We start from the raw sequence: 72,089 nt of genomic DNA, 5'->3' as shown, positions 1-72,089 counted from the left end.
TAAATAAATGGCAAGACGTTCACTCAGTTGCTCAAGAACAAATCCTGGGAATCACACCCGACTCTTCTCCCTCCTGCTCACAGCAGCCCTGTCAGCAAGTCCCACTGGTGGTGTTTTCTGTTCCAAACGTGCCGTCCCTCACTCCCCAGTGCAAGCATCCGCCGCCTCCATCCTGCCTCCCTCCCATCCCTGCTGTGGTCCGGTCTGCACGGCAGCCACAGCGCCCCTTTCAGAGCTGGGACCACGTCCTGCCACTTCTGCGTTCGCGCTGTGAAGACTCCAACATATTTTCAAGTTCGGTTAGACGGCCAGGAGATGGCCAGGGTCTCCGGCTCACACTGTTCCTGCTGCGCCGACTGGCTTGCAAATTCCTAGAACACAGCAAGCTCGTTCCCACCGTGGGGTGGAGAAACGTGCCAGCAAGCATGGTCCCTCCTTTCATGAGAACTTGCACAAATTATCTGGCCATATGGAGAGAACAGTTTCACAGAGTTTTGTAAATGTTCACTTAATAAGTGTTGATAAAGCGCCTAGCAGAGCAACTAACGTGGTATAAGAAATAAAAAGGTATTAGTTCTTCAGTGCTCAGATAGGCTTAAAATTTTACTGTGATAAAAGAAAATAATTTTAGGACATGAAATTATTACTGTCTACTATTTTAGCAGCATTCTATACTTTTTAATAAATGCTATGTTTATTTCTATATCAAGTTCCACTCTCCTTTTTTTCTATAAATCAAGATTTCCCCTTGTAGCTTCAAATTCTATCCTTTCATTCATACATATTCATTCGTTTAGTCTGAGTATTGTAATGTTTATTATTCTTCATCAAAACCTCAAATCAAGATAAATAGTTGTTGAAGACACGAGGCATACAGTAAAATACAGATGCCTATTTCAAGTATCCCAAATGCTAGGATGCTGGGAAGGCAGCCTGTATCCTGACTCAGGTAACTGCAGTTACAATCAGCTCAAGTGCCCACCAGGAAAATACAGTCTAGTGGGGTCTCCTTGCAGACACTGTGGGACCAGCCACACTGCCCCCCTGTCACCCCAGAGTCACCTGGCATTTCTGAGCAACAGTGCAGATGATGAGTGTATGGGAGGCACCCATCTTTCCCTTTAGTGACCTTGTCTCATTTCCAAGCCTGCTAAGGTGGTTAATACAACAGAATTCAACTGATGTAATCAAGTTATAAACTGATTTGGTTGATTTATTTTATGGGCTTGCCATTTGGAAGGGTCCAATAAATATGAAAATGACCAAAATTCAGGTAACATAAAATCGACAATGGACAGTGGAAGAGGAAAGAGAAGGGAATGACATTTACACAGAGATGACCAGCTTCTCAGGGCTTCCATGGTGGCTGCAGCCCCTGCTTGTGTGGCCAGGCCGACAGGTGCATGCCTGGTGGAATCTTATGGTCATTTAGGAAAGGGTCAAAAATTGTGTCAAGTACTAACAACCCAGCATTTTGTTTGAAATGGATATCCTGTGGCTGTGAGTATGGGGGCCTGATTCGGGGTAAAGATGGGTGGGTAGTCGGCAGTAGATTACACTGGAAACATCTAGGACTGACGTGAAGCACATCCTGACACACTCGGTCATCCCCACGCTGCCCTGTGTGTGTCAGAGGAATGCTGTGTTGTCGAATTGTAGGTAGACTCTTGTCATGAATGGCGTTTTTTTTTAAACAAGTATTAACGTTGGGTTTTTCTCTTCCTTCTGTGTCATCTCGTCTCTAATTACCCCAAGCCCTGGCTACAGGTTAGGCGTGACTTGGGTCTGTGTTGGCCAAGCTGCTCTTCTGTGAAACAGGATTGCAGAAGACCCAAGGGAGCTCCCAAAGAAGGACTCCGTTGTCTTTCTTCTTCTTAGAGACTCCACGTGGGAGAAAACAGAGGACCCTGAGTTGTTCTAGAACCAAGACACCCATCGACCATCACAGGTTCCCATCTCCCTGAAGCTCAGACTCTCCTCCTCCTTCCCCCTCCACCCCCGTCCCCACAGCTAAGTGTCAGCATCTTAAGAAGATGGCTCCTTGCAGCCACTGTTTGTAAAGCTTGCTTGAGGCCGTTTCAATGTCGTCTCCGATTGGCTGACAATACGGAAGAAACTACAGTCATGAACAGACGGCTCCCTGTGACAGATGGGCCAGGCTTACTTCATTTTTAGTCTGGTTTGTTTAGAATTTATGTTGACAAAAAGAAAAAAAGGGAAAGGAAAGATTTCCTGGAAACAGGGAGGTGTTTGTTGTGTTTCACAAGATGCCTGAGAGGCACGAGAGCCCCTTCAGCTCCCTCCCCGAGACGATCACACTGCCGGAGGGGAACCAGCAGCCCGTCTGGCGCCTCACAGTGCACATCAAACCCCGAGACTGACACGGGGAAGACGGAAATCTGATATTCTTCTAGTTTCGAAAACGCGCAAAGTAGTATTTACAAATAAGATTTTGGAAGATGCCAGGAAAAACGATTAAAAAAATAAATAAAACAGAAAGCCGTAAATTCTTCTACAAGCAAATGGAAACGCAGTCCTTGCCGTATGACTGCGTCCACAGTCGTCGTCTTTGGCGATGGTGCCCTCTGCTCACCTGAGCGGGAAACGCATGTGGCCCCGTTACATCGAGACAGGTATGGGCTTTCCCGATTACACTGGGATTGCTGGCGGGAAAATCATTTCCAGGTTCAGTGGCTTAATTTTCTGTTGACAAGGTCAAGTGTATTCAAAGCATAAAAGACAAGGAGGAAGAAGAATGGGGTGAGGGGGAGTCTGCAAAGCACCTGCGTGCAACGCTTGATAATTTCCAGTTCTAATTTGCAGCTCTTATTTTTATTGTAGATATGAACTGCTATGTATCGTTTATTCTATTTTTTCATCCTTTGTGTAATTTGTTTATCTGATCGTTTTTAAAAATCCCTGTGTGTTTCTTCGTTACAGCTAAGGAAAGGCTTGACGGGGCATGTTTGAGGCAGACCTTCCTAAAGTTGCGGAACAAACTGTGAACGTGCCCGTTCTTCACTCCTCCACTGTTTGTGACTTACAGATCGCACGGCGGCTTCCTCTCGAAGTTACTATCGCTCCGGTGTGGCAACAAGTATTCATTGTAAAATCAAATCTTTACAAAAAAGCTTCCCTCATTATTCTTCCACATTGGTGGGGTTTTTTTCCCCTCCAGCGTAATAAAGAGTTAGCATAGCAGAGAAAAGAAAAGAAAAGAAAAGAAAAGAAAAGAAAAGAAAAGAAAAGAAAGCATAGTAAGTAAAACGTCTTCGTCTTCCAGCAGAAGCACGGCTGCTACATCAGCCGCTGTCTCCACGAGGCGCACGTTGCCCACCATCTCCCGGCCCATCACTCAGATGTCATAAGCAGCGATCCAGAAAGCGACATGCTCTTGCTTTTACTTTTAATCTAACTACACATATTCTACATCCTTTTTCCTCTTTCAAAGTCAATAAAAATAAGTTCCAGGATGTTTTCCGGTCTCTTTTACTCTCCAATGAATCAGCAGAAACGAGTAACAGTCACACTGCTGGTGAAGCTTGGCAGTCCATCCATCATACCGGGGAAGAGAACCTCTCATTATCCACATCACGGCCACGTATGAGCACCTCCAGGCCTCCCACGGGACATCACAGGGCCTCCTGTTCCTGCGGTAAATAACAGTACCCCTTGAACGCCTGGGCACCTGTGGCTTTCTGTCCCCTGGAGGTGTCTGAGATGTGAGGTCCTTGGAAGGATCAGCTCTGTTCTGCGTGGCAAAAGCTTGCCAAATGGTTTTTACTGACTTCCGTTTACTGAACTTTTGGCAGGACATTTGCATCCTCACCACATTTTTAAATTTTCTGACCAGTGTTTTCTGGAAAATTTTCTCATCCTAATTAGAACTTCTTCATCGGCCCTAAGAAGCAGAGGAGAGAGGGAGAGAGGACTTCTGAACTCTCCTCATCGTCTACATGGGGGAGGGCATCCAGTTGGTGTGATGGATTCATGCAGGATGGTCAATGGAAACAGGTTTTCAGTCACCTTGTGTGGGATCTGAAGCTGAACTGGAGTCTTCCTCCCTTTGCAAGAACTTCACCTCTAAGATCCGCATTCTCCTTCGAGCTGCTAGTGACGCTGGGGCTTCTGCGGAGCCGGTGTTTGAGCTGGCCGGATTACTCAATCTCCTCTCAAGATACAGACTTTTTTTTTTTTTTTTTACATTTGCTCGACATTAAATCTTTGCCAAAAAAAAAAAATCATATCATGTGATACGTGCACTACAGCTCCCCACTTCAGCACAGCACAAACAAGTTGCCCTTCTGTCCCCGGTCAGTTCACTGCCCTTGGCTTTCCCTTCTGACCATCTCAGGTCCCTCTCTGAGCTGCAGAAGTCTGGGATTTGGTTTCTTAGTTAGTAACATCATATAATTCCTGTGAACAAGTATCTAATTTTCTAATCAGTAGGAGGGGAAAAATGCGGGGGGAAGAAGCTACGGAAGATTTGAGAAAACGCCTGTTCTAACCACCATCCACTGGAAGTGTGGATGCTATTTTTTCAAAAATAAATTTAAAAAGAAAAAAAAAGACCCCAACAAGCTTTTGAGGTGTGCAAAACAGACCATCTAAACTTGTGAAACACATCGTAACTTTTAAAAGTTGTACTTCTGGTTGATCTGAGCTGTGTTCCACCCTCTGGATAACACTGAGTCAGAAATTGCCTAGAAATCTAACTTAAACTAACTAGCTGGGCAGCATACATGTATCTAGTTTTGCAAGAGGGAAACAGAAAGGTTTTCTAGCCTTTTTTTTTATTGGTCTGACTTTTATGCCCGTGGGGGCACCGAGAATCAGAATGTAAGCCGGAACAGAAGCTTCTGATCACCGCCGTCCTTCACCTTGCCGGTTGCTCTCGGGCGGCATGCGCTGGAGGAAACGCACGTTTGATTTTGCTCTTTCTCTTTCTCCAGGATCTTCTGAGCTTCCCAGTTGTTCAACGAAGCACAAATTGCTGTTCATACAGATGCAGCGCCGTGCTTTCTGATTTGCTGGCTGTCATCCCCATTAACACCCGACTAGGCTGACGGACTGTCACTCCCGGCTGTTGCCACCATTTGTTCCATACAAGGGAGTGATTCACAAAGAAGAGGGGGGAGAAATGAAAACGCTTCTGTTGTCCCGCTGTTCACTTGGGCATACACAGGGGTCGTGCAAAAGCATCAGGGGAAAAACACACATAGTCCATTTCATCCTCAAAAATTAATTGCTGAACACATAGCTTGGATTTTTTTTTTTTTTTGAGCTGAACAAACACTCCTCTTGGAGCTTGAAATCTGGTGCCATTCGGACCTGCTCTTTGGAATGTTTCCCTCCGCAGTTGGCAAGTTGCTTCACCTGGACAAAGCCCACAGCCCAGTCTCCAGATGAAGCACGGCTCCGCTTCTCAGAGCACACGGCCTCGCGTCTTCAAGCACCCGAGGGTGGCGTGCTGGCAGGTAGCTCAGAGTCCCACATGCCGCTCGCCTCCCCGAAGACCTAGTCCTCCCAGAGCCAAGCAGCAGGGTGTCCACGGAGGTCTGACAGCAGTGCCATGTCCCTTCCAGTTTGGAGCCGGATTTTAGTCTGTGCCTTTAAAGCCCTGCGTCCTCCGTTGAGGGGCTGGCTCTGTAATCGTCACCCAACCCTCCCCCCACCCGGTGCCAGTACTTCCCCAGCTCCAGTCCCGTTTCCCTGCTCAGCTGAGAATCATCCCATTCAAGACGGAACCAGAGGAGGCAAGGTTCCCTCTTCATATCCCAGTTCCCACATGGAGGGTAAGTGGCCCCGCTCACTGACAGACAGGTTTGTTAGTGTCCCAGACTCTTGGTGTTGACTGAGGTTGGCCGGAAAGCCCCGGATCTGGACACTGGTCCTCTGTCTCAGAGAATCTTCCTCTTCCTCCCGCCCCCGGAGGGCTTCCCTCCAGACAGTCCCCCTCCTGTCTGAACAGGTAGCTACTCTCATCCCCTGGGTGTGACCTTCTGAAGACTTCGGTTCTCTCTTCTTTTACTATCTCGGCTCCAGGCCAAACGTTTTCACTTCTCAACCTCCGTTCATCTCACCAGCCTCGCAACAGTTTACTTCCATCTGACGAGACCCTTCATAACGTGAGATTTCTGGACTGAGCACAATGTTCCGATGTGATCGGCTCCGCATGAAAAAGTCTGCTGGATTTCCTTCCTGTAACCTTGCACTCTAGGCCGTTTATGAAATCTAAAGTACTGTTGGCTTTTTCTTTTTCTTTACTTTTTTTTTTACCAGCTATAGTGTACCATTGGATTTCATATTCTTTGTAGTCAACTAAGAGTCACTAAATATCCACGAGGAATCTAGTCATTCAGATGTTCGGCATCAAATATCATATATTTAAATCTTACGGATGTTTTGAACTAATTTTCCATTTGATTCAGAAATTTAGTCATATTAGCTTTCCCAATAGTTTGCAATAATTTGAAAGAGTGGACATTTAAATGCTGTCTGCTAAAAGCAATTGAATATGTAGTGAATTAGAAATTAAGCTTATACTCTAAAAAATGCTCGTAATTGAGTGAAGAGATACAATCTCCACATTGTCTAGAACAGTAGCCTTAACTTTAGTCATAACACACATGACTAATCATGCGGCAGATGCCTTCGCATGGAAGCAATGTTTCCTGCAATTCCGGGAACACTTGTAGTAAACACCCATCTTCCACCTGCCCCGCAGGGAGGTGAATCAGAATTGAAGTGAGCCAGCTGCAGCAAATGCTTTTCATGATAGTTGCTCAACTTGAATATGTGAGCGATAAAAATACAACTTCTAGGAGAAAACAGAGAATATTGGCATTACTTCAAGGTAGGGGAAAAAAATCTCTTAAATAAGACACAAAGATCATTAACTATTAAAAATGCCGATAAATTGCACTTCATGGATACTGTCCTGTTTAACAAAAGACACATTTAATAGAGTCAAAATCAGAAATATAACGCTATAAATGAAGCAATGTACTGTCTACAACCACAAAACATTTTTTAATGTTTTGTTTTCTTAGAACAGTTTCACGTTCATAGCAAAATTGAGAAGATGTGCGTACCACTACCTGTACATACATGTCTAGAGCAGAATTATTCGTGATGTCCTGAACTGGAAACAACTCAAGTATCTTTCAGTTGGTGAATGGATAACCAAACTGTGGAACATCCATACAATGAAATTCTATTCAGCAGTAAACAAGTACAGACTACTGGCACACACACTGGCTGAGTGACATAAGCCAGTCCCCAAAGCTACATGTGATATGACCTCCTGGAAAGGATGAAGTATAGAAACAGACCAGTGTTCCTTAAGGGTTGGGGCTGGGGGGAGGGGATACTACCAAGGGGCACAAGAAAACTTTCAGGAGTAAAGGAAATGTTTCATATATTGATTGTGATAGTGATTATGTGGTCATTTGCATTTTAAAAAACTAATGAAACTGTACATCAAAGGAGAATTTTACTTTAGTAAATTATAACTCACCATTAGACTCTAAAACGATTAACATGAACTATACCGTTTGCTATAGTTTAAATAAAACTTAATCCACTTATGTATTTTAATAAAAGAGAAAAATAATAAATACACTTTCTGGTTTAAGAAGTTGGATGCAATGAACCAGAGGACCCCTAATCAGCCTATGCTGGGACACTGGACAGATTTCAGTAACAGCTCGCTGGGAGCATGCAGCTGTCCCTCCGTCACCATGGCCTCAGTGTTTGTCCCTCACAGTTAGAGCCTCTTGTATCTGTTTCCAATCGGACGATGGTCGTAAAGACAGGACACCTCACCCACTTGAAAAGCCGTGAGGAGAGAGAGCACGGTTTTATCCACACAATGTTTAGGTATTCCAAATTTCTTACAACAATCAAAAGCTACAATTTTTTAAAGATCCTTGGACTTTAGCTTGGAGGAGCAGCAAAATGCAAGACAAGGTCTACTTTTTATTCTCGCATTCCACAGACAGCCAACCGTGGTCCCTGAGAGGGGCGTGGGGAAGGAGCCCCATGCCTCGCTGTGCTTTCCCCACCCCCTTTCGGTGGGCGCCCCCCACAACTGAGCCCCGCCGGCTGGTAGAGGACTAGCGGGCTCCTTGCCATGGTGCTAACAGGTCAGCCTCACGGGGCTCAGAGCTGGGTGGACTAGAGCATGGGTCCCAAAGGACATGGACAGCACCCAGTATGCAGCACCCTTCATGGAAGAGATTATTTCAGCTTGATGTGTCAAAGGCCACCAGTGCCACCCCTCGTGGGTTCTGTTTTGGGAGTCTTAAGAGATCCTTAGCCTAAATGCCTTCTAAGATTGCTGTACGTCCGTTTTTCAGAGATCTGGGGTTTATTCCCGTGGATGCCTGCATTCTCTTTCAGTCCAAACTGGGAAAACAAGCCACCAGGCTTTGGCAGGAATGCCTTTAAGGGATGAATTGATTTCTTAAATCTAATTATTCTGATGAAGAATCGCAGAAAATCTTTAATGGAGTAGTAGAGAATGACTGTATTTCTTCTGTTCACAAGAAAAATGTAAAGCTACGTAGGACTCTACAAAAAGCCATAGGAAAAAGAATGGCTCTGCTATTACGCACAGTGGTTAAAAGAACTGCCCCCTGAGGTCAGCCTGCTCATGTATGAATTCCAGCTCTAGGGGCTAGCTGTGTGGTCTTGGATAAATTACTTATCTTTTCTGTGTCTTGGTTCTTTTTTTCACCTGTGAGGCAGGGTTAATGACAGCTCCTCATGAGTTAATACAGGTACACTTCTTAGAACAGCGCTGACGTGTATTGAGTGTCTTAGAGGTGCTTTCCATAAAATGAAATATGGCACGCCTTTAAACAGCTAATGACATGTAGGAACAGAGATCAATCTGACCTTGATGTTTTAAACATTCTCTTTCAAGGGGCGCAGATTTAGTGAAATACGTTCACGTTTTTCCCCACCAGTGCAAAGGATTTGGCTTTGAAATAAACAAAGTAACACAATCCTAACGGTGAGGTTTGTTATTGTCTTTTTAATTTTTTAAAAGAACTCACGGTCAGATGATAAGATGTGAATATTATAATAACTAAATAAAAATATAACGGGAGGGCCCGCCAGCTTTAGAGGTGAAGAAGTTATGAGCGGCTTAAAATTGTTCGGTCCGACCGCCAAATACGCCAGTCACTTTCGGGGACAGGAAGTCAACGTGTGAATTTTGATGGGTCACATACCTTCAGCCCATTGCAGCATCTAATTTAAATGATGGGGCTAACCACCAGAATAACTAAAGATAATACGTTTTGAATGGGAATTGGACAGAGAAAAGAAGAGATGCTTATTTTTTCATTTAATTACTTAATGTATTGTTGGAATTATTTCTCACTACGTACATATATTACTTTAAAAATAAAAGGAAATGGAATTTAGGAAAAGCACCCCAGATACTGATCGCAAAGTAACGTCTTTACTCTAGGATCACTTTTGTGGATTAAAAGGACGACAGGGCAAGAGCATTGCTGAAATCATTTCAACAGACTTAGTAAACGAATCAAAAGAGAAAAAAATCTTCATGAATTTTACAAGGAAACACAGTTTTAAATGTTGTTTTCTTGTTTTAAAAAGCACTTTTTCCCCTCAAAGGTTTCCATCATGAAGTCTTTAAAAGGAGAGGAAATATGAATATTGCCGTAATTGAGATATAAACAAACTTCAAACACTGGGGTTGTTTTTTTATGATTCCTAAGGGGAAAATCAGAGTTATTTAGAACTAGAGGCTGAATACAGTGATGTGTGCACGGCTTTAAAAATAATTTGTTGGTGGCTGTTACCGTTTAAACCGGGAACTTCTTACTTCTGTGTAAGGCAAATAGCTTTTTTGACTTCCAAATTGCAAGGACAGCTTAGGGTGAAGATCGGGCGGCTGGCTGATAGGAAATAAACAAGACTGTCGAGGCCGCGGAAGGACGGCCGACACCTGCCCCAGATCCCGGCGTCGCGCCTGTTCCTGGAAGCGTCTGGGCCCCAGGGAGGGCTCGCGGGTCCAGAGGCCACTTAGTCAACCGGCCAGCTCTGGGGTGAGTCAGCTCTGAGTTCATAATTCAGCTCGCGTACAGCTGGTGTTTGAAGCCACGCGGTCTCTAAACCGTCTCCACCAGGAACTTCCAGTCCTAGCTCTTCTGGGGAAGACAGAAACACTTCTTTGAAAACAGGAGGAAAAGGAGGCCAAGGTTAAACAGTGTGCCGGGAAGGTAATGGGAATAACCAAGAGATAAAATAGCTCAAGTGAAGCATCTCAGGACTGCATGTTCACGGGGGCCCTAGACTTCTACTGGGGTCACAATGCTGAGAACAGCCCTTGCTCATGGTTCTCACTATTATTTGTCTCTTTCTGCCCAGTATAGATCTAAAGAATTAAAAAAAAAGACTATAATAATTATCAGGGAAGCCTGTTTGATGTGAATTATTATTTGCTCCAATATTTTAGAGGCAGAATCTCCTTAAAATTTCTTTCACTGTCAAATCTCACGTTTCCCCACCTTGAAGAGTTCTCTCTGCCAACCATTTCTCCCAGTCTACCTCAAACCCTGTCTGTTCTGCTCTATTTTCTGAATCAGTGTCTAGCTAATGAGGTACGATTTCCACAGGTTTTCACTTTCCTATTTTAATTTGATCTCCGTGGCATTGTAAGAATCTTCCGTTTCCATAAGCACATATCCCCACACTTTTCTTGTCACAAGAAATATGTCTTCATTTAGAGTTGCAGGGGCAATCACAGCAGTCAGAAGATGCCTCCAGCCCCTAATCGGAGGGCTAGCCTGGAAGTTCTGGACTTCTCAGGAAGCGACATCACTGCCTCCAGCCAAGGCCAGCCCCCCGGCACACAGTAGCCTCGAAGGTGAGGGCACCACCGGCAAGATGAAGTTTTTAACCGACCCATCACTCTGTGAAAGCATTCTGAACGTCGCTTACGAGGACAAAGAAGGACGTTCATAAAACGAGAAGACATCTGTTGCCTCCCGTGTCTTGGGGCCTTAGATGGCCAGGTGCCTGTGGAGAGCTCCCGCTCCACTCATCCGTCCAGCAGGCAGAAATCTTCCCAGCGAGCTCTTTAGAGTGTGAGCATCAGAACTTCAACAGCCACATTATGAGGTAATAAATATAAGATCAATGTGGGTCATTTCCTGAAGTACCTGTCCTTCACGTGGTAAAGCACCACAGGAGACAGACCCAAATAAAACTGAAGGGAGAAGAAGAAAAAACACATATCGTCAAATAACAACCAACAACTAGTTATTTCTCAGTGGAAGAAAAGGACCAAATTGCCAGGATTCCCTCGGGTTTTATTATGAGCGTCCATTTCCGGTTTCCGTTACACTTTATTGCCTCAGAACATGAATGCATCTGTCTTGGAAGGTGCTGGTTTTTGCCGGCCATTTCCCACTGCATTAGCGACAAAAGCTCATCCGATGGTGTCACTCTATTTCAGCTTTATCACATCACTATACTCGGAAGGGCCGAATGCCATTTTTAAAAATAAAGTGAGACAATGATTTTTGCCGCCTGAAACCTGCTTCGAAGACTCATGTGGAAATATGATGGTGGAGTGAGGCAGGTGGATGGAAGGATGGAAACTCCTTCACTTCCTATTGAGACAGAAAATACATAAAATATAATATAAAAGCACCAACATGCCACAGCTCCCGAGGCTACGCGGCGATCTGGGCTGACTACGTAATCTCAGGTTTCACTTTAGGAGCTCTGGCCAGGATGGTCTAATGACACGATCTTCCAGATGGGTTCCTCTGCTGGATTCCGTGAGGGCCTTCCCACTCAGCACCAAGACGGGGGACGTGTGTCCTCTCACGTGGCCCCTGCTGTGTGTGGAGTTCTCTGCTCACCTGCCACTTCCTCCCGGGACCTCCCCGCCTCGCCTCCCGTGGGCATCTGTCCTCCCAGGCAGCTCCTCTGACATGTTTAGCATTTCTTCCCTGAACCCCAGGGTTTGTTGTTGTCTCTATTGTCACGGTGTCCACTGCTCCTCGGATCATGTGCCTTACGTGACTAGTCATGAAATCATGGGGGGACAGGAGCTTAGGGTCGCGCTGAAGCCGGGCAGTCAGCGCTCCTACTGTCAGGAGCCCGGCGTGGTGCGGCCATCAGCGTGGGGGTCTGCACGATGGTGGGCATCCTATGTAACTTTCCTGACCTCCAGTTTTCTCAGAGTGGGGCACAGGATTGCTGTGTTGAGAGGGAAGACGTATGTGAGCTCTAAAAGAGCTTCTCCTCAAAACACTTTCCATGATTTTTCCAGGTCCTCTGTCTGCTGTGTGCTGTACCCAACTCCACGATGACACGACTATCTTTCACCACGGTCTATTGTCTACGCTTTCCCAACACGTTAGATAGTGTCTCAGAGATCAGGACTTGCCTTATGTACATTTGTGCTTTTCTCCATGGCGGAGGGTGGGGGGGACGGGAGGGAAGCAATGAAGAATTAGCACTTAATAATTTAATGAGTAATTTATATACTTGGTAAGTGAATAAATGTTCATTGTAGACCGTAAAGCACATAAATGTAAGGTGTTACTAAATACAAATATGTCACCAGTCAGAAGGGCCATCATTAAAAGTCTACAAATGATAAATACTGCAGAGGGTGTGGAGAAAAAGGAACCCTCCTGCACTGCTGGTAGGAATATAGTTTGGTGCAGCCATTATGGAAAACAGTATGGAGATTCCTTAAAAAACTAAAAATAGAGTTACCATATGATCCAGCAATCCCACTCCTGGGCATATATCTGGAGGAAACTCTAATTTGGAAAGATGCATGCACCCCAATGTTTATAGCAGCAGTATTTACAACAGCTAAGACATGGAAAGAACCCATCGACACATGACCAGATCATGAAGTTGTGGTATATATATATATACAATGGAATACTACTCAGCCATATAAAAGAGCAAAACAATACCATATGCTGCAACATGGGTAGACCTGGAAATTGTCATTCTAAGTGGAGTAAGCCAGACAGAGAAAGACAAATATCATATGATATCACTCATGTGTAGAATTTTTTTTAAAAGACACAAATAAACTTATTTATAAAACAGAAACAGACTCACAGACATAGAAAACAAACTTATGGTTTACCGGGGGGAAACAGAGGGGTGTGGAGGGATAAATAGGAGTTTGGGATTTGCAGGTACACACTACTTTATTTAAAATAGATAAACAAGGTCCTAATGTAGAGCACAGGGAACTGCATTTAATAACTTGTAACAGTATATAATGAAAAGGAATATGAACAGGAATATATATATATATGTGTGTGTGTATATATATATATATATATATATATATATATATATATATATATATGACTGAAACATTATGCTGTGCACCATAAATTAACACTACACAGCTATACTTCAATAAAAAAATAAGCCACAACTAGAAGACTCCTCACCATGATTTGTAACATCTTTATTTTATAAATGAGAGAACAGAAGTACAAAAAGATGGAATGCCTTTAACATGTGCCATAGTTACACGAGGTGCCTGAAACCAGAGCCAAGTCTCATTTTTCAGTTCAGAACTCTCTATGCCATTTCCACCTCTTTATTGGTATATGTTTACTTGCCGTGTACGTTATCATCTTCTTAAACCTAATAACCATGCTACTTAATTCTCTATAATTTGTTGCCACTACAAAAACACTCAGTAAAAGTTTTTGAAAATAACAATGATCATAGTGGTTATGGTGATGATTTTGATGATGAAAAATTATTTTGGATGATAATATTTTGGAGCTTTCATCATATTTTCATATCCACTTAAACTAGCATATGCTCATAAACCATGGCAATACAATGATTGGATTAGACAATAATTAAGGTTTTTCTTTGGAAAAGAGAGGTAAAATTACTCAACAGAACTCAAACCTGTGTTACTGTGGTTCATTACATCTTATTTTTAGATAAATGTCTGTGTTGTTTTGTAAAATGACACATGCATGTGGCTCTGTGGAATGGCAGCTGACTGGACAATCTAAGGTCCCGGAGAAAGTACAGCAAAATGACTTTCAACCCTTTGTTGAACTCAGTGGAAAATAAGGAACACCTTCATGGAAAAAAAATGGAACAAAAAGCAAAATAAAAATGATCTAGAACTCCGATCAGTGGGAAATAAATAAATATAAAATCAAGGCTTGTTCTAGAGGTAAATGCTTATATCAGCTGTTAGAAAACGATTCTCTGGGACAAAAGCAAAGTGGGAGCAGAGGGGTGGAGTAAACCTGGGACTTCCACGTTAAGTCCTAAATCAGGACCCTCACGGGCTCTAATGGGACCCCAGAGTGATGGCACTTACTGACTTTCAGAAGAAGCAAATACAAACTTCTAGAAGAAAGCAATTTAGGCCCCAGGTTTTCACAAGTTACATGCAGTAAACTACGAGCACAAAAATCTTACGGTTGATGGCATCTCCAAACAGCAGTCAGCAGGCCCCTGGGGACTTCAGTTACTGCAGTGATCAATGGGGAATGGAAGAGCATGAAATCGTTATGGAAACAAAAGACAGATTTTTTTTTTCATTTTAAAAAAGGAGTCAGAGACAATACATCATATCCCAGAATTCTCAAAAAAGAACAAAGTGTATTTTTTAGAAATGAAAAATCTAACTATTGAAATTAAAAACCCAGTAGATGGTTTAAACCTCAGAACAGGCACAAATAATGCAGAGAATTACTGAATTGGAAGTTTGATGTGAAGAAGTTACCCAGAAAACACAACACAGATCAAAGAAACTGGGAATGTGAAGGAGTTAAGGAAATATGGGGTGGAATAAGGTCAAAGTGTACAGAGAGTGGGGAAGAGGAATGATTTGAAAAGAAAATGGGTGAGTGTTTTCCAGAAGTGATGAAAGAAAAGAAGCCACTGATAAAGGAGTACCATGTAAACAAACAGAATAATTCTAAAAAGGAATCTATGCCAGAAACACCTGAATAAAATTGAAAACCCTCAAAGGAAAAAAAAATCCTCAAATCAGCCAGAGAGAAGCGAGAAGTCACTTCCGCATGCACCAGAAAAGAATGAAAGCACATTTCTCAGTAACAACAAAATAAAAGGTTCCTGAGATAAAACAACTGCCCAAACTAGAATTATGAACCTGAAACTAAATCCGAAGAGAAAGGAAGAACCGTAAAACCATCTTAACTGATTTCAACTCTCTAGTCTCCTCTGGCAGTCTCTGTGTCTGCCTTTACACCGGTTCCACACTGTTTTGTTGATTGTAGCTTTAGAGTACACCTTAGTATCACGTAATGTGAGCCTCCCATTTTGTTCTTTATCTAAATGGTTTTAGCTACTGTAGTTTCTGTTCATTTCCATCCACACTTTAGAATCAGCTTGCAAATGTCCACCAAGATACAGCCTTGTGCAAGTTTAAGCGGTAAAACGTGATGATCTGATGTATGCAGATGTTGTAAAATGATTACCACAATAAGGTTAGCTAACACGTCCATCTTAATGAGGAAGTCTAGATCACTGACTTGAGACTTTTTCATTTATAACATAAGCATTTAATACCGAGAGTTTTCCTCAGAGCACTGTTCTAACTGCATCGCACATTTTGAAATGCTGGGTTTTATTTAATTCAATTTAAACAGTTCTCACTTACCTTGTGATTTCTTCTTTGGCTGATAAGTTTTTCTGACATGTGTCATATAATTGCAAATAGTTGTGGATTTTTCATATATTTTTTGTTATTGGTTTTTAATTCAATTCTATTGTGATCAGAGAACACACTTTGTATAATGACACCAGTCATGTTGAATTAGCACCCATCCTAATGACCTTATGTTAACTTGATATCTTAGAAAGACCCCATTTCCAAATCACACTCACATAAAATCGTAAGATCACACTCACAGGTACCAGAGGTTAGGACTTTAATGTCTTTTGTGGGGACAGAACTAAACCCACAACAATTGTCTCCTGGAGATCTCAAATTTAACACGACCAGTTGAAATTCTGATATTCCCATCTGAAAAGACCCTCCGGCAAACTTCCTCTTTGCATTTGATACCAAGCTGACGCGCCAGTTTCCCAGGTCAAAAATGTTGGAGTCATTTCTAACTTGTTTTTCTTACTTTACATGGTCGATACCTAAGAAATTTTGCTTTTCAATCTCACCACTTCTATTGCCACCACGTTGCTTCAAAGCATCACATTCATCATTGTTTCTTAACGTTATAGTGTGTCCTTCCTCTATGACCAACATAATTAGCATTCTAATGGTTGCTCTTCTCCCCAATTTTACTGTTATAAATGCATCGCCATGATCATTCTCATGCAAACACCTTTCTGTACTTTCTCTTCCAAGTAAGATCCTGGAAGTTACAGAGTCAAGGTAATCACATTTCACATTGTTTTCTTTTGTTCAGTTGCCTTTCAAAAAGGTTGTATGGACTGATCACTTTTAAATCACCAGGAATTCACAGCTAAGAAATATATCTTTTTTTACTTTCTGATAGGAGTGTTGGCTTTTGGGAAAAAATCAAGCCTTTTGCTTCTGATTTACTTTAGGCTAATAATTATGTGTGCCCACGAGGCACCAGACACTGTCATAGACCCAGTGTTAAAACGGGGCACTGCAGTCTAGCCAGGTTGTTCCAGGAACCAGCCATTACACGGGTGGGCTGCCCAGCCATTTGTGTAGGAAAAATTCCCATTAGTTCTCATTGCATTGCCTTAGCGGCAGGGACCAGCGGCAAAGGGGGGCCACGGGGCGAATTACTCACTGTGAGGTGTTTAATCAGAAATCTGTCTCTGATCCAGAATGTCTCATGTGTGAATTCAGGATAAAATTAATAAAAATGAATATTAAAACCCCCAAAGTAATCTAATAATAAAGCCATAAATTTTAAGGGAAAGTTTCACTAGTTTAATTAAATGTCACAGTTTTTGAGAACCCCTTCCAAAACCTGCACTGAGAATTTATTGCCGTAACTCAGTTGAAAGTCTCAACATCTGTTGACTGGATAAAATTTGTCTGTACTCAGCGGATTATTCATGTAAAATTATCCTGGAGAGCGTTATTATCCAGTTACGGAAGCAGCCAAACTGACCATGTGCTATGCTTTGGTTTCTTGATTCATGCTTTTTCTTTTATCAACTTATTTTCAGTTGCTCTTTTTATTGAGTTCATATTTTTATTAAATCCTTTTCTCATGGGAAACGCATAAAAATATTTCTTGCCATTTCTTGGCATTTTTCTCCAGGTGATTTCTTCTCATAGGTTTTACGTGGTTTTATTTGATTTCACTAGTTAACTAATTAATTGATCGTTGTCATTAATTTGTTTACATTTTACTTTGGCCTTAAATAGGCCTTTTATTAGGGCTTTGGGATGTAGCAAGGTCATGTCAGATAGACTCCTATCCTTATGAAACTTGAATTCTTATCCTAAGAGACCGGTGGTCCACCCAACAAAACGTCCATTAAGTGAGCATCTCGTACAGACGCCATCTCCGTCCAGCCCGGAGCGCACCCGAAGCCCCGGGAACATACGCGGAAGCGCACCTGCCGCGGGAGGCAGCGGGCCCCGACTAGAGCCCCATCGCTGCAAAGGGGCTGGCTCTTGAGGGGCTTCCTCCCTGGTTTCGTCCAGGACCAGTGTCTGCAAACCACAGGACATCATGAGCAATGGTGAGAAATCTTAAGAATGAAGTAATTCACATTCCGAGTCCTGCTTTTCAGAGGCAGGGGCTTCCCCCTGACTGATCTGAAGTTTCAGTTTATTTTCTAGCACCATCCCATTTACTTGAATTGCTCCTGATGATGACTTTCCCCCTAGTTTCAAATTTTTTTGTATCAACTTGCACTTAACATTTTATTTGTATCTATGTCTTTTGCCCTTTTGTATCAATTTTTCTTCAATGCTGCATGAGTGACAGTCTATGATCACGCTTTATTCTGTCCTCTTTACCTGAAAATCCAGCTCTTAATTTAAAATAGTTACCTCAGTGTCTCCTGGAACAGAATTCCTGGATATTCTGTCCTGGCGGTCTTTCCCGTCTTCCTCGAGGGTCCACAGGCATTCAGACAGATGATCCTCCGTCAGCGCCACACGACCGTATCTGTGGGCTCCAGATGAGTATCTGAAATCAATAGGGCGGGAATTGTGGTAATTAAATTATAGCACTTACACATAATTACACTTACGTAAAAACCTCCACCCCGGCTCGGAGCTGCTCCCGAATATGATGGACGTAAATCTTCCCAGATGACCTTCTTGGGGGGTGGGGAGGGGAAAGAGCGTTAATCTTTAAAAATATGCTGGGAAAAATTAGGATCCTGGAACTCTTTCACTTCAGAGAAATCATTTGATTCAAAGTCTAGCTTTAAACAGTCTCATTTCAGTAATTTTCATCTTTGAAAATTAATTTTGACGCAGTACTTTTTTGCAAAACTTGAATAGGATGCTGATCTCCAGGGCCGTTCTGTCCAAGGACAGAGACAAGAGGGAGCTGGGCAGCGGTTAAGCACCCCTGTGCCTTCGGGAGCTCACATCGTGGGCCCCTTGTAAGCACTTAATCAATGACCAGATGCGAGTTGCAATAAGTGGATTAATTAATTGACATCAAAAAAGAGTCCTGCTCCCCAAGCATTCAGGAACGCGGCCTGGACGATGGCTTTGTGTTGCCGTAGCAATGGCAGAAGACTGCGTTTACCACCTGAGGTATTCAGAAGTCCCGAGCTTGTAAGAGTTTGCAGGAAGGCTGGCTTCCAGGTCGGGCTGAGAACCCCACCAGCGAGGCCTAGGTTGGAGAGATGGGCTGCCCAGGCCGGAAGGACTTGGGGTGCCATGGGCTTGGGACTAGAAGGAGGATAAAAGCCTTCATAACTTTACAGAACTTTACCTTTGAGCTCTGAGGGAGCGCCCGCTGCAAGTGAGTCTGCCCCAGTTCAAAGGCAGTTCATTTGTCTTGGTTTATGGTAAGTTTAGTCAAGTTTGGGCAGGCAGTGACCACTGATCCAACTGACTGATTTGAGGGTTTGAGTTTCACTAGCTGTAAAACAGGAATAATCCACATCCTATCTATGACAGGGGGAAAAGAGAGCAGGTACAAAAAAAAGTTCCTTAAAAAGAAAAATAAGCAAATTACTAAAACTGGTGCATGACGTGTTCCACAAACATGAAGTTTCACTGGTACAGCTTTCATCATAATATCGTCATCAAAGGGGTACTTTTCTGGTGACTCTTTCTTTAACACGGAAAATTTCATTGGTCATAAATTAATTCCTACATGCGACATACACTGGAAAGGTAAGGGGCATGTATTCAAAAGTGTAAATGATAAATAACCGTGAAGACACCATGCTTACTTCAGCACCTTTCTCCTCACAGTTACAAACGTGTAACAGATAATGGTTATGTCCACGTGATGCCAAAAAATGTGTAACTTTCAATTATTTAGATATTTGGCATTATGTACCTAAAGTGTGAATTTTTCACTTTTCATCTTTGCAGATGCATTATGTTACACACTGTGGCTGCTGAAATCAGCAGGGGGATTCTCTGCTGCTTTGTAATCACGCTGGCTCCTTGGAAGACGGATGTACAAAACGATAAGATTACTTCCTTCTTTGGAATTTCATTACCTAGTTGGAATTCCACATTTTCAGAAACTGTAGGTGTGGCAAAGAAAAGGAAAGACGTGGGAGATGGAGTTGTTAATAAGAATATGTGTACATTCATGTATGACTGAAGCATTGTGCAGTATACCGGAAATTGACACAGCATTGTAAACTGACTGTACCTCAATTTAAAAAGTTAAAAAAAAGAAGAAAAAAGAAAAAAAACTAATTTTTCCTGTTGGCAGATGTCCATCACATGTGTCCATCCATGAGCCTGCATCTCTGGAAAGGAGACGAGTGTTCTCATGACGTAACCCCACCCCTCCCAGGGACGAAGGACAAGAGATGTCATCACATGATATTTGCATCTTCTGCTGGTCTGTCACCTTCCAGGACGGTGGAAGGTACTTGAGTTAGTCCTATGAAGAGCCACATTCCTTATTTGTTTTCCCTACCTCTAAATAGTCCGGCTTTAATATGGTGACAATTTAACCCCGTGGGTATCTTGGGACCGACCCCAACACAAACAACCCTGTGTGATTTTCCTGTCCCATAGAAATCCTGGCTCACTCCATGGGTTCTTATTAATCACACTCAGTTTTAAAGATAATTTAGCTTTAATACATTGTCAATGCCACTCTCTGGGGGACATAAAAAGTGATCTGTCTTGTGCACATCTGCTGAGCTCCACTTCCTGATCCTGGAGCCGCTCTCTAATGTCTCTGCTTTTAGCTACGGGAAGTGACCTAAAGCAAAGATGTGCAAAGTACACCCTGATCAGCGGTGCAACTTCCAAATGTCTTTGGGGTCACTGCTTAAAAATGGTGCCAGAGAGTAATGGCTGCATATTACAAGCATTAGGGCTCTTCCGCTGGCGTCTTCTTCAGCTCTCGCCTGGCTTGTGCTGCCAGGGACGAGGCTCCCTTGTCCGGGGAGGGCCGAGGGGATGGGTATTGCAGAGAACCAGACAGTCTCTTTGAGAGACTCGTAAAGCTACAACTGTAAAAAGGCTCTGCTATTTAAGGCACTTAACTGGTCGCCCACCACCTTGCTATTTGCTTAGGTGTGTGGAAAAAAATTTATTGTGTCGAGAAATCACCATTAATGCTTCGATATTGGACCGTGTAAGTGAAAATGTGATCCGATGTCAGCAATTTTGTGTGGTTCAGCTAATAGGTGGGGGTGTTTTTATTCCTCCCCTCAAGCAACTTTTCCATAGAAATGGAAAATAACGCTCCCCGTGCAAAGAACATGCACGCCCTGGTCTGCGCCTGCGCGCGTGCTTGGGGGTGGCGCGCCCCCTTCAGAAGGTCCAGCCAGCAGCGACTTTTATAAGGTGTGTTCAGAGTAGCTAAACAAGATCGTGAGTAATTTTTAGCAACTAGAGCAAAATAACCTTTTTCCTCGCAAATTAAAAGTCTTATGAGTAAATTATCCTATTTGTTCCATTTTAGGATTTGTCCCTCCAACAGAGGCTTTTCTGTGGATATAAGAAAAGAATTAATGTGAACAGGAAAACTGAACGTAACTACATCAAATATGTGTTTTGACTGCAAGAAGCATCTCAATTTTGGAACTGTTAACTGATCCCGTGATAGGGTTGAGTAAGAAGATTTGTACCAAGGGAATCCCTTTGCCCTGTTTGTATTGGAGAACATTAGGGATTTGGGGTGATAATCCAAATTACCGTGATGAATATGTGAGCAATGGGTTGAAAGACATAAAGGCATTTCAAATAAAATTTAAGGTCGTCTCAATCTTTTTTTTAAAATCATCTTACTAAGGGAAGTAAGCCAGAAAAGGAAAGAAAAATAGCATATAATATCACTTATACATGGAATCTAAAAAAAAGGGTGGGGGGACAAATGAACTTGTTTGCAAAACAGAGACAGACTCACAGATGTAGAAAACAAACATGATTACCAGGAGGGGATGGGGAGGGATAAATTGGGAGTTTGGGATTTGTAGATACTAACTCCTATGTCTAAAATAGATAAACAACAAGGTCCTGCTGTAGAGCACAGGGAGCTATATTCAGTACCTTGTAATGACCTATAATGAAAAAATATGAAGAGGAATATATATACATATATATGTATGTATGTATAAATGGATTACTACTGTATACCAGAAATTACCACAACGTTGTAAATCACTGTATTTCAATAAAAAAATCAAGGTCAAAGGGCAGCATTCATTGGTATTTAGGTACTTAGAAATACTTCACACTCTTCCATTTAAGACTTCTTTTTCCTGGAAATGAAACATAGGTCTTGCTGTCAGAGAACATGTTAATTTAAACTAAAAAGAGCTACGCTGAAGGAGGAAGGCTGAAGGGTGTGTGCAGGGAGTGTGCGTGTTCTGAGGAAAGCTGCAGCGAAAAGCAGGAGAGAAGCCCCTGAGAAGGTCATGCTCGGATAAAGCAGGGACCCATCCCAGCACCAGATGCGGTTCTGCGAGGTGATGTCTGCTGTACGTAAAGTAATTGTATTAGAAATACATTATTTGGTTTGCTTAGTTAAAATTTGTCCTTTTCAGGTTAAACATATGAATAATAAGATACTATTGACAATAACAATAAGATATTATTGACATTATAGATCTCAATGAGCCTCAATTGTGAAAGAAGTCAGAAAACTGTTGTCCTCTGTTGCCAGATCTTGTGGCGTCGCCCAACACCTGGTGACTGCCGCCCAGGAGCTGAGAAACGGGGCAAGACTTGTTTCACTCAACGTTTTGGACTCTTTTGAATAGATGACCTGAAATCTGATGTGCTGACTTATAGCCATTCCTGATCTGCACCCACCCCTCATTTTCTCTGTCTCTGAATCCAAGTGAAATGTTCCCATGACCCAGCCACACTCTTCCCAGAGACAATCAAGGTCCTCCCTGCACTCACTGTCCTGTGGCACGTCTATTTCTTGGCCACCACGTCACCCTGGAAACCTCACAGTTCTTAAACTGACACTTCACACCATAGATCTTGCTGTGATGTCATGTGGGGGAATCTTTGTGAACATTTTGTGAAGTTTCAGAGACAGGGAAGCATGCCGTTCTCATAAAATGATCACTTGGATTTATTTTTGAAGCAATCATCACATGTGTTACTTGCAAGCTGTTTATAATGCATTAAAATACTTATTTAAAAGGTTTTCCACAAGTCAATGGCTCGCTTTCTTACAATGGCCTGTACTAACGGGGGAAAGGCGTGCAGCTGTATCAGGCAGTGTCACTAGTGTTTGATTATGTATATCGCCATAAACTATGTTTATAAATTATGTTTATTGTGGCATAATTAGTAGCACTAACAGTGCATAATATCAATAAGGTTGTTAAATATGTAAATAATAAATAATAGCAATATTAATGCCGCCAAGGAGCAGTGCTCGATATCACCATGTATATTCAGTCAGCTGATGACCGCATTTCTCATCATGTCATCGGGAAGACATGGAACAAAGCCAGTCATCGGTTTAATGAACACACAGCCATGTGCAGAAAATGAACACACCCTTGCTTAATGGATGGGAAAGTAAAAACAGCAGGTTGCTTCCCTAAGAAATGGGGGAATGTTGCACAGTTTGGTCCATTTCACAAAGCAGTGGGTTTTTGGAAATTTGAAAAGTGGACTGAGGGCGTGTGGGGTAAGACCTATTTACCTTTTCATTTACAATTTCCCAATACAGCTGCTCCTGTATTCCCACCAAATGCCTATGGAGACACAGGGTAAAAACATGGAGACTCCAATGTGCCACAGAAACAAGGACTTCCAGACAATTTATAGCCTGAATCTTGGAACATTTTTCTACGACTTCCCTGCCAGGGAAGTTGGATTAAAGACCACAGTTGATGGTCAGACTCTGGGAATCTCAGGTGGACACATCAACCAGCCAACCAGGCTGAGAACAGGAATCCATACCCAATGAGCAACAGTGGGACCCAGAGGAGGTCTGCATAGACCATCCCTCTGTTTGGTGATAAAGTTTTAAAAATATATCAGCAGGAGATGAGAAGTGGGGTATCCTGAATATGAAAAGAGAGAGCAGAATGCTAAAATATATTTCTAGTAGGAAATAAAATTAAATTTTAGAAAACTCTTTGGTGTATTTTCAGTAGCATAGTTATGAAATAGGAATGGAGTGTCAGAGCTGGAAGATAAATGTAACAGCGTGTGAGGAAATGGGGAGATCTATAAGTATAGAAGGAGTACAAGGGACCAAAAGCTCTCCACCAGGAAGAAATTGTACACTGTAGGCAGTGTAAATGTCAGAATTAGCACTAGCCAGAAAGTTGTACGGGGAATAATTTTGAGAAGCTGTTCAAGAGGGGAAAACAGAAGAAAAGAAAACAAAAATTCAAAGAGATGGAAAAGTCTCAGCTGTGACAGGTTGCCCAGCCTAAAATAATGTTTTGGAGTTTTTTTTTTTGAAGAAAAATGAGAGAAAAATAAATGGAGGAGGCTATTTACCAAAGGCATAGTTAATGAAATGTGTCTGGAATGAAATAAGACCCAGTTGTGTAGATCAGAGTTTCACAGTGCCACTATGTCCCAACCACATAAAAGGCCCATTATACAAGGTCCAGTCCCTTCTATAATGCTATCCTCTTAAACATGAGCCAAGGAGGAATAGAAATTTCAAGGAAGTGTTCAAAATAAAAGACAAAAACCAAAATGGTCAATAGATTAAAAATATTGGAGAAAAAAAGAGATTGAGATTGAAGAAAAAAATTTTTAAAGGAATTTTTGATATCTTCAGAGAGATAAAAGAATATATTCTATTCAAGAAACAAGAACAGGGTGCAATAAAAACAGAATATTCTGAAGTCAGGAAAGCTCTATTGAAATTTTAAAATACAATACCAGTAGTTAAGAACCTAGTGGGTGGACTGAGAAATAAAATTGAGGAAATCTCAGAAGAGCAGAGCAAACACACAAGTTCACGCGTGTGCGCACACACGCACAGACACACACAGACACACACACACACACACACACACACACACAGACAGAGAATAAGGAGAGAGAAGATAGGAAAACCAGAGGACAAGTCCAGGAGCAAGTCTTCACTTCTTGAAGTTCCAGTGAAACAAAATGAGAGTTGGAAGGAAATAAACTACAAAATAATCTTTTAAAATGTATTTGAATTAAAGGAAATATGTTTCCAGTTTGAATGGGCCCACTTTGGGCCTCACACTGTGGGTGAAGATAGCCTCACACCAGGACAATGTGTCACAAAATTCAGAAATTCAGAAAAATGGGAGCAGAAAAGACCCCTCACAACTGCAGGAGGAAAACCCATAACTGATATGCAGCCAAGAATAAGAACGACGTTGGACTTTTCAGTAGTAACTTGGATGCTAAAAAAAAAAAAGAAGACATACCTCAAATTACCAGGAAAAATTACTTCCAACTCATGATTCTCAAGTCCAACTATAAGACATTCTGGAAAAGGAAAAACTAAGGAGACAGTTAAACCTTAAGTGCTTGCCGGGGCTTGGAGGCAGGACACGGTGGGTACGTGTCAGCACACATTTGTAGCTGTGGCTTGTAAGCTGTGGCCTTTGGGTGCTATTGATGCGCACACGTAGGTTCAAATGTAGTGCATGCACTGCTCTGGTGGGAGATGCTGATAACAGGGGAGTCGTGCACATGTGAGGACCAGGGGTGTGTGGGAAATGCTCCTCTCTCCTCAGGTTCATACCTTGGGAATCACAGCGACTTTTTGGCTTTAAACACAATCTGTCTGCCAAAATTCCTAAGTATATGTCTCCTGCCCAGACTTCTCTTGAATGCTAGACTGCCACTGAGCTGCCAGCCCCAAACCTCCACTCACATGGCTGACAGCCCCTCAGCACCCGCAGAACCGAGCTTCTGATCCCTTCCCCAGAAGTCTGCCTGTCCCACGTCAAGCTCCTTCAAGTCTCCCGTCATCCTATTTAAACTGTAATGTGTCCCCTCATCTTTGTGCTCACAAGCCCCCTCCTCATCCTGCTCTCTTTTCCAAAGCAGGCACCACCTTTTGAAATTTTGTATAATGTTTTAGCTTGCGTTTTATTTACTCATTATTTGGTGTATTATTTATTGTGTCCACCACCCCACAGGGTGTAAGTTCTACCCAGACAGTCATCTCCACCTCCACGTTTCTTCCCCTGATGAATCCCAAAGCACCTGGCGCCATGCCTGGCGCACAGACTGGGTGCCCGACATCTGCTTAGTGAATAAATGCACCTCCTGGGGTTAAGGTTGTATTTTAAGCCATAGGATTTTAATCATTTTAAGCACAAAAATTCCAGAAAGGGAGACTATTAATACTAGAAATCAGCCCACCCAGGGCACACTGGAACTTGGGTCTTGAAGACAATGCTTCTGCTGGAAAAGAAGATATTATGGGAAAGATGGAAGGTTTCCCAGCGTCTGCTGGCAAACCCCCGTGGGCTCAGCCACGGCGCTTATGGGAGTGAAAGGGTAGGCACCAGTCCCCTGCACAGTGACATCTACTGCGCTGCGCTGTGTGGGCGGGTGGCTGTGCGGTCCATGCGGTGCCGCGCTGTGTGGGCTGTGTGGCGGTGTGGCTGTGTGGCCGTGTGGCCGTGTGGCTGTGCGAGCTGTGTGGCACAGCATCGTGCTGAGGCCCTTTACTATCGCGGCATATTTCCAAGCTCTTGTAAGGCTGGCTATAGCTCCATTCTGGTTGTGCTTTATGCTCGTCTCATTTGGATATTCTGTTTTGCTCACAGTTACCATCTTTGTGATTTGTTTTCACTCCTGTTTGCTTGTTTGGATTTTACAACTGTCCAAGCAGAAAGGTCCGGGTGCGCCCAGCCAATGACGTCCCAGGCATGGGCCAGAGCCGGGGCGCAGTGGAGCAGGTCGCTCTCCGGCGGTGCAGTCACCGTGCGGCCCCCTGACCGGGCGGGCGGATGTGGACATGAACTTCTAAGACAACTCCTTATTTATTTCTCACCTGTCTGTCAGAAAACATTCTGATTCTTCTTCCACAGCCCAGATACTAGGCTAACTGGAGACACAAAGAGAGAGAATGCAATAGATTCCGCCCTCTCACTCGCTGGTCTCTTGTTTCCAGACCACAATATATTAGGGGCAGGAGATGCTAAGCGCGGGGAGAACGTGGGCGAATTCCCTGACCCTGGTGAGATGTGGAGAGGACACCCCTTCACAAGCAGCCCTGGTACACGACAGCTACCAGCTGTCTGGTGTCCCTCAGTAAAGGGGCAAATAACAGAGCGCACACATCGTTTCTGGTCGCCATTGTATTTTATAAAATAGGAGAACAGTAGCCGTGAACTGCGTTCTGCACGCGGCTTCAGAAAGCGGGGATGCACAGAATACATTTAAAAAGCAATTCCCTCTAAAGCTATTTTAAAATGTCTGGACACTTCACGATGCTACTACATCAGAACAGAGCTCATTGTTTGAACGTGCCTCTTTTTTTGGTTCAGATTTTTCATATCTTGATGACAAAGTTTCTACATTATTTTCTCTTAAAAATCAATTCTCAAAATTTTCAAAAATTTCTATTTCTTTTAAAACTTTTGAGCAAGCAGTTGAAGGAGCCATTGTAGCTCAGATCTTCTCCATTTCCCAGGAACTTCTTCCTAACTCACAAGCACTGACAGTGTAAATTCACAACAAAGCTATTGCTTTTATGGTTGGAAAATGCAAAGCCTTGTCAGCCAAACAGAGAGGTCACAGCTCTATGCTGGAGGCCCCAGGGATGTTTCACCCCGTATCTTTTGCGTATTTATCCCTGAGATTATGCGAGACATTTATCAGTTAGAAATATGTCGACGATTAGCAGGCGTGACAGCTGACTGCATCCAGGGGACAGGTTTGCTTGCTGCTTTGAGGTTCAAAGTCTCAGTCGACTCCCTGAGATTAGGGCCCTGGGAAGCAGAATCCTCAGTCCTGCTACAGCCACCCAATGGCCACACGCTTCCCTCCTCACCCTGCCTCGCTCCTGGTGGCAGATTCCATGGCCCAGGGACCGCCTCAGTGCCTGTCACTCATTCGACACCGCCTCCTTCCACAGGGAAACAAACATGAAAGCTCGGAGGCCATTCAAACCGTCCAAGAAGGTCAAAGTTGGGGTAATTACAGTTATCCGACTAATGTTCAGATGCTCTCACATTCCCAGATGAGTCCGTAACGAACTCTATGTGATGGAAATATCTCACATTATTCCTGCGGTTGCCAGCCTGCAGTGTCATTCCAGATGGCCAACACAAAAATAGCACGAAAAAATGTCCTCCAGAAACGCACTCTTTGAAAGCGTTCTGTTAGCCCCATAACAGATACTCCAAGACGTCCCAACATTCCAATTCTAATGAACGGGACTGCCCTCCCTCCCCTTCAAGAAAAAGTCCAGATATTAAAATGCATCATCACAGTGAATTGCTGGTCGCTGTCACTGCCATGATTGGCTGCTTGCAAAAGCACCCTCTCCCGCCCCTCAGGAAACACCCGACGCGTTTTGCCTAGAATCTGGGTTCGTTACAGTCAGAGGATCTGCAGAGCCATGGAAACGTGAAGGTCTTGGTGGTTAACACGAAAGTGGAACTGCTCAAATTTGATTACCTTGTTTAATGAAGTGTCGCATTTATTTACAAGATGACATGATGAATCACATTACGGGGACCGTAAATCAGCTTATAAAAATGGACAAATGATTCAATGAAGTGATGCATTTACAAATTCGAGATGAAGAGATTTGAACTCATTCTGATATTTTCCACCTTAAAAAAAAACACGCTAGAGATCAGCCCAGGAAGTAAACTTGATGATTTGCTTCCTTAAAATCCTTCACGTTCTCTGATCACGGAGGCCCTGAATTCTACCTTGGCCTCAATTTGCATCTTGCAGCGACTGGGAACCCTCCTTCCTTCCAGCCTTCCCAACATCAGCACCTGCAAACGCAGCTCCGACGTTAGACATGCGAGCCCAGCCCTCAGGCGCCAGCGGCGTCCGCGGGGAAGGCAGAGAATCACCGTGATGCCTGACAACCGGACAGAATTGCCGGGGGCGCCGGCTACTCTTGTCTTAGCTTTTTTTTTTTAAATCTGCCGGGCGGAAAACGATGAGTAACCCCTCAGATCACAGGGCAGATGCCCACATCTGCTTGCAGCAAATTCAAATCTATATTCACCACGGGCTGCACCGGGGGAAAGCAAAGTCTCTGATGTGTAGAAAGAACAAATGAGAAGTTTAACGACAGGGACTGGGTCTAGATGAAGCTGCCTCCTACGCAGGGCGTGATGGGCAGGTTCGCCCATCTCCTTAAGCCCCTCTTCCATCAGAGCCTCGCTTGGCCACAGCCACGAGCAGCAGCGCAAGCCGGGGCCGGCGGCTTCACCCGGGTCAGGTGTGCACCTGGCAGCTGAGCCACGTTGCCCGTCCCTCAGCTCCTGAGCCTCAGCCCCAGTGTGGGTTGGGATGGGGGTCAGTCGCTTCTCCAGGGAACCAGGCTGAGAGCGTCAGGGTGCCAGGACACATGCTAGCACTCCAGAGCTGCTGCCACGTGCCTTACACACTTGCCGAATAGGACCTCTTTTTTCCTTCCAAGGATGATAGAGATGTCGCCCGGAGACGAAGGGGGGGAAATGGCGACAAAGCAGTCGCGGGTTATCCTTATTTGCACAACCCCCACGAGCAGGAGGTGAGTGGTGCTTTTCTGAGTTCATTTTCCCCGAGTACACACCAGACAGAGTGAAAAGGTTTGCAAGTTTGGGCTAGGAGACTTGGGCTTCTAATCCAGCTCTGTTATTCACTCACTGTGTGCCCGGGACAACTGACTAGTGTTCTCATCTATAAATGAGGAATGCTGACGCCAAACTTCCCAAGGTCGTTGTGAAGGTCATGTGAGACCAGGAGCTCCCAGAGGGCCTGATGCAGCCAGTTGCCGGAGAAATGCAATTTCTTCCCTTCCTCCTGCTCTCTCCCTTCTCTGCCTTTTCCTTCCCTGGAATCTCCATTGGGTCTTCTTTTGACATCACACATACACACACACATTCATACAACCTACATTTTTGTGTATAGTGTTCACTGTACCTTGAAAATTATTCTTTGAGAATTCTAATTAGCTACACTTCTAGTATATTTTGAGTGCGGCCCATAGCAGAGAGAGGGGGTACTTAAATGCAAGCCTTCAGGGAGACGGTTTCCTTTGGTCACCAAAGGAAAATATAAAGCTTTGGATTCTGTCTTTCTGGGTTTCCTCATCAGGCAAACACATAACCTAGACCTCAGTTCCCTGGGGCCTGGATGGAGAGGGGAAAAAAAAAAACACGAAGGAGAAACTTGAAGTCATTTTGGCTTTTAAGCAGGCTAAAAAAACAAACATTAAAAAACAAACAAACACTCCTAAAAAGAAAAAGACAAAGCTACATTTGAAGCAGGGGGTTGGGTAGAAACCTGGTGGAGCGGATCCGCAGGAAGAGTCCGTGCGAAGCGCTTTCAGGGGGAAAGTCTGATTATCGTGCGCGTCTGGGTGAGAAGCGCAGCGGCGCGAGGGGCGCGGGGTGCTCTCGGGCCGGCCCGGGGCGCGCAGCGTCGCTGCTCGGGGACCAGCGCGCAGGAGAGGGCGACGTCTCCAGGCCCTCACCGTGTGCAGGAAGGACCTGGGTTTCGGAATCACAGGGAGCCTGGGTGGTTTTCCTTGCCTCTGATGGCGTCTGACGTGTGCTGAGGCCTTTCCGCCGGGGGAGAAGTCGGGAAGCCGTCCCCCAGCTTGGGGCCCCGGCCCCGGGGCGTCGCAGGGCGGCCCGCCGGGGGGCCCTGCGGGGCCGGGGTTGCGGGGGGGGGGCTGCCGGAGCGCCGCTGCGGGCGGGGGGCAGAGGGGACCCCGCGTCTGAGCCCGAGCTGGCCCGCCGCATCTGCGCGCCGCACCCTGAGTGACAGGTGTACACGGTGCCACGTCGGCTGCCAATATGTTATGAGACCATGGTAACAATCGCTCATCTCCAGGGAGCAGCGCCGCTTCGTTCTTCACTATCAGACATGAAAGAAATAATTTCAGGTGCCAAAAAAGGATCTCTGATAACAGAAAACATTTCAGCGTTCATGCGCCAGAGTTTGCCCTGAAGCAATAGCTCTGATATGGTTTTGGGTTTTTTCCCCCAATCTGTCTTTATGTTTACAATTAATCCATGATTATCTACAAGCAATCTTTTGGCCTATAGGGTGCTAACAGAAAAGAAATGGTTTCTTCCTTTAGAAAACATTCTGCTTTAATTTACTCGACTATCATATGTAGTAACATTTGCATAGGGCTGTGCCCCTCACAGGGGCCTTTCACACAGAGAAGCTAATTTTAGTTCACTGAATCCTTACAGCAAACATGTGACATAAGGGCCACAAGATTATCTCTGCTCTGTAATGAAGAATATTAGGTTCACTCAAAGGGACTGCTGAACACGGGATTATCCCCCGAAAATTTCTTGACATCCTTTTGATAACGTTCTCCTGCCCCCTAACCTACGCACTGAAACCAGTGAAGAAATGGTAAGAGCGTTAGAGACGACTGAGGTGTCTGATGCTGGTCCCTGGGGTTTGATGAAGTTCTGTCCGTGATGACACACGGCCAGGGAGACGGCAGGCGCTGGTGCTCGCCTCCTGCTTCGTCTTCCTCCTCACGCCTTCTCTCGTGGTTGGAATCAGCTTTGTATCTAAGAATCCATGACGATGAGAAAGCAAATTTACACAAATGAAGCATCAGCTTTGTGTCATAGGTCCGCATTCCATGGGGTCTGAAGTATATAAATACGCCTATTTATACATACAGATCGCTCTGTTGTAGCCTTATTCTACCTCGCCTTGTTTTTAAAGAATTAAAATTGAAAGCCTCAAACTGTGACAGCAAAGAGACCCAGGGTCCTCACCCAGGAGCACCTTGGATCTGAGGACTCTGGGATCAGTCATGACTCAGGGCGAGTGATCAGATCAGGAGCACGGCTCTCCCCAGGAGCCCCAGGGGATTCACAGTCCCACCTGCCCCAGCACCCCCAGCGGGAGGGCCGGAGCTCGCAGTCCAGCAGAGCAGGAGGATGCTGTGTGACAGGAAGGTCCACACACGGCTGGGCCCACTGCTCGGCCTTCCTTGAAGAGGCAGCCAGGAGAGGCAACTGTGGCGACAGTTCTCTCTGGCGCCTGGAACACTGTCACGACTGCCTTCCAACAGTGACCGAGAGAAGGAGAGTCCTGGTGCGTGAGAAAGTGAGAGTGGAGCCCCAAATGAACAGATCACCAGTCTCCTAGTCACTGACTTCATTATTCTCGTCTGTAAAATGGGTCTGTAACCAGTTTACAGTTCTGTGATCCTTTACTTTGACCTTGATTGGATCCATGGTGAATGGGGCCAGATCTCACCCTGGTCCCTCCTTCCCTCCCTCTGCTTGCACCCATGAGCCCAGAGACCTGGGACGCTGGGTGCACAAAGATGCTAATGCATCTGGGTGCTCCTTGCAAGACATGTAATGATTCATTTAATGAGGGTCCCCAGTGGAATTAACTTGCTCCTAAGCTTAGCTGGCCCTTGAGAGGATGTCTCAGCGACTCACTCCTCACAGGACTGGACCCAGCCCGTTCGCTGTGAGGCTGGTCTTGTAAAACAGAGCGGCTGAGGTGGGAAGGGAGGGAGGGACGACACAAGTGAGGTTTCGGAGGCACTGCTCCCCCCAGTGAGCACGCCCCCCACCCCGGGAAGACGGGGAGCTCCTCCATGTGTTGTGCACCCACTGCTAAGCAATGTTTTGTCAAGCTTCTTATACCCCAATTATCCAGGGATCAATTCCAATTAAACGTCGCTATTCAGCACTTCCAGCGGTTCTGATGAGCGGGCAGAGCTGCGGGGGGTGTCTGCCCCGCGGAAGACCAGACGAGGCGGGAGTAGCGGGCAAGGTTGGGCTCAGGTCAGGGTGACCTAGCAGCTCAGCTCCCAGAGAGGTGGCCTCGAGTTGTATTGTCACCGGAATCTTGGAGTGTGGCCCCACGTCACCCGCTCCCCGGTTCTCTCTACAGGTTGTTACGGTGAGAATACACGTGGTCTGGTGCCCCCACCCCTCACCACTTCCTTGCACCCTCTCTGGTCCTTCCTTCTCCCCATCCAGCCTTCCTGGGACTCTCACTCTTACCTATTTTTTTTTTCAATTTTCAGCCTACTTTCATTTAATCTTTTAATGATCAGAGGGAGGAAAGACTTAGAACATTAATTATTAATTCCTAAAACTTGCATAAAACTTAATTCCTAATTATAAGCACAATTAATAATGTTTAAAATCTCTCTTGCTTGGAAAAACCTTATGGAATGGAACCAGGACGGGATGGTGAAGAAGAGCAGCCACCTCCATGCGACCCAGAGAAGCTGTGTCTTAGTCTCTCCACTTGCAAACTGGGGACAGCCGTAGTGCCACCTCGTGGGGCTGAGGGGCGGCTCAAACCCAAACCCGCCAGGGTGCTCGCGAAAGGCCCGGTGCGTGGGGAGTGTTCCCCAGATATTTGCTCCCATTGTGTTAGGCGTGGACCCTCCTGCCTGCATCGTGCTGCGTGAAGTCTGATGGCTGACACCACGTGAGTGACCAGCATGAGCAGAACGGACCAGGCTCAGGCCGAGACTGAGACGGAGCCCACCCTCCACCCCACAGCCGGGGTCCCCATCCACTGACGTCGTATATTGTGGGAGTAGATTTGTATGTGGACTCAAAGTATAGGAAACACCTTCTATAGAGTGTTTCTACTTCCTAAATGGGTACCTTCATATTTTTTGATTTTTCCAACTTTCCATCATTCTCCCCTCAGGTTGAGTGATGCGGTAAAAATGCAGTGTTGCGCACCCCACTGCTCTTATTTCATTAAAAGGAACAGAAACCATAGAGTGAAAGCAACCCCTTCTTTCTTTCTCTTTCTTTCTTTCTTTCCCCCTTGCTTACTCCTGCTGGAAACTTCCTCTCGCCAAGATTCACTCGGGGAGTTTCCATTCCAGGAATTTTTTATGAAGTTACAAGAGACAAATTAGGTGATGTGACTGAGTTAGCGTGGTGTCCGCTGCTCTGAAGGTCACGGTGCACAGCACCAGTTACACATGCTATTTGCCTTGTGGGGGAGGCAGAGCTTCATTAACTGAGATTTTGTAAGACATTCACAGACCCTGCATCAGGAGGCCATTTCTAGAAGGACGGGCATTGGGGTGAGGACCCCGTGGCTGATAGCAGACATGGATATTTAGACGACACTGTGGGTTAGCTTGTGCGGTGGCACCAGACCCCACAGTGACGAAAGGGAGACGGAGCGCTGTGCGCGACAGCGGGTAGCATCGCTGTGGCCCGTTTGCAAACTTAGACTCGTTACTTCAGAGTAGTTCATGTAGACAACTAGCACGTCTTGAACTGACTTTCAAAGTTGAAAAGACCGTGTGTTCGTTCATATTTGCAAATCTGCCCACCCTGGCCGTTGCTGGCGTCTGAGGGGCTTTCTTCCTTCTGAGAACGAGAAACTTTGATGCAGCATCTTGATTAACACACATTCCCTCCTCGTGCTCCCCTTGCCTGGAGATCAGGACCTGCCTTGCTCAGAAGGGAGAGCGTTTCAGAAGGGCTTTTCCTCCAGGCTGTGTTCAAAGAGCAAGATGTTCTCCCCACATCGCAATTACTTGAAAACCCTAACCTGGCACGTTTCCTTCGTTTACCCAGTGACCCACCATGGTCAGCAGCTCAAGAGTGGACTGGCCGCTGAAGACCCTCAGGCCAGGGGAACTGACCCCTCCTCCCTCCCCATCTGGCAGAACATGTAAGTTGGTCACATCCTCGGGTACGAGGATGAGATGGAACACCTTGTGGGATTCCAACCTGAGGTTTCTATGGCAACCATGGGACCCATCAGAATAGGAAGACGTCAGCACCCTAAGGCCTCCCTCCCGGAACCTCCATGTTGCCAAAAATTCTAGTCCTGAGATGGCAGCTGGAGGAAGGCGCACGGTGTGCTCAAAGATGGCGACCCCAGAGGTTCCCGCTCTGGTCAGAAAGGGACGCAGGGAAACCATGGTGATGTGTCACCTCATGACGCACCGAGGGTGTTTCCAGTGCTGTTGGACAGAAGGATCAAATACCTTGAACACCGTAAGAGTCTCCGGCTTAACTCACCAAAGGATCCAGATGCATGTCAGCCCCCTTCCCCAGTACAGGCCAGGAGCTCATCTGCAGGTCACCAGCTGCTTCGGAGGCCGTGCTGATGGGGGTCTTCCTTTCGCTTATCTTGGGGCTATCAGATTTCAGACCCCCCCCCCCCGCAGAGAATGGCTTCTAGTCCCACTGTTTGGGCAGTCGGGAGGGGTACCTTCAGACAGCTTGCTCCATCCTGAGGGAGACAGCCCCATCCCAGCGGAAACAGCCCCATGGTGGGTGAGGGGAGACGGCCCCACCCCGGGGAAGGTGCTTCCGCGGCACACCCAGGTCCCCGTTCCCTCCCGTGCGCAGCTTAGGGCAATCCAAGAGACACAGCAAAAGCTGCAGAAATTCTCAAACCCACGGAAAGAAAGGTTGGAGGTTTCTCCCATTCTCACTTCCTTTCTTCCTCTGCCTTCGCTGCGTCTCCACGCAGGCGGGGAGACAGACCCTCTTCTGTTGTCCCTTCCGTTCCTCCCTCCTTGTCCCCTCCCTCCCTCCACTCTGCGTCCACGCCTCTCTCCGGTCCAGCTTTATGTCGCTGTCTCCCAACGACCCCAGCGGCGATGCTTTAAAAGATGGGCTGATTGATGGAGAGAAATAAAAACAATGCGGAGGAGAGTAACAACCAGATTGGAGACACGAAGGAATTACTGAGGCCCGAGGCCCCGGCGCCCTCCGTCCCAGCCCGGCTCGCGCGTGCGATGCTCTGCCTCTTCCTCGCCTCCTCTCTCCTCTTTCTCTTTCTTTCTTTTTTTTTTTTTTTTCGTTATTCCTTTTCAAGACCAAAATGGGAAGAAAGTCACCCACCAGACAGCGCTTCGGTGTACGCGTTTGTTCATGTTTTAGAGAAAGACAACAGCAAAAAAAAAAAAAAAAACCCAGTGCGCCGTGTGAGCGGGAGCCTGGCGAGGGTTTGTTATTGCGGGCGGCACTCAATCAAACGTGTCCCTGCGAGCGGAGAGTAATGTTGGCGAATCATCCTGGGGGCCTTTTTCCGTGTGTGAGTGGTATCCATCTGTCAGCTGTCAGTGCCAGTGAGAGATACACAGGGCTGTCACTCCTCGTCAGCCGGCGCTTGTGAAGCCCTTCGCAGCTGCCGCGCCGCGCAACTGTCCTCACCGAGGGCCAGCGAGGGGTCGGGAGAGGGACGCCAGGCGCGTTCTGGGGCGCCCGTGTCACCAGGGACACCAGCACCAGCTCCACTGCGTGTGTCTTCCTAAGACAGCCACCAAAAACGGAACCGTGTTAAAAAAAAAAAAAAAATCAAGCCTCAGAAGGTAGCGTCGCTCGGCTTTGTCCCCAGAGGTTCCTCTGCAGGTCGGGGTCCTGGGGCCTGTGAAACCCATCACAGCCGCAGAATTTATGTCCCAGTGAATGCACACGTCCAAGCCAGAGACTGGGGTACGTATTTTTTAAATCAGCAGAATATAAAGAGGGCGTACGTTTTTTATGGTTTCCCCTAAATGCATTCTATGACTGCAAAGATTGCGCACGTGCTTAAAAGTCTGCGTAATGGAATACATGCTCCGTGCGTGTTTGTAAAGCGAAAACGAACACTGGGAGCTGGGGCCATGCCCACAGCGTAATAATGCAGACGTGAAAAACCGGGTTAATTTTGATATGGAAACACTCTATTAATCATCGCTCCGGTGTTCCACTGGACATTTCAATCTGTTTATTTATAGGGTGACATCCACTTAATTGAATTATTTTCAACTGACCCTGGTTCTGGTTTTGCGGTCCTTGGTCTGCAGGAAGGTCTTTGCACACCACCTGCTTTTACGAGCAAAGCTGCCTTTGCCCACCCTTCTCGCCCCCGCCGGGACACCGGTCGAAGTGCGAGGAGAGCTTCAGCGCCCTCTCTTGTTTGCTGCTTGTTTTAAGGTTTTGCAAAATTTGATTATCTTTTGGTTTTTTGTGGGGTTGACAGAGCTCTCATTAAAAAGAAGATGCACTATGTTTGGATTCCTTGTAGCATAGATTCTTATTAAAATAAGAAAGGAAGGGCGAGGGACTTCTTGGCAAAATCAAGAATTAATAGAGTCGCTGACGGTGAAGAGACGGAGTGCAGGGCGCGTCGGAGCTCGGAGCAGCGCACGGCGAGGCCCGAGGGACGGCGCCCCCGCAGCGCGCAGGGAGGCGGAGCTCGGCTGCGGCCGGTGAGGCGCGTGGGCTGAAACACGCCGGGCTGCAACCCGAGGCTGTGAAGGTTACATTCTTATCGTAGGAAAATGCCCTCTTCCCGTACGGACTCGGGGGGTGTGACTGGGGTGAAAGGCGGGACACTGAGGGACCGTCTTGTTAAGGTCTTGGGTTTGTTTCCAGGGGAGCTGGCGAGATAAAATCAGACTCCCAGGTTCGTATTCAGAGAGGCCCTGGTCAAGCTGTGGAGACCACCTACCTGTGGAAAAGGTGAACAGGCCAAGTGCTTACAGGAGTGCTCCCGCGGAGCTTCAGAGGGTGCGCGATTTCTGTTTCAACGAGTGGATTCGAGGCGATCTTTGTCACAAACGTCGAAGAGGGAGCTTGGTCACTTTAGATCGAAGTCATAATCATGCTGGGCCAGGCAGGACGGGAAGGACCTTCAGACAGAAGGGGAGCCTTTCAGCAAGGTTTCGGTCCCTACAGATGCTGTAACAAATTACCACAAACTTACAGGCTTAAAAAAGCACAAATTTACTATCGCACAGTCCTGGAGGCTGGAAGTTCTAAACTCAATGTACCTGCCAGGCTATGTTCCTTCTGGAAGTTTCTAGGGGACGACCTACCTCCTTGCCTTCTCTGGCTTCTAGAGACGGCCCGCTTTCCTCGGCTTCCTTCTTCCCACCTCAAGGCCAGCAGCACAACACCCTCCACCCCTCATCTCTTGTCTCTTCTTTTGTTGTCCCCCCATGTCCCTCCCCTTGCTTCTCTGCCTCTGGCCCTCCAGCCTCCGCAGCCTCGCTCTTACAAGGACCCTGGTAGTTCCACTTTGCCCACCTGGATAGTTTGGGACACTCTCCCCATCCCAGGTCCTTGACTCCCTCAGATCTGCAAAGTCCTTTCTGCCACATAAAGTCAGATACTTGCAGATGCCAAGGATAAGGGCACCATAATCTTTGCAGGGAACGTGACCCAACGAGCCACAGGCAGCCGAGACCTTGGAGTCAGGCTCGGGGACTGCAAGCCACGTGGCAGAGCGGGGGCTGCCCGGCCAGCGGCAGTCTGCCCGGAGCTGAGGGGTGCAAAGGAGAGGGGCTTTAGACAAGTCCTGAACAGAGTGGGACCAGACTACAGGGACTGTTGAGTTCCAGGCATAGAATATGGAGAATATTGGGAGGCAGATACCAGTCCAGTGAGAGGAAGAGTTTTCTAATAAAGGAAACAATTTCAGGGCTAGAATGGGAAATCATGAGTTCTCTGAGACCAGAGATCCTGAGACAAACACAGGTGACAAGACCAGACAGTTTTACGATCCTCCCAATTCTGCGATTCTAAGGTACTTTGTTATCACAAAATTGACTTCTACAAAAATCGGCTTTATTCTGAAACATGCATTTTGCAGGGCTGAGAGAAGTCCCTGGTCTCCATGTTAAACTCATTAAAATGATAAAATTATATCATAAACAGTAACAATGTATGGTATTCACATTGTCTCTAAAGAATGAAAACCCAGATTTTTTTTTTTTTCGAATTAGAAGTGTCTGAGCGCACTTGGAAACGGATGGAGAGCTCTGTGTCCTGTCACCGGAAGTGAGTCTCCAGCGGCACACAGCACAGTCACACGGGCAGGGGCCCGTCGGTCAGCTTGACCTTTTGGTACTTTAGCTGCTTCTCCCATCAGTCTTTCAAACTCCAGTGAGTCCAGAAGGCGAATTCAGAGAGAGGAAGAAAAGAAACAACAACTGCACACAGACCACGCGTGTTACCGGTAATGACCCTCAAACAGACCTGTGAGCGAAAGCCGCCCTGGGTCTCCCGGTCTGCGCCACAGGGACACGCGAAACCCGTGCTCTGCAGGAGCAGAGCTGACCCTCAGAGGACAGACTGCTCGGCGGCCTCAGTTCACCAAGGAAAATTGACGGGATTACAACAGATTGCCCTGTAAACGTTATTCTATCCTGGGGGGCACGAAAGAGATGGGCTCTGGTGGCGGAGGGGAGGAGCGGGGAGGGGTGAGGATAGCAGTTACCATGATTAAGAAGCCCAGGAGGCCAGGGGATCTTTACAAACTTAGTTATTCTCAAGGATGGAAGGCGACAAGCCGAAGTAAATTGGATCTAGAGAAGCCTGTTTTCCACCAGGTACTGAAGGGGGCATACTCTGCACCAGAGTAACAAAGAATTATGGCTGCTCTCTTACTGTCTGAAGTCACTAGCTCATATGGTGCTTAAATGACTCATCTCCATTCACATTACTTTTTCTTTTCTTCTCTCCCTTCCCTTCTTCCCTCCTTCCTTCTCCATTTCTCCGTGGCCTCTATATTGCAGCTTCCTGGAGACAGTCGTGCCCCTTAAATCACCTCTCTCCTTGGATTTCTGTGGGTTCTGTATCCAACTTGCTAAGATTCCAGATGGATGGAATAAATGGTGAGAGGTGGGTCTAGAACAGAGGACAGTTCTCAGGGAGTTCCCATGGACGGGGGTCTGTATTTTAGGACTTTTGAGCTTCGTGTCATACGTGTGTGTACAGTATCTAGATTAATGGGCATCTGGACACTTAAAATACAGGGCGTGGAAAATATAAAGTCCTAAATGCTTTTCACTTACAAGACACTCACATTTTAAAATTAGCAGAACGTATATTACTGGATATCCTTTGAATCTGAAGACTTCTGAAGCATGAGGGAAAAGTCAACCAGTTTCAAACCTTTGGCAGAAACAGTCATAGACTATGATGAGATGCAAGCTTGGTTTGAAAAGAAAAAGGCAACAAAATGTGTTTTGTGTATTGACATTTTTATTAGCAAAATATAACTAAAGGAACAAAATTGACAGGGATAAAATTTTCCAACCAGCCGTGGTACAATTATAGCTTGGAGATTTTGTCAAACATCAGGAGACCATTAAGAAGCAGTCCCAGTCATCACACACCAAAGAAAACAAATCCACAAAAAAAAAAAAAAAACCTTGTCAGGGTGCATTCCTTTCTGCTCCAGGTACCAAGCATCTAACAATTTCCCCCCCAGGAGAGGGAATAAAGTGAACGCATTGGAATAACGAGAACAGGAATGCCTATGGTTGTAAATTATTTCAGTTTTATCCAAATTTCCAGATTCCCAGTTAGTCTACAGGAGGCCCTAAGAGAGGGTACAAAGGGGTCCCGGTCAGGATGGTTGACATTCGTGCTTCTCTTCTCTGCGGAAACGCTTCTTTGGAGAAGGGCGGTGTAGGAAAGGGTCTCCTCGCTTACCCTGGCCTATATCCTGTGCCTTATCAAAATCCAGCCCTCCCATCATGGGTGTGTGTGTGTGTGTGTGTGTGTGTATGTATCTCTGTGTGGAGAGTGAGAATAGGAAGTATTTTGGTTACGGCCTGGCCTTCTTAAGGTTCTTCAAGGGCTGAAAGATGCAGAAGTTTTATTACGAAGGCAATAAGAGCAATATAAAGAGAGAAGGTACGGAAAGCTGAGCATCACGGATAGAGCCGGAAGTCAAGCAGTCAAGAGGGAACCCAGAGGACGACTGAAGCCAAGGGGCCAGAGACAGGGAGCAGGAGTCCAGGGGCATCTGCTGCACTTCAACTGAGATCCGGTCACCTGCCTCGGGCTGGCAGTCTCTCATGGTCATACCTTACCTCTCCACCACATCTTCTCTCTGGCATCAAGATTCACACACGCCAGTCTGTTTCCAAAACATCGTATTTGTTCCCACCACGAGCCCTTCCTCCAGCAGGTCTGTCCTCTCTGGGCCAGGGATGAGATCTTCTGCCCTTTGACATCGCAGCTTTCACCTGAAGTTCATACGGCTTTCCACCCTCTGCCATTCAGATCTCAGTCTAAAGGTCCTCTCTGTGGTATGACTTCCACTTCTGGCCAAGATGGATTTAGAGACTGGGCTTATCTTCCAACATGGAACAATAAAAAAACAATAAATTAAATTAGAGAACAGAAATATATATTTAAGAGTCTTAATAAACTGGACATCAGGCAACCAAGGACAGAGATTCTCGCAAGACAGAAAGCAAATGAACTGAGCTCTCTACACCCCCAACTTACTGACTAGAGAGTTTCCAAACCACAGTGCAGAGAGGAGGAACCCAGGAAGAACCAGGCAGCTAACCTGAGTGGAGGAGACAAGGTGAAATTCAAAGGAGAATAAAGCGGCCACACTCAGAGAGCAAAGCTCCGGAGAAGAGAACTTCACAGAGTGAGGACTTGAGATCTGCAGAGAGGCCCTGTCAGCATTTATCACGGGACTGATCAGCACATGCATGTGAAGAAACTGAGCATGAGAGAGGAATCATCAGGAAGTATTAGATGGATGGATAAATTGGATCTCATTAAAAATTCAAAACTTTTGTGTTTTACATGACACCATGAAGATAATGAAGACAACAGGCCAGACTAGGGGAAGACATTTGCAAAACACATATCTAGCAAGAGTCTTGTGTTCAGACCGTACCAAAACAAAGCAAAACAAAAACAAAACAAAACAAAACAAAACAAAAATACTCCTAAATAATATGAAGACAAACAACTCAATCAAAAAAAAAAAAAAAAAAAGCAGACAAATGGTTTCTGCAGACATTTTACCAAAGAAGACACATGAACGGCCAAAGCACAAGACCAACATTGCACTAGGGAAATGTGAATTTCATTTCACATTTCACACCAACTAGAATGGCTGTAGTAAAAAAAAAAATACAATAAAAAATGTTGTCAAGGATGTGGAGAAACATGAACTCTCACACATAACTTGTGAAAATTGCAGCCACATTGAAAAACTATTTGGCAATTTATTCAAAAGTTAAATGTAAATTTGTGCTATGACTCAGCAATTTTACTGTTAAGTATCTACTCAAGAGACATGAAAACACACGTCTACACAAAGATTTGCACAAGCCTGATCTTAGCAGCTATCTATAGGAAAATAGATTAGTCATTGCCTGGGGCAGGGAACAGGGATTAACAGTAAATGGCCATGAAGAATCTTGTTAGTATGACGAAAATATTCTAAAACTGACTTATGGTGATAGTTTCACAATTTGGCATATTTACTAAAAATCACTGAGTTGCATACTTAGGAAGGGAGAATTATGTAGTATGTTAAAAATATGTATTAGAGGGAACAGTACCGTTACTCACACAGGACCACGCATAGTGTCTTTTCCCACCAATAAGCTTGGAATAGCTGATAAATCATGGAGCACTGGATAGACCACTCAAAATAACATCACCTTGGAAACAGGACAACTAGCCCCATGCAGGGCATTGTTCTGATGCCACCTAACAAATATTGAAACCAAGACCTGAAAGAAATGATTTCCATGTAACTTACCTGTACCCTAAAACAAAGGTCAAAAATATTTTTAGGAATAGAAAGATATACAACACAAGCCAAGGTCAAATTCAAAACACCTGGCCGGCATCCAACCACAAGTGAAGAGGAGTCAAAGAAATAAGCAGGAAAACACTGATCATAGTGAGGATTTTTCAAAAATCAATTTGTTGAAACTGATCCAGAACTATTAGACCCAGAAACTTTAGAATTAGCAGAAAAAGACATTATACAGTTATGATACATTTATCCCATGTTTAAAGAGTTAAACAGACATATAGATAATATACAGAAGATCCAAACTGAATTTTGAAATGTGAAAACTATAATGGCTGTGATGAAAATACATTATATGAGATTAATAGCAGATTAGACATTGTGGAATGAAAGATAATTGAACTTGAAAATATAGAAATAAAATTATGAAAAAGTAGAAAAAGATTTTTAAAGTGAAATTGAACTTTGAACTGTGAAACAAATTTAATGGCTAAAAAATTTCCAAATTTGAAATAAAAACTACAAGTCCCCAGATACAAGAAGCTCAAAGAATCCCATGCATAAGAAACATGAAGAAAACTACATCAAACTGAATCATAATAAAAATGCTCAAAACCAATTCTAAAGAGAAAGTTTTATAAGCATCCGCAGGGAAAGGACATGTTAATTACAGAGGAACAAAGATGAGCATGACAGCAGAATTCCTGTCAGAAAGGACGCAAGTGAGAAGACTGTGGAATAGCATCTATAAAGAGACGAAAGAAAAACAAAACTGTCAACCCAGATTTGTATAGCCAGAGAAAATATCTTTCAAGAAAAGAGGTGAAATAACTTTTTTATCAAACTTACGGAAGTTGTCTAGATCAGTAGATTATCAATACAGCAGTAGGTCATCACTAACAGACCCACAATACAAGAACTGTGAAAGGAAGAAGAAAGATGTCAACTGGAAAAAAAATGATACCAGATGGAAATATAGGTCTGCACAAAGGAATGAAGAGCACTGGGGATGGTAATGCCAGGTTCTTTCTTCTAATATTCATGAAATGGTACATTGTTCAAAGGCAAATGGTGATAAACAAAGGACGACAAAGGAGATAAAATGGAATTATAAAACATACTCAACTTAAAAGAAGCCAGAAAAATAGGGAAAAGGACACAAGAGCAGAAGGAACACATTTTTTAATTACAAGATGACAGCATTAAAGTTGACTGTTTCACTAATCAAACTAAATGTAAATGGAATACAGATCTATTTAAAAGGCATAGATTGTCAGATAAAAGAGCAAGACCAAACTACATACTTCTTATAAGGAATGCACTTTAAAAAGACACAAATGAATTAACAGCTTTAAAATGGGGGGGGGGAAGATAGACCATGCTAAAAAAAAATTCAGAGGTTGTATTATCAGAAAAAGTAGACATAAAAGCAAAGAACATTAGCCAGTGTAAAGGTCATTTTGTAATTATAAAAGACTCCGTTTATCCAGAAATCAGCCATACTACACATTTATGTATCTAATAACAAAACTTCAAAATACATGAAACAAAAACTGATAGAAATATGAAAAGGAATACACAATTTACAATTATAATCAGGGATTTCAATATCCGTCTCTCAATAACTGACAGAACAAGGAGACCAAAAATCAGTAAGGCTATAAAAGACGTGAACAACATGGCCCATTGATTTGATTCAATTACTCTTTATAGAACACTATACCCAACAACAGAATGTAGATTCTTTAAATTTCCACATAGAATATTTTCAAGGTAGACCATATTCTGGACCAGGAACCCATAAAATAAATCTCAGTCTCTGCAAGAATTCAAGCCAAAGTATGTTATCTGACCAAATGGAATTAAATAAGAACTCAACAGAAATAGTTCTAGAAAGTTCACAAGTACTTGGAGCGTAAATAACACATTCCTAAATTACACATGGGCCTCCTCAGAGAGATCTGTCCTGATCACTTAGGCGAATGTAGCGACCCTGTCATTCTCCAGCACATCAGCTAATTTTAATTCCCTGTATAAAATCTCCTTACAGCTGACATTTTGGTATTACCTGGTCTTTGTATATCTTCCACCTTTAGAATCAAGATGCCACAGGACTGGAACATTTTCCATCTTGTTCATCACTTTATCCTCAGGACAGTACCTGGCACCTAGCAGAGCTCCAGAAATACTCAGCTGAATGAATGAATACAAACAAGGCATCAGAAAAGATAAAAATAAGGACTGGGAAGGAAAGGAAGGAAATAAGGAAAAGAAGGTGAGAAGGTAGAGGAAAGGGCATATTTTTAATGAACCAAACTGGGGATGGGATGGGACTTGGCAAGGCCAGAAGAAGAGGGCTGGAGAGACAGACCCGCAGAAATTTCACGCAGCGAACATGGATCTGCTAAGTGGTCAGATCGTTTTCATAGCTGCTTTTATGATGCTTTGGCAAAGAGGGCTTGAATCCTCTGTTCCTACAGCAATACCCACTTTGACAACTGGGACTGAGAAACGCAAAGCACAGGGTCTCTGTGGAACTGCTCCCCCATTGCAGGAAAGCCTGCTTGCGTTCTCCCCACACCTGGCACCTACCTTATCTTTGCTTCCACCGAGCAGTGATTTCATTGCGCGATAGCTTCAACACCTATTGTCTAGGAAATTTTTATCTGCATGCATGCAGGTGCTGTGGTGATAAACACAACATGAATACAATTAAAATACTGCAAAATAAATTAAGTAATGAGTACATTTCTCAAGGGTTTATACAAATCTCATAAATAAGCAGTGGTTGAACAGAGGGCTGGGATTAATATATTTAAATTAACCTCAAACAAATACAACAAACTGCGTATAGGCATGATAGTCCTGGAAGGCCTTCTGTCAGCTCAAAATGGCCTTGCAGCCTTCCAGAAGAACCACTGAAACCCTTCTTCTTCCAGCCTACCACCGTCCTGCTGCAGTGGCCTGAAGGGAAGGGAGCTGAGACACCCGTACATCTACACACATGCATAAAGATGCATGTACATATAAACATGCCTATGCATGTGTGTGTGTACACATTCAGTGGATTCCCATTATTCACGGAAGTCAGGTTCTATAAAGTGACAGCAAATATTGAATTAGTGAACACTGGATCCACTTGTCCTGCAAGAAATATACACACACACACACATATATATAATCTTCATTTCTAAGATTTTTTTCTGACATTTTTCATTTCTACTAATATCTAACATGTCTTCCCAGAGCTCTTTTATTTCTTCTTTCTGAGTTTTCCCTTTTAGAGGCAATTACAGTTTTAAGCCTTTAAAAACATTGCAGAGTATTTCCACACAATCTTCACGTTAACCATTACTTAGTGAATCATCACTAATCCTTTTCTGGTTAGTGACTTTTATCTAATGTTAAATTTTGCTCTTTTTCCAGTTTTTTTCCTTACAACAATTTTTTTTATCAATACTATTGCAGCTCAAGTTTTTTTTCCATATTATTTATGAAAAAGCTTATTTATTATTTATTTTCTGATTATTCTGTTAGGTTCAGGTACACAACATGGTTGGCTATTTTTATAGATTACTCACTGTACAAGATTATAATATGATTGACGGCATTCCCTGTGCTGTATATTACATCCCTCCGGTTTATTTATTTTCTAACTGATAGTTTGTACATCTTAATCCTCTTCACCTATTTCACCCATCCACACTTTGATTTTAGCCCAGTGAGACCTCTGACCCACAATACTTTAAGTTAATAAACATGTGTCATATAGACCAGTGAAGGTGTCATTAATTTGTTACAGCAACAACTAGAGACTCATACAGGCCATGTGTTGTCTTTGTGGAACGCAGTGTAGGGATAGTCAACAATTTAGCTGTCAAAATCTTTTTCTTTCCTAGATTTCCTTTCTTTCTTTATGTTATCTCATGCAATCCTTATCACTTCCACCAAGGCTAGGAGAGCTGTATTGCAAATTTTAATAAAACCATCAGTGTTTACAACCAGACAAAAGATGGATTATATTAGCAAATATATTTTGTTATTCAAAAATTAGTATCATGCTTCGTCCCCAATCCATTTTCCCTTGTTTAGGCAAACATTTACGGTTCTCTTGTTCATTCTTCATGTGAAAGTTTCCAGATCTTTGCCATCATTCTCTTGAAGTTCTTTAGCCCGACAATGTCCCATTTAAAGTGGGGTTACCAGAACTAGACACCAAAATATGACCTACTAGGTGATAATAGTAATAGCAGTAGTAGTAATAGTAATAATAATAATAATAACTAAGATTTAGTGAATGTTTTCTATGTGTGAGATATTGTTCTAACCATTAGACAGACCCACTGATTTAAATTTCACAACAATCCTGTAAGAACTGTCAATAGCCTTACTCTAAAGATCAGGAAACAGGGGCACAGAGAATGAAGTAACCTGCTAATCATGGGTCATATGGCTGGTAAGCAGAACTTAAAACCAGACAGTCTGCTCTCAGAATTATGTTCTTAACATCCTTGCTAGGACTATGTGCTACCTTACTTCAGTTCTATTTAAACCAATATTAATAAAATATTTTATAGCATTGAGGAATTAATTGTACATTTGAAGAAAGCATCTGTCCTGCAAAAGACAGAACAAAAGAAGTAAAAGGCAAAATGGAACCAAATGGATATAAAAACACGTTAGTGTGAAGAAAATTTAATGAATAGCCACAGAGAGAAAAGAAGAGATACTGCATCAATGAAAATACAGACAAGATGACCTAAAAAGAGAATAAGTGGTGAACATGAGTTCTTATGAATAAAAAATTTAGTAACAGAAATAAAAATTAAGCTGAAAGGTTGGAAGATAGATCAAGGATATCTCCTTAGAAGCAGAACAAAAGCAGATGGACAATATGAGATAAAAAATAAGAAGAAAAAATAGAAGAGAATTAATACATATGGACTAATGTCTAACTAACAGGAATTTATTTTTTAATTGAAGAACTGAACTGAAAGAACATGGGAGTCCCAGTTAATGAGTTCCATGAACACAAAGCACAATGTTGGAACAAAGAATAAAATGCTAGGCATAAAAAGAAATTCCTAAATGCTTTGAGAAAGACCACAGCAAATCATAAGAATCAAAATAGCATCAAACTTCTCAACTTGGGTTTCTATCCCCAGTCAAATTACCATCAAGGGAAAGAGTAAAGACATTTTCAGACACGTACCAGCTTATACATGTTTCTTCTTCTGTATCCTTTTTCGGGAAGGTATGGACCAAAGTGCTCTGCCCAAACAAGGATGGAACCAAGAAAGAGAATGGCCTGGGGACAACACAGAAAAGGAGGTGATGGAGTGACCACAGAAGCGAGTCCCAGGGTGACAGCTGTGCGAGCGAGCCTAGGATACAAATGGTTCAGGTTGGAGCCAGGGGCAGATGGTTCAAGGTGGGGTGTCCAAGGCAGATCAAGAGAGGCTGTCTTCTGGAAAAAGAACACTGATAGTTTCTGAGGAAAATTACATTGAGAATATTCATGCAAAGATTTACAAAAAGACAAAACAAATGAGAAACAGAAGCAATGATCAACTCCAGGAAAAACTGAAAGTTGTAAACGATAGGAAGTGAAAATACAGTCCCCCGCTCGGCTCAGCAGGTTAATTGTATTAGCCATAAAATTATGATAGAGTTTTACTTGGGAGCATGGAGGGTGGAGAAGATAGTTGTTAGAAGTTAATTCCCCCGGCTACCACAATGAAAGGTCGACAGAGTTTACAATCAAAGCATCAAAGAGCAGTGCATCGTATCATTTAGAAATAGGGAGGGTAATATCAGAAGCAGCGGCTAAAGGAGTTAAGAGTAGATAATTTTGAGAAATGGGAAGAGTCGGAACGGGGCTATTGCAGGGGGATGGTTGCTGTTGTTGCTGCAGATGTTGAAGACTATTTGACTTCTTTCCTCCAGTTTTACTGCGGTGTCACTGACGCACAGCACAGCATCAGTTTAAGGTCTACAGCGTGATGGTTTGACTTACATATGATGATACAAAGAAAAATGAATTCCACAGTCAGTTTAACTAACATCCATCATCTCACATAGACAAAAAGGAAAGAAAAAATGTTTTCTACCTTGTGGTGAGAGCTTCCAAGTATACCACGTGTCACTTTGAAAAAACTATTAATTAAAAAATAGCATACCATCAGACCAGAAAAGAGAGGAAAATCTCAAAGCACGTGACATTGTCAGTTCCTTGCTGCGTGTCTGACCGAGTCCCCCAGACACTCGGTCATTCCACACTGCTAAGGGAACGTGTTGTCACATTTGACATCATAATTTTGAACATTATCATATTTTTAGCATTTAACAGAGGAAAAGGAATAACTTAAAAGACTTCCATTGTTGGGAGCCAGCAAAGATGAACACTTTCATATGCTTGCCCATCGAGTGACGTTTTTTTCTGTGAGCTGCCTGCCCACCCACTCTTCTGTCGGTTGGAGCCTTCATGGATTTCTCACTGACTAAAAAGGGCCTTTCACATGTTAAGCTGAATGACTTGCGGGCCAGTATTTTCAGCAGATCATTTTTTAAGCTCACATTTTCATAGCCGAAATAATTTTTTATGTGACCAAAAACTCTTTAAATTTCTTCACTTGTGTGGAGTGGTATATCCAGGGAGTAAATAAACACGCACTTAAAAAACAAAAGGAGCAGAAACCGTGAAGTGGCAAGTTTCTGACAGTGTTAAAGCAGTATTCCAAAAAGGACTCTGGCTCACTGCAGAGGATGCTCTGAGGAAATCCGACTGTAATGAATGCCCACGACGGAATTAGAACGAAGAGTCATTGGGTCCACTTACCGGAAGTGAATCTTCGCGGCCAAACCCCTAGGTTTCAGGAACCAGAATAATGGTAATAATTCACTAATGCTGATTGAGCGTTTGTTGAGTGCCAGGCACTCATCCAAGAGATCTACAAGCACTGTGTCAGCAGTGCAGGAGCAACTGGCACCAGGAGCCCGGGCTCCACGCGCAGAGCCACACAGCTGGCGTGCCAGGGAGGCGCGGGAGAGGTCAGGACGGGGTCGAGGCGCGGCGCACAAGTTTAAAATAAAAACGTAAACTATTGGTCATCCTCTCTGAGACCAAAGTAATGATCTTTCAAACCATAAAAATCAAAACTAAGCATCATTTGTATATTTCTGTGACATTCTTTTCCAAAAAGACAACCCACATTTTTTTAAGACGTTGCCCTAAAATGGAATGCGATTGATGCGATTCTCAGTTCTTTTGTTCTTTACCACTTACCTTTGTTTTCTTATTTGGGATTTGTTTCTCATCTGCAAACCATAAGTATCACCTCCCTCCCACCCCTGGCTTTGTAGACACTGGCATCACTGTAACTGAATTAACTTCCCTGGGTATGAGATACATTTAGTGGTGCTCTGGTTTTCTCAGCATCCCCCCAGCCTCCCTGCAGCCTTGTCCCTGCCATCTCTCTGAGGGCTGGCTCCCTGGGGGCTCACCTGGGAAACCAGTTCTGGTCAGCTGTTAGGTGACAACGACTTGGATGGCTCTTCTCCTGCACAAATCTGCATTTCCAAACTTGACCTGGAGGCCAGCCTTCACGGAGAAGGGACCACCAGCTCCTGATCTCCTCACCATAAAAGGGGGTCACACGCTCTCCGTGGACATCCCATGGCCAACTGAGAGTGGATGGGGCAGAGGACACGTCATTGTCCTGAAACAGCACCATTCCAGGCGCTGCTGACGCTGCAGCTCACAGCGATGTAACCCTGAGTGGCGGGCACAGCTCTGACTCCCAAGACAGCTCTGGGGGAAAAGACAGAAACTGTCTGGAAGGAGCCGAGTTAAGAGGAGGAAGCTCAGCCCCACCGTGCAGCCCTTCGGAGGCCTGAGGGTTCCGGCTCATGCTGGCTTCTGGATTTCCCTGAATTGGTTCATGGCTGGTGTTCGTGGTACTCAAGTTTTTAAACTAGAACACAATATACAAATATTAATCTTTAAAAAATATTGCTATTATAAACATGGGCTTTATTTTAATGTATAAATGATACATTATAGTAATCACACGTAATATACAATAATTATATAATAATTTTATTTCATTGTATATAATTTTATATAATTAATGGTTACTAATTAATAGTATAATTACTTAAACATTAATACTAATTAATAGTATGATTAATAGTATATGATTACTATGTAATTAATTTCATGCAATCAACATAATCAATTTTGAATCTATATACTAAACAAATGAGTGCACGCTATTGCAAAAATATCAACTCCTATGAGCAGAGACATAGCTATAGTGTTGATAAATTTCCCCAAAATAATGCTTAGCTCGCGCAACACTTCAATTAAGCACATGGTAGGAATCCGCTTTCGCAGAAGCTCTTTGCTCACTTAACGTAACTGGATTCCTTGACTCTCCTGACTGGTCACACCAGTAAAATGTCAGATGAGTTGAGTGTCTTGACTTGCAGAAATCAGACGGGGCAGTCACACTGTTCAGAGGCAAGCCGGGTTTTGTGCGCGGCACGATTCTGGAGTTTGGAGACAGCCGCTTTTCAGATGGCTTTGGGTCTGGGCCGCCACGACCTGTGTGTGCCGCTGTCCGTGACCGCAGCCCTCAGCTGGCCCTGCGTCAGGTGCCTGGCTGACCCGTCCCTGCTGCAGACACGCAGCGCAGATCACACTGAGAGCTTGTGACGCTTACTTAATATTTAAAACATTTTGACGCTCAGATAAAAGGGGATTCAAGTTGTCACCAATTAGTAGGAAAAGACTAATTATTATACAGACCTATGATCTTTTATAAGTAGAAACATTAAAGGAATCTAAAAGCTATCACTTTCCATGAAAGAGCAGATGGCCTGGACTAGACCCTAAAACATGACGAGTGTGCGCACCCGTGCAGACGCAGAGGGGGGTCACCAAACGGCAAGTTTTAGCTGGGGGGATGGGGGACAGACCAGAGCAGGAAACAGTGTCCTGGTAGCCAGCACTGCCTAGGGGAATTTATCTAGAAAAAAACATTGTCTTCTGTTCAAGACTTTTAACTACCTGCAAATACATTCAAGTTCTCCTGTTTCAACAAAATCACAGTCTAGGTGGTAAGTACTTACTGACTTCCCACTACGGGCTAAGCACTCAGATCACACGACAGACAAACCACAGCGCTCAGCCTCACAGAGCCGACAGCCTCATGGAGGAAGGCAGAGGAACACGGAGATTAAAGCGCTGCCCTGGGCCCCTGTCTCTGCCTTCGCGCCCCCATCGCCCCCAGACCCCCGCCTGGTGTCCCTGGGCAGGGACAGTAGTCCTGTGTCATCTGAGTCTTTCCTCAGCCAGTGGTGCTCCTCCCCGAACCTCACAGCTGGGTTCAAGGCCACTGCCCTCTTTGCTGCTGGTCATCTCCTGAAACCCCTGGACGGGCTCCATGTACAGCCACGGGGGTCGTGCAAGACACCTTTTATATGGTGGCCCTGCTTCAGGAAGGACGCTGTTCCAACACCCCGGGAGTCCCCCACCACATGGACAGGTCTCACGTCCCCAGGCCTCACTCCCTTACGACGTCCTGTGGCTTCACAGGCTTTGCTACAGGTTGGGGAGGTCACTTAAGGAACCAGGCGTACAAGAAACATGCCAGACTAAGTGTGGCGCTTCCCAAAGGCCAAAGGAAACATTTTGCCAAGAAGTTCCAAGCGTCACAACTTCCCAAGCCTGTCCCCAAGAAGAAAACCCAAAGGACACTTATATCCTTCTTGAAAGCAAGGCTCTTCAAGTGGGGGCTGAGGTGATGGGGTAGAGGTGATGGGGGAAGTGATGGGATGGTGGTGATGGGGAGGTGATGGGGTGAAGGTGATGTGGAGGTGATAGGGAAGTGATGGAGAGGTGATGTGGAGGTGATGGAGAACTGATGGGGAGGTGATGTGGAGGTGATGGGGAAGTGATGGGGAGGTGATGGGGACGTGATGGGGTGGAGGTGATGGGAGAGGTAATGAGATGGAGGTGATGGGGGACATGATGGGAGGGGTGACGTGGGGAGGTGACTTCCTCTGAGACATCTATCTAGATGCCACTTCCCCTTTAACCTCAATCCATGCGCCTCTACACCCGTGAGAAGTGAGAATGTTTCCCCACCACCCTCCCAGGTCTTCTGAAGGACACCACTGGCTCAAGCACGAGCACACACACACGCACACACACACGCACACACACACGCACACTCGTCACCTCCAATTTTCTTTCTCCCCAGACACGTGGGACTCTCAAGCACGGTGTCAATGCCTGCTTCCCAGAGCAAAGCCCTGGGACTGGATGAGTGAAGAGACTAGTTAAGTCTTTCAAACAAACCAGAAACAGGTCGTAACTCCCACGAGACCGTCCTTTTGGGACGGGGACTAAACTGCGCCATCTGCTTGCAAAATAAATCATTAGGTTGAATTAGATGAGGTTTGCAAATTTAGTGTTAGGAACATTTTTGTTTGTTTGTTTGACTTTTACTCCGCAATCTCAGTAGCCACAGATGATTTACAAACAGGTTGAAAAATTGGGGGAATAAGGACCTGGGGGACTAAAGACACTTCTCACTGAGTGTGGGCTCAGGCCAGGGTCAGTGCAAACAACGAACGCTAAAAGAAACAGGGAGACGTTTACAAACTTGAGGCTCTTTTCTCAATTCAGCAGCAAGACCTGGCATCTTTACACTTTGGTCTGACAGCTCCTAATGAGCCAGAAAATTATAACCACTGTGGCCGATTTTCTCACAGTGAATTTCTGTGCGTGGATTTGAGCCTGTGGAACCCACGACTGGCGCAAAGGTGCTGGTGGAAGGGGCGGGCGTGTCCCGAGGACGCTGGGCGGATCTCTCCTTCATCTACCCGGGTTTCCCTCGGCTTTAGCCTTGCCCTGATCCGAGTTTCTCCAGTGAGACAGGCCCCGCCTCTCTCTCCCGTCAAGCGCGTCAATCTCCCGCCCACTTGGTGGACAGAGGATGCTGCAGGGACCGGGTCCTTCGGGACCCCCAGGCGTGCACGCAGGTCTCTCCCGGTCAGAGCGGGCCCTCTCCACTTTCCTTTCATCCTCCCCTCTTCTATTCTAGAGAGGTCTGCCCAGTGACCTCTTTTTGCTCCTGACCTCCTGTGGTAGCTCCATTGATTGAGCATTTCAGTTTTTAAGACAATAAGTGGAATTTGTTCTTCTACATTCTTTGGTTTAAAAAAAAAGAAAATTAAAATTAAAAAAAAAAAAAAAGGTTTTCCCAGAAACGGAAGAGCAGGCGAGACCCCGCGCTCATCCCGTCCGAGCAGTCCAGGTCGGTGGGGCTCTGCAGCGCCCGGAGAGGAGGCATTTTTAGCAGCGGGAAGTGTTTTTAGTTGAGTTTAGAACAGAGCCAAAGAGTAAACCTAACAGAAGGAAGAGGAGGGGAACTTTGGTTCTGGAACGCCCTGTGGTCCTCGAGACGTGAATAAAATTACTTCCTGAAACAGCTCACGAAGGGTGTTAACCGCTCCCCGTTCAGTCCCAGCGCCTGCCACACGGCCCGTTCCCCTGGCGGCGGTGACCCGGCCCGGCCTACCTCCTCGCCCGCGCCCGCCAGCCAGGGGTCTGCAGCGTCTCAGATCAGCATCCGTGCTTCACAAGTCCCGCAATGAGACCTCAGACCGCGGGCATCACGGTCACTTGCGGGTCCCCTCTCCATCCTTTCTTTCTCCGTTCCCTGTCTTGGGTGATCTCTTCTTAATCGTATGATTTACACGTTACCTGCCTTCTTCGTAACTTGAATGGTCTTGGGCGTCAAATGTTATGGAAGCACCAGGATGCTGAGAGGCGTTCAGAAATCAGTTTAGAGTCGGAGAAAGTTTGTTCAAAGAGAGCGTTTGAGTCCGAGCAAACATTTATCTCCACGGGTAGCCTCTTCTGCCTGGGGAGAAGAGAGAGGCTAACTGAAGACTGTACGCCCTGCTGGCCCTACTGTGCGTGCCGAGGTCGGCCTGGGATAAAGGGGAAGCAGGAGTGCGGCAGTGCACGCGCCTCGCCTGCGCGGTGGCGTGGCTGCTGCACCTGCTGCGGGTGGGCGCGCGTGCTCTGTGCTGCACTGCGGGAGAGACGCGGGACGTAGGTCCCCATCTGCCCCTTGGGTAGTTTAAGCCTAGTAGCGGGAACAAGTAACGGTGTTACGAAGAAGACAGCGCCCCCACAGACATCTCGGTGAAGCTCTGGAGCCTTCTTAGAGAAGAGGCTCGGACCTGAGCAGGGCAGCGCCAGGAGTCTTGGTGCAGGGATGGCTGAGAGTCTGCTCCAGGGCTACAGGAACTGCGCCTGGGAAGCCCGTCGGGGGTGAGGTTCGGGTGTACTGGGGAAGTATTCATCACTCACGAAGATGTTCCAGGAGACGCTTCACGCATGCAAAGATGATGACGAAGACACCAGTCCTGCTGGTGGGGAGTTTCGAGGCACAGGACAGATAAAGAACATTTGATCCAGTGTTCGAGGTGCTGTATCAGAGATACATACAAAGTGTACAGAACAGGGTGTCAGGAGAAGCCAGGGAGGCTGGTCATGGAAGGCACTACAATTTTTACCAACACAGAAGGGATTACAGGCAGAGCAAGGATTTATACAAAGATAGAGAGATGAGGAACATACATTCCGCTGAGCAAATTGCAGGTTTCAGTGACCAGAGCACAGAGGACAGGCAGAGCCAGGAGGGGAGTCAGATAATGAGGTCAGGATCAAACGAGGAATGACCTTGAATGCCAAGGAAAGGAATCTGGATTTATTTAGCAAGCAACAAAGACTCCTGAGCAAAGAAATGAACCAACCACAGGAAAGTGAACGGACAAATGCTTTTTTCCTTCAATCAAAATAAAACACAGAACCTCCTTTACTAAAGACCATGGGACAACAACGAATACACAAATCTAAGCAGTCTGGTTTATAAAGCAGATTTTAAACTCTCGATCACGGTGGAGCACAAGCACGGCACTGAGCTTCTAGGACCTGAGGACCCACTGGGCGCCCACAATGGCGTTTATTCATCACCAGCCCCCCGCAGTTTAGCTCATGTTTGTTGGAAAAGTGAAGACAGTGTCTGATAAGTGAATGAAACCATGGAAATGATCCGGCTCTAGAAGACATGTGGTGCGGCCTCCTGTGTGAGGACGGGCGGTCACTGCACGTGCGGCTGTCCCCGCGGTGAGCGCAGTGACGGAGCACTAGTGACAGGGACGCACCCCAGAGTCAGGGGGAAGCCACAGGTGCCATTCCCAGCCGGCACCCTTCCTGGGACTTTCAAACTAACCCGCCACCTTACGACAAACAGGAGAGGATGCAGACCCAGCGGGTCGTTGTCACTGGCAAAGCTAACAGCACTGACTGCACTCGCGCCGGTTACAGGTAAGGACGCCAGCAGGAGAGGTGGCAGCCACGACCCCACGGCAGAGCGAGCACCGAGCGGCTACTTAACAGGTTGAGCAGACGGGATGCGCGCAGACACGCAGCTAAGGGAAACAACGCAGGGGGCTCCGTTACCTGTTGAAAACCCTCTGTGCCCTCTTTGACCCCAGAGGCCTCCCATCTGCGACGTGGCTCCCAGTACTTAGCGCTGATGCCTCAGGGGGCTTGCAGACACCCACCGATGAATAATAAACGCAAATGCCTTTACCCAAAGGCATCCCCTGGTGTCTGCCGCCATCACCTGCCTCCAGGGCTGACCCCCGGCCTCCCATCACCCAGGGGGTTCCTCAGAGCCCACCGTTCATCTCAAAGGTAGGACAGCCAGGTGGGGACTTTTTTAGTTCATCATTGTGTTTTCTTTTGTTTTCTTCTTTTGACTGTTTGTGGCTTGCTAGGGTGCCCATGCAAACAAGAGCCTAAGGGTTCCGGAGGGAGCCAGGGCGGTGGCTGTGCACAAGCCCTTCCCCCACGGCTCCGTCCGTTCCCCGCCTCGTGTGCGCCCACCTCAGCGCTGCTCCAGGACAGCCGCCTTTCCCAGCGCCGCGCCTGCGGCTGGGGCGACAAGCCCACGCGCCCTCGTGTGAGGGGTTAGCCGGGGTCCTCGCTGCAGCCGGTGGGGTCACAGGACCGACGCTGATGGACACAAGTTCGCTCGGCTGCCTTCCACCAGACAGAGCAGTAAGGAGGCGTGAAGCCCAGCGGTCCGCCCGCGAACCAGTGTCCTGCCGGTCCTCTCCCCTCCATGCCGCCGGCAGTGCTGCTCGCGTCCCTGAGGCTGCCCGGCCTCCCGCCCTCCCCCGCGGAGAAAGCGGAGCCGGCCGGGGTCACGCTTGCCCTGGTGGGAGAACCCGCTGTGTGTCCCCAGCATCCTTTAAGCTGAAACTTCCCTCTTACCATTTCCAGGACAGAATCATTTCATCTGTAATAATTTTCTGTCGGAGGCTGGGCAGAGGCGGCTGCCGGGACCTTACCTGCTGTTCAAACCAAGCACAGTCGAGAGAGACCATTTTTCTTTGCGTTTGAAACCAACAGGAGGATGAAAGGGCCCATAAATACAGCCAATCAGGAGTATTTTATATCTATCGCTGCAGTGGGAAAGCCCACCTGTAACAAAATAGAAGAGGGAGGCAAGGAAATAAGGAGGGGAAAAGAGAAGAAGAGAAAGATTTAGGGATAAAAGGGAGCAGGGTTAATCCTTCACGTTGAAATGCCCGTGGGTTACAGCAAAATAGTGCTTTGGACTGTCAGGGTTATTAGTCAGGGGTTAGACGGCGCCCAGCGCACACCCACTGTGAACAGGGATGTGCGTGTGCGTGTGCGTGTGCGTGTGCGCCAGGGACAGAGACGCTCCTTTCTCATGCATTTCAAATGGAGCCACGCTGGCCGCGAGATGACCTGCCGCACGATTTTTAAATTATCTCCGTGCCCGCTCTGCTTGTTTTGGAAACGCTCTAAATAAAAATAATGGACTGTCTTTTAATAAGTCTCATCGTGAGGATTCCACATATCAAGCCGCGCCGCGCAGCTCGGAGGCAAACGGCGGGCCTGCGCGATCTCGCGGGAAGAGAGACAAATGGGGCCGCGGGCGGCGCACCCAGGGAGCGCGGCCGGGAAGCGGCGCATCTGTCAGGGCCGGGGTATTGGCACCTGTCATCCAGCCGCAGTCATGACTTTTAATAAAGCCGCCTTCCCTTCGGTGAAATTGGAACTTGACTGTGCGATGAGCTGCAGACCCCCCTGCCTCCCCCTCCAGACCGCGGTCGCACGGGAGGCAGTTCAAGTGGGTCTTAAAGCTGAAGGAGGATGTTCCCCGGGCAGCCTCGCTCCCCAGGTCGCGGGATTTGAAAAAGATGTTGCCTCGAGTTTTCTTCCTTTTTTCCCCCTTTCGTTCTTTCTTTTGCAAAATGTCTCCTTTTGCCAAGAATGCTGGCTTGCCTATTTATTTCCTGTCCCCGCCCTCCCCTCCCCCGCCGCCCCTCCCCCCTCGCCTCCCCTCTCTGACTGGGTTGTTGTTTGAGTGAATTTAGCCCGGGGAAGTATGTATATCATAAAAACCGGGTTGGGATTTGTTGGCTGTCAGTCAATAAATCAGTCAGAGTTTAATTACCAGGCAAGTGATGGGCTGTGGTGACAGGCACCAGGTCTGGCGGAGAGCATTTCTTTAGGGGCAACCGCTACAAAAAAAAAAAAAAAAAAAGCCCTAAAAATGAGGTTACTGTGTGTGTGTGTGTAAGGCAGACAGGAAGGGGGTGGCCGCAAGAGGCAAAACAATGTAGCAAAGTTAAGGGTGCGTCACCGGTGAGAGATGGGAAGTTAGCATCTCTCTAGCGCAACGGACCCTCAAAAGTTTTTGCTTGAAGACAGTGGAAGTTTCAGGCATCGTTTTCATACAATGTCCTTTAGGAAAACCTTTCCATGCTGTGCCTGAAGCGTCGTTAGCAGAGTGTGACGTGACTTCTGCACTAACACGTATTCATTTCACTTCTTCGTGCCGCACACAGAAACGTTTTATTTGTGAGCTATTACTGCATTAAAAACGCCTCCGAACTGAAACCTCACCTGCCCCCACCCCCAGCGCCAGCAAATTACGTGTTAAATGATGTTTCACCAAGTGGGACTCAAGTGGGAGTCCAGGGGGCTTTCTCCCTTATGGCTCTGTCCCCTTATTCAACATTTCCACTAATAATTAACAATTGTTTCCTCGCCATCGCCTCCTCCCTCCCCCCACCCCACCCACACTTTTGGGTGAGATTCCAGGTGGAGTGAGCCTGAAAACCAGATTCAGGACTTTAGAAAATTTTTTCTCCGAAGGCAATTCACCCTCAACAGGGACTGTATTTCTGACTAGTTGTCAGAGATGCCCTGTGTCCTGAGGCTGCGTGTGGAGACGCCGGGGGCTGTTCTGACTGAAAGGACATCCATTTTCTTCCAACTGTGCGCCAGGGGTATGTCTCAGTTTGTTTATTTGCAGTCCTATCTTCATTTTAAGGAATTGTGGGAATCGTTGGTTACAGGGAGTATATCCACGAGGCAGAGGGCAAACTTCCTGGCTGGGAGCAGGGCAGGGAGGGCGAGGTCAGGCGGTCCCGACATCTGAGAGGGGCAGAGAACACCTGGTGCCTGGTCCTCCGTCAGGATCTCCCCAGGCTGCCCTGGATCTAATCCTCCTTCCTCAGATTCCTTCAGAATGATGCCATTAGAAGGACGTGATGGTCATCAACTGAAGACAACAGCGTGAGATTTTTTAGATCCTAAAGACTGAAGACAAAAGATTAGGCAGGGAACTGGGAAGCTACGAAAAAAAAATGGTACCCATAACCAAAGCAAAATCAGCAGGCTTTTGGCTTTTGCCAATTCTTCTTTGTGAAGAAAATGTCTGGCAGTCTGCCTAAAATCTTAGCAGCAAACAGCAGCCATTCTGGTTTAAATTGCTATTAAAAAAAAAAAACCCAAAAAGCAAAACAAAACAAAACAAAAGCCTATATACCACCTGGCCAGCAACCTGCCTGTGCCCGGAGCCCCCTCCCGCTTGCTCCACCGATTTCCGGGCTTGCAGCCGCCGTTCCTGGAGCCCGGTGAACTCCTCCGTGGTTTCAGCCTAGGCAGCAAGTGCCCGAGTTCAATAACCCTGAGAATGAGCAGGCGTTGCTTAAATGTCTGTTCGAACAAACTTCATGGCGGCGTCAGTGCTGTGTCAGACAGCCCACCACGTTCACGTAGCCCAGAAAACGCGTCACCAGGCTCCCCGAATACGCCGGGTTACGAGCACCAGAATCTTTCCCGGGGCCGTTCCTTCTCCTAATGTCCCGCCTCACAGTAAACAACCTGTAAGTCCAAACCTAATGGGACATTTTAACCACAAGAACTGGAACTGGAATAAACAACGTTGGTATTGTCTTAGAACAGGAAGGAAGACGTGCAATCACAGGGAGGGAAAAACAAACCAAATGCTGTTTTAAACGAGCCAAGAGAAGCTTCGGTCTGCACCGCGCGACGTTTCGCAGCGTCAGAAAGCTGCCTGGGTTTCCCCCAACAAGGATCCTTACCTGCTGCAAAACCGTGTTTGAAGCAAATCTAAACAGCCCTTGACCGTGAAGAGACGGGCTGGCCACTCGTTTAATCCCGCTGTTGCTGTTGAGGATTATTTACACACGATCTTCAAGTAAGAGGGAGAACAAACACTGAACTAGCTATTACTGGTGCTTTCCGCAGCTTCCAAGCAATCAGTGTCACACGGGGACATCTGATGGCGACTATCTGTGCGGCGTCCCTCATCGCTATGACGGTTAATAGAGCCACTGGGTTTCAGAACAGAGCAAAAATTACACTACATCTTTATGGTAGACTCTTTTTAAAGATCTCCAGGGAGGGGGTGTCCACAAACGGAAGACCACCCTCTTACCAGGCTCTGAAACCCTTCACCCCTTTGATTCCAAGAATTAATTAATTCCTAGAAGCCCATTTCCTCTTGCTCTTTTAAGAGGAAGAGGGAAGACTCCACGTATGTGCTGTCTGTGTGTGATTTTGAGAGACTTGTTCGCCAAGGCAGGATGCAGCGCCTGCACAAAGGTGGAGGTGGAAGTCACCGCGGGGACCTGGCGGCGAGCGCCCACGTGTTCACTCACTCACACAGGTTCACCCGCTCCAGGATGCAAGCCACACACTCTGAGTAAAGAGGTCCTTCTGCTCCAGGAAGCACAGTTCTACACAAGAAAGGCAAGGCCCCTGCTCTAGATGAGCTGCCATCCTCATGGGGACAGAACGAAGACAAACAAACACATAAGCAAGAAAAACATCAGATGGCGATGAGTCCTCCGTGGAAAATTAAAATAACGTGTTGGGATGGAAAGAGTTTCATGGTCAGGGACGATCTCTCTGAAAGACACGACATTCAAGTGAAGGAGCTGGATGGGTCGAGGTCGAAGCAAGAAAATTCCAGGCAGGAAGGGCAGCTTGGAGTTTGGGGAAATGGAATGAGGGCTGGAGCTTCTGAAGTGGGATGGACGAGGGCATCGTGGGAGGAGATGAGTTAGGGCCGCTGGGCGGGGCAAGGCCAGGCGGGGTCTGGCACCCATGCCAGCAGCCCACCTTACTCTATCTCTCACAGGAAGCTGGGGAGGCTGACACGATTTGATCCGCGTCGAGTTCTGTAAGGATCACGCTAACATCTATGTAAGTGGCCAGAAGCAGAAACATGGATGGAGACAGTAGTCCAAGTGAAAGCAGGCTTGCGGCTTGGGCTGGGAGGACAGCAATGGGCGAAGGGAAGTGGACGGATGCAGCTCATACCTTGAGGTAGAGTCAGCAGGATCTGCTGATGGACTGGATGGTGCGACAGACAGAGAAGTCTGTCACTCCGCATGGCTTGGTGGCACTCCGTGACAAGTAACACCGACATCTTAACGTCTTGAAGCCAGTTAGATTAACCTCTCCTTTGGGCTCGATGTCCATGGCAAGTCGGCAGGAACTTTGGTCCACATTGTCCCCACTCAGAAGTCCAGGCTGATGGAGAAGTTCTCCACTTGGGATGTGGCTGATGGCTGAATTAGGATTCGGAGGACACAGACCATCAGGCCCTGACTGGTCAGTGCTTCCTCACAGAGGTGACACCCAGCACCTAGTCCACAGCTCACTGCCGAGGACAAGCCCCCGGGTCAAGGGGGTGGGGACTGGAGTTATTTCCTCTGGGATACGGTCGAGGGAAACCGCCCAGCATGGAACAAGGCTAGTATCCATCATAAGAGGTGTCAGGGCAATCCTTAGAATTTCGATTTGAGCAACATTTCTTGGCTGTGGGAAGACAGTGGATGGGCGCCGGTCAACACCCATGTCACCAGACTGCAAGTTCCACTCTCCCCAGATCACCACCGTCCTGGATTGTCCTCTGGACCCAGCACTGCGTCTGGCCTGCAACGCATCCTTGGCGACATTTAACGACCCCAAGAACGAGAATAAACCATGAAGCCTCTGGTTGAACTTCCAGGGTGGCAAACAACGGCGCCTCCCTGCTTCCTGCCTGGAGCCCGCCCAGGAGCCCGCCCGGAGCAGGAGCCGGAAGCGAGGCCCCGCCCGCGAGCTGCCTCGCCCGCCGGGTACCCGCAGCTCTGCGGCTCCCCGGCCACCGTGCGACTGTCCTGAGGTTTCATGCTTCCGCTCCTGATACCTTCCTATGACCTGACAGCTTCTCCGATGGTACTCCGGATTACCTACCTGCATGCCAAGTTCATCCTCAGCTTTCGAGTTAGAGCCTCTCCGGCTCCAGCTAAGGGACCCCTCGGTCAGCCACGGCATTTGGCTTTTTTCCTGCCTCCTGCTTCCACCATTTTGGAGTGAAGGCTGCGCACACGTCTTGACTGAAGCTGCTGAGGGCGCGCACTCTGTTCCCTGAATCTAAGCATCCTTAGCACCAATCAGGGTAATGGCCACACACGGACACGCAGTAGAGGGTGTGTGTGAGTTACGGTACATATGAACGAACAGTGGATGACTGAATGAGGTTTACAAAGATTAAAGTTGTGGCAGCAGCACGTTTAATTGGGGGAGGTACAAACTTGGTGCCAGAAGAAGCAGACACGGTTGGCAAAGTCTGGAGGTGAATTTACAAGGCTCTCGAAGCACTGACAAATGCACAGATACTGCCGGTCTCAGCTCAGCGAGTTCCCGGCTAAAGATGAGTGATATTTAAAACTGCAACTCAATATTCATTCTTGTGCAATGTCATCGCAACTTGTTATAAAGACACAGCGCAAGGTTTAAAGAAATATCTTGTAAAAAATTTGTATAGAGAGATAAATAAAATCCCATCTTCAGAATTACTAAAACCTTCACTACCTGTGCAGCAGTTACCTTGTATCTCAATGCTCTACGATTTGATTTAATGGAAACATTCGTTGAGTGTAATGTTAAGTCAACAACGCATATAGTTTTCGAACCCTTGTTTAATCTGTGATATAAATTTAGGTACCTGCTTCTTAAGACCGCCCAAACCCCCTTCCAGTGTACAGGAACGCTAACACGCGGCTTATCTCCTAGGGGTAGATTCATACGGAGCTGCCAGCTGCCGGCAGGGACGCGACGTCGTTGGGAGGTCTGTGCAGTTGGGCCTTGAGGGCGACCGAGAGCAGGGCCTCAAGGACTCAGATGCCATCGGCCTGCCTTCCCCCACTCGAGCCGGCTTGTACGTTAGCCCTCTTCCTTCACGCTACGAACCGGCTTCTTCCACACCAAGGAAGACGCGGCAGCTGTCTTAGACCTAGACTCTCTCCTCCCCGTCCCAGCAGGAACTCAGCCCTTTCTCCGCATTCTGCCTGGGCGGCAGACCGAGATGCCAGTCCTCTGCCACCTGGAGATGTCAGGGAACGTGGCCGACGGCGTTCCTGCCAGCCACGGGGCTGAGGTTCTTGGCCGGTGGGCGGGACCCGGTCTCCGAAGACGAGGCTGTTTCCAGGCGCGAGAGCCACGGGGCTCCCTCTTCCCCTGGCCTGTCTGCTGGGAGCGCTCTGGGGGCCGCTGCCACTTCTATGTACTCTGTTATAAAGGGTGATTGGTATTTCTTTTTTTAAATTATTTTTTGGCTACCTTTATTTTTCTGAATTTTTTTTTGTGGGGGAAGGAGGTAATTAGGTTTATTTATTTGTTTTTTAATAGAGGTATTGGGGATTGAACCCAGGACCTCATGCTTGCTAAGCACGCACTCTACCACTGAGCTGTACCCTCCCCCCGTGATCGACATTTCCGCTAAATAAAATGAATGGACCTGTTGAGAACTGATACCATTCAATCTACATTGTTTCTAAATCAGTTTTTTCTTAACCAAAGTTAAAACTGTCAATTTGCACTTAAATCTGTCAATACCAGTATAAGCAACCTTACTTTTCTTGACTCTTCCCAAATAAATAATTACGTATTTTCTTCATTGCAAACTCATGAACAATCAACATATAAATGCATGTTATTTAGAAATTTTTCAACTGAATCAGTTTTTCTTGAGAATATTTCTCCCGTGGATTGTTGGATATTTCCTCTTCTGCCTACTAAAACTACTCTCATAGATGCATCGCTGTAGAGTACAAAGGTAAGACCGCTTTGCAAATGGGGGTAACCAAATACTGAATCTCGCCTTGAGCATCGCGTCTTCCCCGTTACAACACACCTGGTGTTAAAGAAAGAGGTTCAGGGAAAACACAAGTTCCTACTACAGGGTGTCATTCCTTGTTTTGATTTGTGAAGGGGAGAAAGTTTTGTTTTCCTATGAAGAGGCATCATAGTCAAGAATTGATCTGAATTTTTGTTTTAAAAAAGAGAGAGGAAAACACCATATGGTGACACATTATTCTGTGCACCCGAAACTGACGCAACAGTGCAAACTGACTGCGCTTCAGGAAAGAGAAAGAGAAAAGAATGTCGTGGTTTGCTCTGGTTCGTGAAACCGCCCGTGCCCCTCCAGTGAGCCTTAGGGAGACTTGCCGGAGTCAAGGAAGGGGAGGAATTCCCGGAGACCGAGCCCGCCTGTTCAGTACTCTCAGAAAATGCCGATTTTGACTGGCACCTGTTTGGGGAAGGCGGGGGTGGCCTCCAGCGGCGGACGCTGCTTGTGAACACGTGAACACCCATGTGTCTTTCCTTTATTCTGCAAGTGGTGGTGGAAGGAAGTGTGTTCTGGGTGTCCTGACATCAACACGTTGTTGCAGTATGAGTAACAGGACAGCCCACTGACAGATGGGGCTGTTCCTGTTTACAACAGTCACTCGTGGTCCCCTTTCTTCCACGGAGGAGGAAGGGGGTGCACGCCGCACATTGGGAGCAAATTCAGAAGCTGGGACTTGGCAGTGATACGTTATGTACCGCGGATTTTCCCTGAGCTGTGCCCTCAGGGTCTGCAGGGACTGACAGCGCGGTACACCCCCCAGGGGCTGCCCAGCCTTGCCTCCCACTGGAGTCGCACGGAGCAAACCCCCCTTCCGGCAGGTGCACCGGCACAGCTGCTCAGAGAAATGCCCTGAACTCAGGAGGAGGCTATGGGGTCCCGGAGAAGCCCAGCCCAAAGACGTGCAACTCCAACAGCTCCTTGTTACTGCCAGGTTTCACCGTGTGTTTTCTTCCACATCAGCGTCAGGCAAAAACACACTTCTTGCTTCCAATCACTTCTGCCGTAATTTCACCAGGACCAGTGCCAGATCCAAGCACGGGCTTTCTGCTCCTCCCCTTCCCCTCACCCAGGTGCACAAACATCACAGTGGGCTCCATGGAAGGCGAAGAAACCCACCAGGGCCTCCTGGCCCCCACGTCCAGCAGCACTGCCCCGGAAGGCGTCCCCCTCCTGCCTGGGAGGGTGCAGAGTAAGGCGCTTCCTCCCCAGTTGCCTAAGCAGCAAGGCACAGGCAGAAGGAGCCGATTCTGGCAGCCCTACCACAGCCTATGCCCGCCTGTTTATGAGGACACTTGGCATGGATTTAGTAAGTTCACCGCAAAGCTTCGGGGGCGCCTGTCTCTTTAAATCCATCTCCTCCCAAGTGAAATTTGTGGCCCTGATGAACGGCAGAGCAGAGCCATCCATAAAAGGGCAGAGGAAAATCACATTCATTTGCATACAGTAATTATTCTGTGAATCAGGCCACCTTTATTGCCGGCAGAAAATCTACTGTCAGCATCACTCGATAGATCACGTTTGAAACTCTAACAGCTGAGGGAAGTAATTGTTTGGAATCCATGTGGTCCAGCACCCCTGTCTCCAGCCTGTCAATGATCACGTTTCTAGGCAGACAGCAAAGTTTCTGGGTGCCAGTCAACCCGCCTACTTTTCCTTTTCTTCCCCAGCTCTGCAATGCCTGTACCCGGCTCTGGGGAGGTCCCCTACCACCTGGTTCCAAAGGATGAGGTACCCAGGGGACTTTGAGTAACCCTGCACTCGACCTGTCAGAGTCGGCACCCAAGGCAAATAATGAATGCTGTCCAATCTTCCCCAGAGTGCCGACCCCGCCCACGTCCACCCGCGAACACGCGGACGCCGGCACCCCCTCTGCTGACGCCAGCTGAAGCCACCTCGTCCAGAAGTGAGTCCCAGACATGCCCACTGCACATCTCTCCCTGACATGACAGAGAGGACCGACGAATGCATTAGCTTTTTGCAGCTCTTCATTTTTTTGGAAAACAGCTGGGAAGTGATGTAGAATGGGAGAAAAGCTGCACCAGCAGCTCTGAAAGGGGAGACTTTCCGGGGTGGGCGCACGGCCACACGGCGCATAGTTTGAGCCCCAGGGGAGTGGGGTAAAGGAGTGTTTCCATATAGAAGAATTTGTATTGTGTACAATATACATAGCTGTGTTTTTCCCCCAAATCACCAAGAACCTTTATTTTACTTCATATCAAACTGCAAGAGCAATAAAACAAGAATATTTTTAATTCTTAAAACAGTCTTTATGTAAGTGACACTGACCAGTAGAGAAAAAATTGAAATCCCTGAGGAATTGCCAACAATAAATAAAATACTTAAAAATAGAATGTTCTGCGTTCAAAGGAAAATTCCCCAAGCCTCTTCAATTTGGGGAAGTCAATGGCTCTTTGCAAACTTCAGTTTCTCAAAAGGATATTCAACTGATGGGTGCAGCTGGAAGGAAGAGACTTGTGATTGGGTAAATTCAAAGAATTAGAAGAATAAGGTACAGCAGAAAGGCTCGCTGAGGTGAGCATCAAGAGAAGACACAGAGCTGACACGACTGAAACAGGTGAGCTTTGACTTCCATCATTTTCATCATCGCCTGTGACATACAGCTTCCTTCCCTCGTGCCAGATTTTAAGATGCACAACGTAACTGGGGCAAAGACTAAACAGAGCCCAAGAAACAGCTCTGCGAACCAACGATTTTCCTTGACACTTTGATTTATCCTTTCTATACCCAGGCCCAGGAGCCTGTTGTAAAAACAGTAAGGACATACGCATATCAGAGACGCAGATAAGACACTTGATGTAGAAAAGGCACCATTTGAAATACCACGAGCTGGAGGGCCGGGGAAAGCCCCTTGACTGCCACCAGGAACTCACTTAGGAAGCTGAAGGAAAAAAGTCGGCTGGGGTCATGCTGCAATGCCCTTCTCCTTGGAAGAAGGGCTGTAACCAGAAGCCTTAAACAAACGGCATTCCAGGCTCAGCGCTCCCACAGGCTGAGATGTGGTTTGGATAAGTTACTTGAACATAAATGTTTATAAAAGAAGATTTAAATTCTCCATTTAAATCTATTTTAAAAATGCTTTTCACAACATGGGAACCCTTGAAGACAGCACACTGAGTGAAGTAAGTCAGACACGAAAGGACAAATACTGTGTGATTCCCGTTACACGAGGTTCCTGGAGTTGTCAAGTTCATGGAGATGGAAGGTTGGTGGGGGGACGGGTGCCAGGAAGGTGGGGGATTGTTTAATGGACACAGAGTTTCAACTTGGGAAGATGAAAAAGTTCTGGAAACAGATGGTGGCGACAGTGCACAACATTGTGACTGTACCTGATACCACTGACCTGCGCAATTGTCAATTTTGTGCTTGTATATTTTACCACAATTAAAAAAAAAAAAAAACACCTACCTGAAAAATTGTTTCTCTTCTTGGCCAATAGGGGGGGTCCAAAGGGAGATAGTTACTAAAGTTACAAAAGTGTCAGAGTATCGAGGACTTTGATCAGAGGTGGCATCTTCAACGGATCAGTTTCCTGCTCTCTTCTTGGAAATCTTTTAGGGGACACGTCTCTTCCAGGTGAGGGAAGGGCTTACGGTGTCCAAGACCTCAGAGAACAAACCACATGTTTTGGTAAACACTATAAATCTTCTAATCTTTCTGCTCTTATAGCACAGAATCTTCTAAGAACATAGACATAGTAGGTATGTCATCACTTTAGCAATCATCTCTGCCGTGACATAGAGCTTAACAAAGATGAGAACAGCTCATGGAATTCCACGCCACCATTGATGCTTTATGCAATGACTGCAGCATTGCTCTCACTAGTGTGAGATTTATTTGTGTGCGTTCCCAACTGATGGGTAGCTAACCAGACATGGAATAGTTTGGTAATTTACCAAACCCACGAAACTAGCGAATGTCAGAAACAGGCGTTAAACCATAAAGCACCACTCCTTACTCAGTACTTTCACTTCATGGCACTTCTGCTGGAGTTGTCCCTTAACTTCTCGGTTCCATGTGAAGTGGCAGGACAAGTGTCAGTGACTGAGATGCATTGGCACCGCCTGTGATTGTCACAGCTTACATAATGAGACAATCTTGAGAGGCTCACAAGAGATGTTTTACTTCAACTTCCAAAATAGTAAAATAAACCCAAATCAAGAGTCAAAAACATTTCATTTCTCAGATGCTTCTAACCTTTCCAGGGGTCCTGTGCTTTGTGGGTCAAGTTTTTGATGTTGCAAAGCTGGTCCAGACAAAAACAGAAAACCACCAATAAGATCTTACAGCACACATGTTAGAAATTGCAAACTCTTTCTTAACTGAAGCTTTCTAAGAATGTTTAGGTCTATTTTTTGTTATTTGAAAGCACACATTTTTATGGACTACTATTCAGCCATAAAAAAGAAAGAAAGAATGTTATTTGCAGCAATATGGATGGGTCTGGAGACTGTAACACTAAGTGAAGTAAGCCAGAAGGAAAGAAAAGTACCACACCATATCACTTACATGTGGCATCTAAAGGACGAGATAAATGAACTTATTTACAGACTATACACAGACTCACAGACGTAGGAAACAATATTGCGGTTACCAGGCGGGAAGTGGGGCGGAGGGATAAATTGACAGTTTGGGATTTGCAGGTACACACTACTGTATATGAAACAGACAAACAGCAATCTTACTGTAAAGCACAGGGAACTATATTCAATCCCTCATAATAGCCCAGAATGAAGAAGAATATAAAACGAATATATATATATGACGGAATCACTATGCTGTACACAAGAAATTAACACGTTTCAATAAAAAAAAAAAGAAAAAAAGAAAGTACACATTTTCTTTGATCACAGAAAGCTGTCTGCGTTTTAAACGGCTGACGGAGTTCTGCCAATGCCTCGCCTGCTGAGTGGGTGAGGGCTGCGATGTGCCATCCACGCCTCCCAGAGGAGCCAGCGCGTGGCCAAGGGCACGTCCCACGTCCTTGGTGGGTGCAAGCACTGACTTAGGTCCCAGGGATATGCCAGTGGACAAGGCAATGAGGAGCCACCTGTCAAGGGGCTTACGTTCTGGTGAGAGAGATGGGAAAGTTCCAGAAGGAGGTCAGTGCAAGAGATACAGGAACGGGATGCGAGGGAGGGACGAGGGCAGGGGTGGGGGCTGACCTAGGCTGGGCACTGCAGATGGGCTCTCTGAGGAAGGAGGACGCGGAGCTAGGTCTTCTGAGCAGAAGGAACGGGGAACACACAAGTCCTGATGGATACAGGATCACGGTAGGAACGGCCGAGGGACAGGCAGGCGGCCAGCACGTCTGCAGGGCAGAGAGCAAGCCAGGAGTACAGGATGAAACAGTCACTGCAGGGAGGAGACCAGGCCCCCCGGGGAAGCTCTGCGGGATCGGGGGAGGGGACGACGAAGGACAAGCCCGGCCACCACGAAAGTGAACATCAAAGATCTCAGTGTATCTTAGACTGGACACAAAAACAGGTTTGGAAATTCTGGTTCACGAACCCCATTGTCCCGGTGGCCCCGTTGGCTCCGAGTCCACTGTGAGTTAGAATTTCCGTTTTCTCTGTGAGCCCAATAGGCAAGTCACAGTCAGAAATTGCTACCCTGTAATTTTTTTTCAGATTTCCTCTCTCAGACATGAAGTTTAACGCAAAAAAAGAAAAAGAAAAAGAGAATCAACTTAAAATATCACCATATATCGTGATCGACTCCTCGTACGTGAAATGCAGCGCCTTACCGTGGAGGGCCTGTCTCGGGCGCACTCGGGGTGTTCCGGCCCTGCAGCAGAATTACCCACCTCGCCACCCCTGGCGAGCTCCTTCCATCTCTGAGACCCGCGGGGCCTGCCTGGTGGGGAAGTTTAGACGCACCTAGACAGCTGCCCGCGTTGGCCAGGTCCGTTCATGCATTAGACCTGCGGGTAGATGATGGGTAAACTTACTTTTCAGAGCCTCATGTTTCCATGAGGAGTACAGAATTAGCATTTGCGTTTGGTAGAACCAGTCTGAGGGCCAGAGAGAAGCTCCGCTTGGTCCTGGGGAGTGCTTGGGTCTGGTCCTCTCTCCAGCTCTCACCTGCTTCCTGGGGGACCGTGCGCCCGCCCGCCCTGGGAGGGGTGGTGACAGATGCTGCTACTGCTGAGCTAAAGCTCTGTCTTCCGTCTCTGCCCCGTCAGAGGCCAGCGCAGCCGAGGCAGTGCCGGGAAGGGTGCACAGAGCATCGGCTCTTTTTCTGTTTCTTCTTCTAGCAAGTGCGGCTACTTCAGGTTTCTGCTGCGCATTAGGAGGGGAGCTGCCGGTACCGGCTTTTGCTCAGATTAGCTCTTTATGTAACTGTACCGATAGCGTGTTTGCATTCTTCTTCAGCTGAAAATTTGTCAGAGAAGAAAGGCATTAAGCCTGTCACAGCAGATAAGATCAGATGCTTCATTTCAAACAGAAGCAGCAAACACTCCACGGTGGACTCCATTAACTGCGAGCACGCCACTCAGACAGACGCGAGGACCGAGACCAGGGCCAGAGGGGGGCACATAAACCCAAATTCCACCACCGTGTTTGTAGCGACGGAGGATACTGGACCTGGGACACATACAACAAATACAAATAAATTCCAACCCTTCCCCGTGTCCCTTCTTTGTTTCCTTTTATTACGAGCGTGATTTCACCAAACTAATACATCTAGCATATTTTGTCTGAAAAACAAATTAGATTATATTCAACTATTTACATGCAACTAAAGGCTTGAGAAGATGGTTCTGGAAAAAATATCTGATGTGAAAACTTAAGCCATCTCACGATACCTAGGTGTCCTTAGAAAAGCCAGCTCCACATGGGTGCATTTCAGAAGCCTCCCGGTTAGTCTGCAGTTTTTACTCATTAAAACAAAACCGATGTGTGTCTCCATTTCATTGAATATTGTGTAAATAGCTTCTTTGATCTTAACTTAAACTTTGAATTTCTTAAAAAAATTTTTTTAATTGAAGTATAGTTGATTTATAATGTTAGTTTCAGGTGCAGAGCAAAGCGATTCAGTTAAAACTTTGATTTTTCTATGGCAACTCTTTTCAAATAGTCCGACCACTAAAAGGAATCGCACGCATGATACTTCTGTGAGGAGCGAGATGACCCGCAGAAGCGCCACCCCCACCCCGCCAGGCACGACGCGCCCCCGCTCCTCGCCCGCCCAGGGGCTGCCCCGGCTAACCGCTTTACCTGCTTCTCTCTCCCCCTTGGCATCGCTTGTCAATAGAGCACATGTTTATTCTTCTCAAACATGAAGGAGGCCTTTTCATGCTTGTGCTTAAGATGCCGCCACAGGGCCTCACTGACTCAAGGGAGAAACCGGTGCCTGGCCTGGCCTGACCTCAGCTCCTCCCCTTCCCGATGGCCTCCTGGCTCCTCCTCGATTCTACCAGGCACGCTCCTGCCCCAGGGCCTTTGCACTGGCCTTTGCCTCTGCTTGAATGGCTTCCCCCAAATATCCACTAGCCTAGTTTCCTTGGTCCTCCAGGTCCATGATCAACCCCAGAATTTTCAGCGAGGTCTGCAGAGACCCTCCCTAACTCACGCTGCGGCCTCCTCTCTGCCCTCGGCCCCCATGACCACCTGGACTGTCTCTCTGTCTCTGCAGTTATCACCTTCCAGTCCACTATGTTACTGTCCCAGGGGTGATGGAACAAAGCCCCACCAGCCGAGTGGCTTAGAAATGCATTGTCTCATGCTTCGAGAAGCCCCAAGTCCAAGATCATGGAGCCTTCTGAGGGCTGTGAGGGGGTGACCTGTTCTAGGCCCGCCTCCTGGCATCTGGGGGGGTCACTGGTGCCCCTTGGCATCCTTTGGCTTGTGGAGGGCGTTCTCCCTGCGTCTTTGCACTGTCGTCCCTGTTTATGGCTGTGTCCAAACTTCCCCTTTTATAAGGACACCAGTCCTGTTGAATCAAGGCCTGCATTAATGACCTCATTTTAACTTTAGTCCCTCTGTAAAAACAATCTCTCCAAACAAGGTCACGCTCTCAGGTATGGGGGCTTAAGACCCCGAGCTACCTTTTCTTGGGAGGCACAATTCAAGCCATAACATATGTAAATGCTCGTCGAATGAGTTTACTTTTGTGGTCTCTTTTCCCTCCTGGAAAGTCAACTCTGTGAGGCAGAC

Source organism: Vicugna pacos, chromosome 30 (genome assembly GCF_048564905.1).
Source record: "Vicugna pacos chromosome 30, VicPac4, whole genome shotgun sequence".
Taxonomy (NCBI): domain Eukaryota; kingdom Metazoa; phylum Chordata; class Mammalia; order Artiodactyla; family Camelidae; genus Vicugna; species Vicugna pacos.
This window is presented reverse-complemented; position numbering follows the sequence as displayed.